The sequence below is a fragment of the Triplophysa rosa genome, linkage group LG20, assembly GCF_024868665.1.
Source record: "Triplophysa rosa linkage group LG20, Trosa_1v2, whole genome shotgun sequence".
NCBI classification, from domain to species: domain Eukaryota; kingdom Metazoa; phylum Chordata; class Actinopteri; order Cypriniformes; family Nemacheilidae; genus Triplophysa; species Triplophysa rosa.
Window position 1 is genome coordinate 7,862,155 of NC_079909.1, and position 56,343 is coordinate 7,918,497.

The following is a 56,343-nucleotide window of genomic DNA, read 5'->3' on the forward strand; positions in this document are numbered from 1 at the left end:
TTAACCGTAGGGTTATAATACACCAATGTACAAGTTTTGAATAAAGACTACCTCCATTTAAATGAACTAAAATGATTCTGAACTAGTCTCTCATGACTAATGGTTGTGTCTCAAATCTTAAAGTGGAGCAGCGTGTTTAGTAGAGCGCCACTCGGACGGCGCCTATAATGCGCGCACCTGTGACGCCCTAAAGAGGCAGCTCCATATTCTTTACGACACAGCCTATGACCTGCCCCCTCGCGCGCTGTCAGAGCCTACAACAGATTCGTAGCGTAGTTGAGAAAAAAAGTGTAACGGGTTTTTCGAGAACACGACAGGGCAGCTGCATCACTCATTCCCACCTGAAGAACTCCGAGCGAGGCCCTACTTTCTCATTCAGTCTTCGGAGAGGTAACATCTTAAACCAGGAAGGAAGGAAACATGTGTTGTTCGTGTAGACATGTGTGAAGTTTCTTGTTTTTTTTTTTGGTTGCTCTTCCTCTAAATCGGAACATTGCGTTTCTCTCCGGAGGTTAGACGAAACGGCGTATTTGACACACATTTGCATTAACAAAACGAGTTTGTTAATCAAATGTTATGTTAAGAGTTGAGAAAATATGTTCTGCTACAAATTGAAACGAGCTTAGTTTTTTGTCAGGTTCAGGTGAACACAGAGCTCGTTCATTTGAAAGATAGTTGCTCGTCCACACGTGGCTTTACGCAGAAATGTGACGTTCTTTGTATGAAGTAAAGAAACTTGTTTTTTTCTCCGCCTCTGGAAACACCCGATTGGTTAAATGGTAACGTTAGCTCACGATCCTTTTGTTTCCTGCCTTCAGTTCAGGTGTGTCGCGATCTGAAGCAGCCAACCGAGTGTTTAAAGATCGACCGATACCTGAGACCACGAACACCGGAATCTGTCCAGGTCAGTGCATCATGACGTCCCACCTTCATTCATGTGTTCGTTCCTTTAGAGTGCGTCACTGTTTTATCCTTCTTTCCAGTTCAAAACTGGAATCGGACTGATGGACCATTATCAGATGGCAAAATTAACTTTAAATGCACTCAGCATAATGGATGATTGTAAGCATGACTTTATTTAGAGTTTACCTTGCGGTATACGTTTTATCTGGTGTATTACTGTCTGGACTCTAGACGTGGATGAGCTTTATCTTTCCGAAATCTTTGACCTCTGTCAAAGACAGGTGAAGGTGACTCCCTCAGCAGTGTTTCTTGTGAAAGCTTTTGACGTTTGTTTACCTGTCTATTTACGGTACAAACGTAAGTGTTTACTATACAAAAATACTTTTTACAGGAAAATGCTGTGTGTTGTAACACGGAGAACTCTTGACAGGTTTATTGGGGGAAAACAACTTGGTAAAAGTTATATTTTCAGCGGCACGATTATTTGCTTTATGGATGAGTCAGTGATAATGTTTTTACCGAACATGAGAGAAGCGATTCATGTGTTGAAAGATACTGTCACTTGTCAAGTGTTTCGTACATTTCCTCTAACAGTTCTGTTAGTTGCATGCAAAGAGCAAATGATACCTGCCAATAACATCTCTTTTATGGTCAGTAGCCACCCTTTAAACAAAATAAAAGCATTCAGTTTATGGGCTGTGCGCTGTTGTAAGAAAAGACTGAGATGGCCAATGCCTAACACATAGTATTCAAGTTTTACTTGATAGTCTGCAAGTCTATACATTGTCAATTTTAAGATAGTTTCAATGCACTTGGAATGTAATGACACAAAGCCTTTTCAAAATGTGTTTGTTCTGTTAATAAAAGGGAAGTACTATTATCTCTTCCCTATTCTCTGTGTACTGGTATGACATATAGACATGCAAGCTTATTGTCACATTACTGAAGTCATCTGACTGCAAAATTATTTAAAGACGATTTAAATCGTTTTGACTGTGATATTTGTAGTTAGTCTTTAGTATTACGGGCAATGCCAACTAGAGTTCATTCATTTCGGCTAATGGAAATAAACCAAATTACAATCGAATAAGATAGTGACACTGATCAGTATTTTGTGTTGTGGTGAGTAAGTACTTTAAAAGGAGGCAAAGAGAATGTTTGTGGCATGTGTCATTTAGTCTTTTGATGGGTACAACTGCTGGCTCTACACTCCCGCTCTTCAAACACATTGTTTGGACCTACTGGATTAAACAATCACATTGTAGTTCAATGCCTATCATTCTTTAACAGTGGCCCTGTCACATACCTGTTTCTCAGGCATCACAGCTCTTACCTACTGTGACCGGCCTTAATTCCTTTCTACTTCAGTAGCCATGTGGAAATCTGATATATGAAAATATTTGTAAACCACACATTATGTTCATGTATAGATGTCACAAAACCACAGAATTTGTATGAATCAATTTGTATGTCAGGAGAGTGAATTCATACAGCTGCGGAAAACTATAAGAGCCCATTTCAAAATTATTTTCAGTTTTTCTGAATCTACTACAGTGAGGGAAATAAGTATTTGATCCCCTGCTGATTTTGTAAGTTTGCCTACTTACAAACAAATGAAGGGTCTATAATTTTTATGGTGGGTTTATTTTAACTGATAGACACAGAATATTAAAAAAGTCAGGGGAAAAAAATGTTATATAAAGGTTATAAATTGATTTGCATTTCAGTCAGTGAAATAAGTATTTGATCCCCTACCAACTAGCAAGAATTCTGGCTCCACAGATTGGTTATGTGCCTATATGGACCACAGATTAGTCCTGTCACTTTAAGAAAGTACTCCTAAATCAGCTTGTTATGTATATAAAAGATGCCTGCCAACAGAATCTGTATCTTCCAGTTCAACCTCTCCAACACCATGGTCCAGACCAAATAGGTTTTAAAGGATGTCAGCGACAAGATTGGAGACCTGCACAAACCTTGAATAGGCTACAGACAGAAGCTTGGTGAGAAGGAGACAACTGTTGGTGTGATTATTTGGAAATAGAAGATATACAAAATAACTATCAAATGCCCTTGTTCTGGAGCTCCCTGCAATATTTCCCCAATGGGGTAAAGATGATCATGAGAAATGTTAAAGATCAGCCCAGAACTACACGGAAGAAGCCTGTTAATGATTTCAAGACAGTTGGGAACACAGTTAGCAAGCAAAACATTGGTAACACATTGGTAACACGCTATGCCACAGTAGACTGAAATCCTGAAGCACCCGCAAGGTCCTCCTGCCCAAGAAGGCCCGCCTGGCTCGTCTTAAGTTTGACAATGAACATAAAAATGATTCAGAAAAGGCTTTGGCGAAAGTGCTGGCACTGCTGTGAGACCAAAATGGACTCCTGTGTTTGGAGGGAGAGAAATGCTGACTATGAGCCCAAGAACATCATGTCTACAGAGAAGCACAGTGTTGGAAACATTCTGCTTTAGGGCTTTTTCTCTGCTACAGGTATACAGGATGACTTCACCGCATTGAGGGGCTGAGGGACGGGCCCATGTACCGTAAAATCTTGGACGAGAACCTCCTCCCCTTAACTAGGTCACTGAAGATGGGTCATGGATGAGCCTTTAACATGACAAAGACGCAAAACATATTGCCAAGACAACCAAATAGTGGCTTAAGGAGAAGCACATTAAATGTCCTAGCCAGTCTCTAGACCCTAGTCCTATAGAACCTCTGTGAAGGAGGCTAAAACTCCAATTTGCTGAGCGACAGCCAAGAAACCTTAAAGATTGACAGAGGAGTGGACTAAATGTATCCGGACACATGTGCAAACCTGGTGACCAACTATCAGAAATGTCTGACCTCTGTGCTTGCCAACAAGGGTTTCTCCACAAAGTACAAAGTTATGTTTTGCTTGGGGATCAAATACTTATTTCACTGACTGAAATGCAAATCAATTTATAACCTTTATATAACATTTTTTTCCCCTGATTTTTTTAAATATTCTGTGTCTATCAGTTAAAATAAACCCACCATAAAAATTATAGACCCTTCATTTGTTTGTAAGTAGGCAAACTTACAAAATCAGCAGGGGATCAAATACTTATTTCCCTCACTGTATATAGGTATGTGTTTAGGTGAAATTATCATTTTTGTTTCATTCTGTGAACTACTAACAATATTTCAGAATTTCAAATAAAAACATTGAATCTATTTGCATTTATTTGCAGAAAATGAAAACTGGAGAAACGGGAAAAACCCCCCAGAAAAGATGCGCTGTATTCTTTCAGACTCGAAATACTGCAAAGAAAACGAGTTCATATTCACTTTTAAGCAACGCAACTGTAATATTTGTATTTAGGGATATTTTATGTGATAACCTTGATTTTTATCATAGTTTTCATGCGTCTTGCCATGCTGTCAGTCTTTCACGTTGCTGTTGGATGACTTTGTCACTCCTGAGGTTTGATTTTGTTGAAATTCAACAGACACTGGACTGAAATGACCACAATACTAGAAATGCGGATTAAATGAAAATTTGGAATGGTCTCTTAATTTTTTCCGCAGATGTATATTACATGGTGTACTTGGAAAAAACATGTATATATTATTTATAATATATGTCACGAACAAATAGTGGACTTATCGTTTGTTTTAGATGTGATGCAATGTGTATACATGATTTAAGGTTCATAAACGCTGTATTTTCCACATACCGTGCATCTTTGTATCTCCTCTTTGCCCCGCCTCTCTGAAACGCGCAGATTGTTTACAAAGCTCATCGCTCTGAAAAGCGAGGTGTGCTATGATTGGCCAGTTAAGCAGTGCGTAGTGATTGGTCGAATACTGCAAGCGTGTGATGGAAATGTAACGCCTCTTACCATATTTGGAACATCAGGTTCTAAAGCAATTGTACTGACAGGTACGCCCACCTTACTTGCATATACATTTGGGCGGTCTTAGTCAAATCATACCACGAACTGACGTAGATTTGTGGGGGTGTGGTTACACGAGGCGTTTCAGGCAGGTCTGGGTGAGCATTCACTTTTAGATAGAATGCATCTTTTGTTCAGACACTTACATTTTTGCAATTTTACGTGTCTAATACATGCATGGGCAACTTATAACACACCAAAGACACAGAAAAACACGTATTCGTGCCATGTGACCCCTTGAAATACAAATATAAGTATAGATAAGATTGGCGTACTGTCTGACTAGAATTATGAAATGTAATCTGTACTGAAAACCACTAAGCTTTTTAGTCACTCCTTAATTTATGCACGTTTCGCAATAATATGGCTTTCTAGCAATATGTTTGGTTTTCATTTGCACCCTGTAAGGCAATCTCACCGTTGTGTTGAGTGACATGATAAAGGTTTTAGAGGTTTGGAGGTGTGACAGGGTCTGTGTGTCAGACTGGTTGCTGTTTGGGTTATTCTGGGGCAGTTATGAAGTTTATGAGAGATTTGTGTTCTTCCACTAAAGTAAATGGAGAAATACCTGTTTGCAGGCATTATTTTACTGCGCAGTGCTTGATGAAACAATACCCACCGTCACTCGCTGCGTATTAAAATGCCTCCAGTCTCCTCAACGCCAATATTAGACAATACATTGTATCATTTGTATTGTCAGGGGTTGCCATAGTTCCATAGTGCATTGTCAGAAGGTGAAAGCAGGGAGCAGCAGTGAAATTTGAGAGACCCCCGGTTTCAGTTGTTTGTTTCTGGGTGCGATGGATACAACACTTGAAAAATGTTCGTTTGCATGTATATTCAATCCAGTTTAATCTACATCGGTTCAGGTCTGCGTTCCTAATTTTCTGGGACTTTTCACACTTATTCTAGTCAGAACCATACAGGGTTTTTGTGTGAGCGAGCTGATCGGGTGAAGTATTCCATATGTAAACACACACTTTTAAGCTACCAGGCCTGTAAGAGGGGTTTTGCCAACAGGGGCTTCACTTATTACTTTCCACCTCCCTCAGTTCACGTCGCTAGTTTCCATAAACAACCTCCTCTGAACCTTATAATGCCCTGCTAACAGCACTCATGCTGTCACATCTCTTAAACCACTACCTCAACACCCTTTCATATTCCTAAAACATTCCGTCAGCACACCCACACACATGTTCATTCTTTATGTCCCATGCTGTAGTTTTCCTGGTCTCATATGTCAGAATCGGTTTCTGTTTGACATTTTCTACTCTGATTTCGAGTGAAATTTACTCTGATTTACTCACTCGTGTCATTCCAAACCTGTACGACTTTCTTTTGCAGAACACAAAAGAAGATATTTTGAAGAATGTTGGCAACCAAACAACACCTGACCCTCATTGACTTCTATTATATGCACACAAAACCACAGAGACATTTCTCAAAATATCTTCTTTTGTGTTTCAACATGCTAGGTTTGAGGGCGAATAAATCGACAGAATTTTTATTTTGGGCGATCTATCGCTTTTAAATAGAGATGAGAATACTACAGTGTTGTTGATAGTAGAGACTATGGTAAACATACGAGGGTGGGGGATGAGAAAGATGTGTCGAACGACCGTCATGACAAGTTTTACAGGAAGTGATTCGGGGTTGGCGTGGGTATTTAAATCAACTTCAATCACACAACCGCACTTCATTCTTCTCCAACATTCACACAGAAGATATTTTGTTGATAAAACTCATGATTTTCCATTTAGACAGTGAGCCAATAGGTGGAGGCTGGGCAGTGTTTGTGTTTAGGTCGATGACAAGGAAAAGAGGATAACTGTGTTGCCACAAGCCGAAAATGTCTGTCACTTGGGCTGTCAAAAGGAATTTACATGAAGCTTGCCTTTTGCTGTCAATAATGAAGCCAAACTCTGAAGCAATAGAAACTGTTGACTAATGTGTTTTCTGTCAGGGCTGTCAACAAAAAATAATTTAAGTCTTGACTGGCTGGAATGAGTGTCATTTCTGTCTCTCGGTGCCATGATTGCGACTTCATTTGTTTGAAGAAGAGCTGTGCTGTCCTGTTCCGTTCATAGATCTATAGTATCTGATAGTAATTGGGGGGGGGGATTTCCAAAGAATGAAACCGAGTTACTTAGTGTGTTGGTAATATCTGAGCGCGAGTATGGAAAATTATTTCATTAACACGATTATAAATGAAAAATTGCTTTATAAATTCCTTTGTTCTGTTGAACACAAAATAAGATATTTTGAAGAATGTAGGACACTTTTGACTACCATTGTCATTGTCCCTACTATGGTAGTCATTGGGGTCCAAGAACTGTTATAAGCATTCTTCCAAATATCTTTCTCTGTGTTCATCAGAACAAGGAAATATATACAGATTTGGGACAACTCGATGGTGACAGAATTTTTATTGTTGGGTGAACTGTCCCTTTAAAGGTGGAGTGGTTGATTTGGAAAGGTGCTAACTTTAGCCTGCTAGCACTCAAATCATAATCCCACCCTCTATGCGATTCGCCGTCCAAAGCCACGCCTCCTCCAAACACATGAATGTATTTCGACTAAATCCATGAAATTCTTCTCGAAGCATGTAAATACATGTCCAAAAGAAAGAGAGCAACCATGGTATCGTCTTTCAGACCCTTTGCCTGTCGGAGCTGTCTCCATCGTGTAAAAGCTGAAGCGATGTTAATTTGAGTTATTCCTCTTTCATGATCCAGACGTTTTTTCATCAATGCTTTTTCAAAAACTGACTTTAGTTTTGGAGATTTACTTGTTGTCGGTTCCGCAGGAAAGTTTGGTTGTTGCTGTTTGTCCGCCATTCTCCCTACATTGACACAGCAGACATGAGCGCGCTGATGACGTATGATGTCTGCGTGAACAGGGTGCGCAGTGGTATGCAAAATATGTCGGCTTAAAATGTACACATGACCAGTCACAGCGTTCGGCCAGAACGTTTTGATTGGGCGAACGTTTTTTGGTTCTATGCCTTTCACAGACGATATATAATTTATTAGGGCTGCCCCCTTTCAGTCGACTATTCGTTATTCAACTAGAAGACACTTATTCGAACAAATTTCTATTAGTCGATTGTCTGCATATCATTTAAAAATTGTATACGTTAGTCGCTTTACATAGCCGTTCGCTCTACACTACCGTTAACTTGGATAAAGGAATGCTATTATGAGCATGTTTAAATGTCTATTTGTCCAAGGGTGTTAGAGTAACATGGTGGCTAAAAATGAGGAATATGCAATCCTACGTTTGCCAGATCTGTTAAGCACATGCGCTGCATCCCTCATCAGAAGTGCCATCTGTGCACTTCTAACAGCAGCCGTGTCGGCTTCACTGTGTGCGGGACACAGAGCTCAGTTTTCCGGCGGTGTGGACAAACTTGGGTTCCTGCGACATTCCAGAAAGCTAAATCTGGCTTAATTCATTAAGATTCAGTATCAACCGTAATAAAGCGTATTATGTAAATAAATGCCGAAGAGCCTGAACGTGAACGGAAAGCGCATCAATAAAGGATCACAGGACAAAGTGTGAGCGCTTTGTATTTATGTTCGAGTGTTTAGTGTGTTTTTTTTTTCATTTAGTGTTTTGGAATGTCGCATGAACATAAGTTTGGCCTTACTGTTGGGAAAACTGATCTCCGTGTTCTCCGTGAAACCGGTGCGCCCGTCTTTATGAAGAAGGGCATGATATGGCAGAGACGTTGAAAACAAAGGAAAAACTGAGGCAAGTTAAGTTAATGGTCTATATTGTTGTAGTGTTTGGTTACTGCTTTATATTTTATTCATTCGTTAATACAATGTATTGAATATATTTATTTATTCCTATTTTTTGCGTTCTGACCTCAGAGTTTTCTTTCGGTTTTAAAGCCGTCTGGTTGATTATTTCCACTGACATGTTTTCATTTAAGTGCTTCAATTTGCTGTATTTTTATTTATTCGTTTATTTACAATTTATTTTATATTCTACGTTTTGTTTTTGAAGAAAATACTCCTATTCTAGGCTATTTTTGCAGTCTGATCCATAGAAAAAACGGTTTCATTAGGCCTTTTTATTTTTTGCGCTAATATTTTAGTTTGTTAATATGTTAGTTTTGGTTCGTTTGCCTAAAATTTATATTTACGCCATCTTTTTTTTTCAATTTTCTCTAGTTCACTAGAAAAATATTATTTGAGACGAATAATCATAACTTGTGGCGGTGTCACAGTGGATTGCATTATGCTTGCACTTGAGCGCTTAATTTATATTTCAAAGGCTCATTATAATGGTTTTGTATAGCTCTGTAATTTAGAACAATGTTAGCAATGTTACATAAAATATCTTTTTCATACATGAAGCTTAAACCATCATCTGATGTCCCCATTCCCCATGGTTATTGAAATATTTAAATTAATATCATAAACGTGCGAATAGTCGACTAATGGCCTAAATGAAGAACTACTAGTCGACCAAAGAAATCTTTGGTCGAGGGCAGCCCTAATAATTATGAAAATATTATTTGACCAATATACTTCTTGATTGCTATCAGGATGTAAAGAGATTTACAACCAGCATGACAAAAAATGTTTCTGGACAGATCACCTATTCTGCCTTTAAGTTTAAATCTTTTTCCAAAGATGTCCTCAGAACAAAAAACCAGCAGATTTTACTCGGGCCTGTCTAGTGATCAAATGTCAATATATAAAACAGTTTAATACTGGTTGCTTTTGTTTGTCATAGATGCCCGTGGGCAGGACTGAGGGTTATCATAATCGCACATGAAGAGATTAATCAAATGAAGTGATGCAATGTTTCTCACCAGAGAGCTGCACGTCACCGGTGTGTTTACTGTATCTCTTCCTGTCTGCGTGTGTGGACACATCTGTTCGTGTGATATTGTTTGCGTGCCAGTTACAGTAGATGTAAAAATAGGAAATGAGGGCAAATCTAAAAAAGACGGTCTGAATTAAATGCTTTAACCTGAATGTTGTGATTGTGGCCTAGTTCTGTTTCACGGCACTGTCAGCAGCACCGGTGAAGTTTTTTTTTTTAGGTTTCCTTTACTTATAATGAAACGGTACATATAACATCTCGTCTGTTCTCTCATCAGCTTTTGTTTCTGGTACCTCAGGTCACAGGATGCTTGTAGTTGTTACACATTTTTTACATTTTGCTGTGATTGAAGGATGGAGATGGTTCTTGCACGGCTTGTTTGGGCAGCAGGAGGTGTCGAGATTTATTGAAACCATACCATCGCAAACCATATTTCATCTAGTTTTTAAAGGGGTTATATGACACGGCTAAAACGAATATTATCGTTTGTTTTAGATGTAATGCAATGTGTATACATGATTTAAGGTTCAAAAACGTTGTATTTTCCACATACCGTTCATGTTTGTAAGCTCATCGCTCTGAAAAGCGAGGTGTGCTATGATTGGCCAGTTAACCAGTGCGTAGTTATTGGTCGAATACTGCAAGCGTGTGATGGAAATGTAACGCCTCTTACCATATTTGGAACATCAGGTTCAAAAGCAATTGTACTGACAGGTACACCCACCTTACATGCGTATACATTTGGGCGGTCTTAGTCAAATCATACCACGAACTGATGTAGATTTGTGGGGGTGTGGTTACACGAGGCGTTTCAGGCAGGTCTGGGTGAGCATTCACTTTTAGATAGAATGCATCTTTTGTTCCGACGCTTACATATTTGCAATTTTACATGTCTAATACATGCATGGGCAACTTATAACACACCAAAGACACAGAAAAACACGTATTCGCGCCATATGACACGCTTTAACTTACACGTTCACTGCGATGTTCAACAGAGTTGTTTTTATATAAAGCTAATTGTAATCACTGTTATCCCAACCCACACCCCAACCTTACCCATAAAGGAAAGCTTAATTTAAATTGTATGAATAAAAAATGAGAAAAACAACTTCACAAGATGAAATTTTTTAAATGGGCGGTCTCCCCATGTGTCCCTAAACTGAGGTTTAGTCAGATGTTGTCACTTTTGGGGACAAAGTTTGTACTCGCACACACAAACACAGGTAGCTGGACTGGTCCAGCAGGCTAGAACTTTCTGAGACACAGACCGCCTAAAGTTCAGTTTATACTCGTGCGTAGGACCTACGCCGTAGCCATAGCCTGACGCGCACCTCTCCAAAAATGTAACAACGCGTCAACTCAACGCGGACCCTACGCGGACCACAAGCGCTGTGATTGGTCTGTTTGAACCCCTCCCTCAAGGCAAAAAACTCTGCGATAGCGTCATGTTTACTCAAACGCATTTTCCAAATGAATTATCTTAGTAAATTATTTGTTATTCTGTACTTACCATCTCAAGCTGCAACAAAAGTGACTGTTTACTTGTCGCTATCACTGCTAATGCTTCTCAAAAGAGCTGCTTCTTCGGCTCTTGTCTTGGTTACACAAGCAACACGTGCGTGGACACTGATGCCTAGTGGTCATTGCCTGTCAACGCGGACAACGACGCAGAAGTGTAAATGAAAACCGACACGTAGCCTACGGCGAGTATAAACTGAACTTTAAGTTCACTATACCACCAGCTCACCTGTCACAGACTCTACTGCTTGCGAGTCTCCAGTCCTGCACAACAATCATTATCAGTTTCAATCTGTCGGAGTGAAAACTCTCATCTGAAGATTCTTTGGGTGTTTGCTAATGACTCGAGTTAAACCATATTGATTTCCCTGTAATACATCTGTAAAGCATCAACTGTGATTCATTGAATCTGTTAATGATTAATCCATAGACCTAGACCTTTGAAACGAGACCTAAACCTAAATACAACTTCATCATTTATTTTCCCACTGTTTACTCACTGATTTGTCGATATGGTATTTTTCCCCAGTTTAATGTCTTTCAAATTAGGTGACCATGTGAAATTCAGATGTAATTCTGCAGTGCTATTAAACTTCATGTTTATGCTATGAAAAGCTGTGCGCGATGATGAAAAGTAGATTGCATGTATAAAAGTAGAAGACAATTGTGTAAAATATCAAGCGTGCAATAAATAAAAAAAGCAAAGCATACAAATGTGCTTTTAAATTCATCATTTGGATTCTATATGTTCACGATCCCTGCTGCATAAGGTGATAGTTCACCCAAAAATAACAATTATTTTGTTATTTACCCACCCTCTTGTCATTTTAAACCTGTAAGACTTTCTTTTTTGCGCAGAACACAAAAGAGGATATTTTGAAGCATGTTTGGTGGAACTGTGTAAATCAGATTTCACTGTGGGCTTGTAAGATTTCAGGTGTAATTTAGTTGCATTGACCTGCGTGTCATGCTCTGATCACCATCATCGTTTGTTGTCATTTCTTTGTGTCTTAAGTCACTTTTATGATCTCTGTAAAATGAAAAGTAGCTTCAGCTGTGTGTTATGTCATGTAATATTTAACCTGAGATGTACAGTAATCGTCATTTGAACATATGGGCAAATGTTTCTCAGTTTGAGGAAAAAATGTGATGTTGCAATGGCATTATAACAAGACTTTAAACTTTGGACCATGTGTCGAATTTGTAAAGTCTGGGTTGTTGAGCATACCACACATTGACAATCAAATAATTTTTAGAATAAGCTACCTGGTCCATTTGGGTAGATTTATTTCAGTTCATGCAAATTCCTTAAATTGGTCATAGTTCCGATAATTTACATGAATTTGGTGGTATTGCTTTCAGATTTAGGTTACAGGGTTTATGCAAAAATGATTCTTGCTGTTTTTAATAATGGTCTTTGTGTGGTAGCCAATGGCTGTGCACTTGTTGGTCTGGAGGAGTTTTTTTTTACAGGGGACCGAGATTGTTAGAGACACTGTCTTTGTGTCGAAGGGTGTGTTTCTCTGTTGTCCTTCTGGTTGGAGCGGGTGGTGCACAACAATAGCCCCCTTTATGATTACAGAGTCTCTCTTGATATCTCGCCTCAGCTTGCGAATAATATTATAGATGTAGATGGCAGTGAAACCAGCGCTCTGGGTCGTATACAGTTCAGGGCTCAGATAAAAAAGTTGGTGGTCAGTAATGTCAGTAACCAAACAGATCTCATCCTCCATTTATTGCTATAGTAGGGAAAATAAATACTATGGGAGTCAATGGGGGATGAGATCTGTTTGGTGGCTGACATTCTTACAAATATCTTCCTTCGTGTTTAGCAGAACAAAGACATATATACAGGTTTGGAACAACTCGATGGTGAGTAAATGATGACAGAATTTTCATTTTTGGGTGAACTGTCCCTTTAAGGTCACTAATGACCTGCTAATGGTGGCTGATGTCTCTCAATTCTGATCCTTCTCGGCCTCAGCACAGCATTTGACATGGTGGATCATTCTCTTATACTTTGGCGCTTAGAAACTGTCTTTGGTGTTACTGATAATGTCTTAAACTGGTTCAAGTTGTTCCTATCAGATCGTAGGCAGTTTGTGTCCCTAAGTGATCTGTTCACTTTTTACACCCCAAGTCGTAATCTTTGCTCCTGTGAAGCCGGCTTGTTACTTGTTCCCCCTACATGTCTGCGGTCTATGGGTGATCTGTTTTTTCTTCCAAGGGCCCCAAATTCTGGAATCTTCACTGAAAATGTACTTTTTTCGGCTAGCATATCAGTGAATTTGAGGTTTTTAAATTGGTTTTGTGAAATGACTGCATTGTTATAAATTTTATTTTTGTTGCATTTTGTGTAAAGCACCTTGAGATGCTTACTGTTGCACTGATCTGTTCTGGGACACTTTATCCTCTAACTCATTGTGGCCATCTGAGATTCTTTGGAACCAGGAAACGAACAACTTGAAAACCCCCCTGAGGTGACGGAACAAGAAACACAGCTGAAATGTGCCGGAATTCGCAACAGATTGAGGAAAAGAGCACACAGCCCTCCTCTGCCAAGCATTCTACTCGCCAATGTCCAATCCTTGGAGAATAAGATGGACGATCTTAGAGCCAGGATAAGTTTTGTAACATCCTTTGTTTTTCAGAAAAATGGCTCACGACCTCGGTCCCGGACACTACTGTGACGCCGTCTGATAACTTCTCTGTTTTACGAATGGAGAGAACAGCCGAGGCTGGTAAAACCATAGGTGGTGGAGTGTGTTTCATGATCAACAAGAAATGGTGTGACCCCAGGAATATCTCCACTCTGTCGCACTCCTGCTCGCCTCATCTGGAATACCTATCCATTACTCACCGCCCATTCTATCTGCCCCGGGAGTTCTCATCGATCATTGTTACTGCTGTTTACATTCCACCACAGGCAGACACCGGTTTGGCTAAACTCCACGATGTGCTCAGCAGCTACATAAACAAACATCCTGATGCTGCTTTTATCATCGCGGGGGACAAAGCCAATCTCAGACGGGTCATGCCGAACTTTTACCAACATGCCTCCTGTCCAACACGAGGGCCTAATTACGCTGGATCACTGCTACTCACAGTTTAAGAATTCCTACAAAGCTCGCTCACTACCAGCTTTTGCCAAATTGGACCATGCCGCCATTTTCTTCACACCGGAATATAAACAGAGGCTCGTTCAAGAGACCCTGGTGTAGAGTCGCATTGGTCATCCCATTCAGAAACTAGGCTACAGGCGGCTCTTGATGACGTCGACTGGGACATGTTCCGGGCGAGTTCATCTGACGTCAGCGAGTTCACTGATGTTGCATTAAGTTTTGTAAATGCACTAACCGAGCAAGCAACTGAATCAAAAGCGATAAGGTCCTTCTCAAATCAGAAACCGTGGGTGGACAGAATTATACATGGTGCTGTGAACAAACGCACTGGTAACCTGTCGGGGAACATGAGTGAGTACAAAGCATCTTGCTATGCTCTCCGCCGCACAGTTAAAGACGTCAAACTCCGCTACAGGGAACGATTACAGTCTCATTTTCAACTCAATGACTCCCGACACATGTGTCAGGACTGAGGACCACCTGTGACTTCAGGACTAAATCCTCTGCAGAGGTGAGAGCAGATCCGTCGCTGGCTGACGAGTTGAACTCTTTCTACGCCCGCTTTGGATGCAATCGCGGCACCGCGACTCTTCCGCTCAGCGCGTCAGAAAGTAGCAGACAGAGCAGCGATAATCATGTTATCACCGTGTCGGAGGACGAGGTTTGGAGGGCACTAAAGCGTGTGAACGTCAGGAAAGCAGCCTGGCCTGATGGTATTTCTGGTCGCGTTTTGATGTCCTGTGCTGATCAGCTCGCCAGTCTGTTTACATCAATCTTCAATGAGTCCCTTGCTACCTCCGTTGTTCCCTCCTCCTTTAAAAAATCTGTCATCATCCCTGTGCCTAAGAACAATAAACCCTCGTGCCTGAATGACTATCGTCCAGTTGTCCTCACGTCAACAGTCATGAAGGTCTTTGAGAGACTTGTAAAAAACAACATTTGCTCCTCTATCCCTTATACAGTACGTTGGACCCTCTTCAGTTTGCCTATCATCCCAATAGATCTACTGAGGATGCTTTTTCTCACGTCCTGCATTCTTTCCTCACGCACATTGACAGCAACAATGGGAACTATGTAAGGGCCGATTCACATTTCGTGTCTTTTAGGGAGCAAATAGGGTGTGAATAGTGAGCGACACGCATATGGTGGGGTGCGCACATTTTTATAGGCTCATTGGCGCTGCGTTGAGATAGAAATATATTAACTTTTGAGAGTGACGCAGGTCGCGTTTTCCGTGCGGTTTTAGACGTGAAATGTGAATCGCCCCTAAGGCTGCTATTCATTGATTACGGCTCAGCTTTCAATACTACAGTTCCCAGTAAGCTAACTTCCAAACTCCTGAATCTTGGCCTGAATTCTTCACCCTGCAATTGGATCCAAGATTTTCTCACTGGCAGACCTCAGGTAGTGAAAGTAGGCCAGTTTAATCTTGTTGTAGTTTTATCAACATAAATTTCTGTATCAGTGTTGTAATTAAAATCTTTTCACTGTCACCATGAGAGGACACGCCCCACCCCCTCTAATGCCCCGCCCCCAATTAATCAAGTACTCGTTTTTCAAACCTGTCCAGTACTCGAAATGAAATTTTATCAAAAATGCCCATCCCTACTTTCTATTCAGGGGCCATAGAAAGTGTTTTAACCCAGTGTGGTATGGGAACAGCTCCAGCCAAGACGGCAAAGCCCTGCAGAGAGTTGTGTGCATAGCTGAGCGCATTTCAGGGTCTGCTGTCCCACCCCTGCAGCCAGGACATCTACCTCAAACGATGCAAAAACAGAGCTGCAAAAATCATGAGACTTCAATCACCCTGGTAACTGTCTTTTTTTCCACAGGCCATTTATTTTTGTTAATTAAAATAAAATAAAATATGGGCATAACTATAAGTATTGTAAACCGAAGGAAAATGTCTAATGTTGCCTCAGCAATAAGACGGATATCCGGCTTCTGAAATGAGAATAAAATGTAGGTTGGAACTTGATTTTGTCCATCAAGAACTGATTGGGTCGTTGTTAATTGCTTATCGCTACTATTTTTCCCAGCCAGAAATGAGTCTTCGATAGCCCAGCCCTCGTGCCATTACTCATGACAGGACGTGAAGAGAGGTCGTTTTAACGTTTTTTATTATATTAAAGATTATGAGGGCACATGAATTAAAAAGATATAGTAAAAATGCACAGATAAGTAATTTATAAAACCACTACAATATTACATTAAAAAAATAAGAATTAAATTACTGTTTTACTGTGATCCTACATAAAATCTTAATAAAACAATTTATAAAATAAAAAACTAAACTGAAATAAACCATTTGTTAATGTTGATGTGTTCAGCTTTTTTGGCCTTTATTACTTTTAAGGTCCACAGTCACTGAACCGTTGACGTATGGAAAAATATATGTGAAGATTCTTTAAAAAAGACATGATGGGTTTGGAACAACATGAGTAAAAGTGACACGTTTGAAAGGTGAACAATTCTGTCAAAAGTGACTACTCCACTAGCATTAGGTGTAAGACACAGAGCTCTCTCTCTGGTTTTCCTCCAGTTTGCTGCCTCAGAGCCAGTTATTCATCCACAGAGTGAGTCAGGGTGGGAGGGACCAGAGGCCAGCCGTACCAGTCACACACACACATACACTCACTCTCTTTTCCTTCCACTTCTCTTTCCTGCCCTCTCTCTATCTCTGTCTCTCTCTCTGCCTTTCTCTCTGTCTCTCGTCTCCTCACCACCGCTGTTCTGGTTTCTCCTCTATCAGCAGTGAGAGGGCAGACGCTGAAGGAGAAGAAAAGACTGGGCCACCGGGACTGATCGGGACTCGTAGAGGAGGCAGGAGTTTATAAGGTGAGCTGTTTGTTTCTTCCAGACGTTTTTCCGTATGAACTTTTCCAGACTGTCCTAAGAGTCCAAAACCCCATAGTGGATCAGAAGGGCTTTTTTGGTTATGTTAAATGATTCTTTTTTTGGGTCTATTCAACCATTTTTCTCTTCCTATGTGTATTATTAACTCGAAACGTTTTCCTGTTTGCGAGTGATTCATTCACAGGATGCATGTTGCCACAGCTCGCATAAAACCCCACCCTTAATACTCTCTCTCTCTCTCTCTCTCTCTCTCTCTCTCTCTCTCTGTAAGTCTCGCTGTAGTTTTAGCTGAAGTTTGACTTCTTAAACCGTGCCTGTGATGACCGTAGATGGAAGTGTTTAGTGGAAATACAAGCGTACGGGCTTTGGAGCAGCAGCAGTTATTGTTGCCAGATAATTTACTGTGTTTTATCTCTTCCCGTCCAAGACTAAAGGACAGATTGTAGTGTTGTTAAGATTTTGCTGTTTGTTTAAGATGTCTTTCTGCTTGTGGCTTCTGACCCCATGAGTTCTGGTCACATGACAGCCGGGCTGAGAGCAGGGTGGTTCCCCATCTCTACTAGCAACCGTGTCATTTTACGCCTGCCTGCTAACTCTAACAGACCACACGTAAAGGGCCGGATATGGCCTTATGTTTTCCATATGTTGGGAGGGGGGGGGAGGAGGAGGAAGGGGAACAGGACTTTGAGGAACCTTAAGGTCAATGTGCAATGGTTAATGTGCATTAATTTTGTCTGTATGAAAGGCTTTGATGAGGGAGACCTTTCCATAAATGGTCATTGTGTTGGTCTGTTTTCCTGTCTGATCTTTAGACATCAGTTTGTGTACATTAAATGTAAATCTTTATTATGCTGCCGCCCCTTTAAGAGCTCGCGCAATATACTGGAACAGACGTGTTTTGTTTCCTAACTGGTCACGAAACTGAATACCTTTACAAGGTTTCTTGTTAATGTGGGAATTTTTACGTTATTTTGTGTTTATATGTCCGTTTCAGAGTAAGAAGGCGTGAAAGAGAACTCCGTTTAGTATTTTGTGCTCTGACTCTCTGGGCGCGCATATCTCAAACAACCCGCGAGACCTGAAAGCTTTTAGTGATTATTCTTCATGAAAGCTGCATTGATACACGTTTGGCTTCTATATAGCGACTTACAAATAAATAGTATTTAGCGTGATGTATAACATTTTGTAGGCTTTGCAGTATTTTTAGAGAGCTTTATACAATAGTTTTGTGCTTAAAGTTTAAACACGTGTTTCCTGCATTAGCTTCACATGCATACAATACTTGCAACACATTTCGTTATCTTTGCTGTTTTGTACCTTAGCAGGGGAAATTCTTGTATTCTGCATATTTATTTCAGTTGCAAGATTGAGCGCTTCACTCGTCTGCTCTTTTGGTCCTTCACCTCTTACCCGTAACCCACGAATTACGTCTTTGGGGGCGAGGCACTGATAGATACGTGAATGGTTGAAGGAGGGGAGACGAAAATGAGTGACTGAATGCGCAGCTTGCGCAATATAACATTTCTGCGCAATATAAAATTTCTGCGCAATATAACATTTCTGCGCATTAAATTTATAATACGCAAAAATTATATATTGATCAGTTTGGCAGTCGCACCGGTGCGACCATTAAGAAAAACTTGTCGCACTGGCAGGAAAAATAGTCGCAAAATGAGACCATTTAGTCGCAGTCTAGCGTGTCAGAGCATTGGTTATGATTTTCGGACGGATCGGCCCTTAACTTAACATTCTTAACGAAAAAGTTGTCAATCGTTCTTTTTATCTTCTTTCATCATCCGCGGCTACATCCACTCTGTTTATCTGACGGGCCTAGGTTACTCACCTCTCTGTACAACTGCATCACACGCATTTTTAAACATACACACACGTACAGGAATATCTGGATCATGGCCAGTCAGAGGTTGGGTCCGCCCTTCACTATCTCTGATTGGTTTAGACCACGATATGGGCCTAATGTGTCTGTTGAACCACAAGGAGACTTTCGCGGAGACTTTTTTCCCCTCGAACGGCTGGTCGCACCGGTGCGACCTCAGATTTTTTTAGTCGCACCATTGAGAAACTCTAGAGCCCTGCATTGTGATATTTTCATGACAGTTTAGCGCACCGCACTGCACTGAAAAAAAACGAGTTTTAAAAAACAACGATTTACTTAAACACTTAAAAAATTGTCTTCAACAACTTGCCACAAAAAAAATTGTAAATACATTTTTTGTGTTAATTTATAAAAAAAATTGCAGTTTTTTTTACTAATGAATAAATTAATAAATAAAAAAACTAAATACTAGTTGTTTTTTTCAGTGTATATGATGATGTATATTACACCATATTAGTATTTATTTTTTTATTATCCACCTTTTTCTTGACGTTTCCATGGAAGGCGCCATTACTGCGAGTGACTTCCTGTTTGATGCTCCGCACTTCCATTTTGTATTTGTTACTATGTTAGAGGACATTTCTGGTAATGGTTAAAAATAAAGTTTCTCTAAGAATTTTTGCGGTAAAAAGCTGCCACAACAGCCACAGTAAGTTTACTATATAGTTAACAATATTACTTTATTGTTATTGCATAGTACATCACTATTAACACATAAAGCATACATCCAGGGCTAAGTGAGATTATAATAATTTATTATAATATCAAATGAAGTTTAAGTTTAATATTAGTTGCGCTGTTCTCAAACATACGTATTCACATTGGATGACGCAGGAAATACACACTATTTAAAAGTATTTTGTATGTAAGGTATGTATTTAAGTGTATGTTTGGCCAATTCAACATTGTAGCTCTATAAATAAAGGCACGTTTAACAACACAGCAGCTGTATCGCTACATGACATACCAGAACCAGTCACACTGAAGCATCTAGATGTCTCCAATACTGTGTTATTTTATAAAAGATAAAACGCGATGTGTTCAGGGTTATTTATATCTGGTGTGGGTATCAAGATCTTCTTGTTAGATTACGACTTCCCCGTTAAGAACACTGGACTCAGCAACCTCCGCTTTAGAAATCTGAACTGTTGATGGTTATGGCAAAGAATTCATCCAATGTTAATGCTGCGTAAAGTGTTTTTATAAATTTAAAGCTCGTGGCCATCTTCATACACAAGACGATATATCACATGTGCCTGCTGGCTGGAGTTTAATGTCATCATCCCAGTAGATGTCGCTGTACAACTTCTTATGGTGAGAAACAAAGTTGTTTTTTACAGTCTAGGTTAAAAACTCATGCCCGTGCGACCCCTGTGAAATCATTTTGACATTTCTCTTTGGTATTGTGCTGTTTTAAATGACATAAAATTATTATAACGTTCATTTAAAAGCTTTCAAGCTAACTTGGTAATGCCTAACTAATGGGATCAAGTGGCGAACTGGAAGTCTTGGGCCCAATTCACACTTCACGTCTAAAACCGTGCGGCAAACGCGAGCCGTGCCTGTTTCTCTCTTCAAATGACCCGCGCGACACTCCGAAAAGTTAAACTATTTCCATCTCTATGCAGCGCATGAGCGTCGCGACCGCGTTGCCCCCTATTTGCGTCTGCATTTAAAATAACGAATATGTGCGCGGAAAAGACGCGAAATGTGAATCGGGCCTTAGGCATCAGCCCTACGCGAATACGCAAGGCATAATGGGTAATTTCGCGCATTGTGAAAAAATGAATAAACTGTAATTTAATTTATTAAAAATGTCACAATGCAGATGCAGTGTTTTAATTAAAAAATGGTAATTCAATTCATTAAAGATTTTTTAATAAAAAGGTAATTACATTTTTTTTTTAAATGTCACAATACAAAACATCTTATCCTTAAAATAGTCAAAAAATGTATGCAGTACATAGTTTGTTATTGTAAGTGTCATTTCTTTGTACTGTCTGACCCAACGTTTCCATGAGATTCTTCTTTAATGCTTTTGAGTCAGAGACTGAAAATTTTCCCGCAAACTTTTAAAAAAAATAAACACTACTGTACTGTACATGACGTTTTCAAAGAATCCCGTTGTCATCTGTATTCGGGTTGTGTAGCACAAATGTGATTATCCAAACATGCATTTTTTTTTATTCACAGACCTCTGTATTTTATTTGCCAGGCAACATTATGTGTACGGTTGGTTTGTTTGTACATTTGCACATTTAATCTGTCTTTGTCTTCCATAAACTTACAGTATACTAACTTAAATGCATGCTAATATTGTGGTTAGTGTTGTCATATTACTAACTACAGATCTCTCCCAAAAGTAGTGTAAATGTGTTTCAGTGCACTACTGTCAAACCAGTTTGTCCTTCAGAATCTTACAGGCCATCAGGGCCTCACTGTGAGTGTGTACTGTAGTTCTTTAGGCACGTGGTACATCAGGCATGCCAAAACTTCACAATACATCCACACAGTCTTGTCATTTTCCATTCTGAAATGTCTTACAGATGCCTCTCATATCTCGCACATTAGATTCCCCCCACATTGGCAGCTGTGATCAGATAAGACACTACTTTCTTTCAGCTTTTTATTGAGATCATGTGTTGTTGGCTCATCCAAGTGTTCATTTTAAGGGTGAAGGGGGGGTATAAAGGTGTAGACTGTCGTTGGCCTAAACGAGTATTTGAACACTTCAGCCACACTTTGCATGTTGCGAATTCTCAAAACAAAATCATTGTAAATGTTGTAAATGTCATGTGGAGCTGGGGATGGAGGAGGGTAATTGGCTCCTGAGCAACGCCATAAGCTGCTGTTAGCTAAATTAATTAAAAAACTGGCTCTGTTTAGGCCTTCGGAAACCAGTTTGGAGTGTACGCTTGGTTTCAGATGTGCTTCACTTCATGTACTGATCTTTAACTGATTTTCTTTTGAGGAAATCAAGTTAATTTCAGGTCTGAATATTTCACATCTCACCTGGTTGAGGGCACGGTTTAGTGACAGACACACGTTTTGAGATAAGAATCACTTGCAGGTTTTTTTTATTTCTGGTCTTTACAATTCGAATACAAACATTCTTTAAGGTTACAAGTTGTAAAGACTGAAAGGGATAGTTTTGATAGCGTTTCGCACGTACACAAAATCTACATTTCCTTTAAGTTCTAAGGTTAAGACTGCTGCTGCTGAATCTTATCTTCAACTCCCAACATCCACTCGCAGGTCAATACGATGCAATAGTTTAAATTCTTAGAAATTATTCACAAAGCAAACATTTGTTATCACCGTTTAACAATCGCTCATGATAGTGTGAAAGCGGTTCAACCTGATGTTCACAGCACGTCTCCTTGTGAATGTCGCTCTGTGTGACGACACATGTCTGTGGTTCTGATCGACATCAGTAACCACCCGTCATCTGTTAAACGTGACTGATCATCTAACCAGCAGGTATCCCGATACATCACTAGCATCTCAATCACATCAGTGTGCCCTGATCCAGGGATCAACACAGTATGTAAGAGAACCAGTCGTGTTGTCTGAGTTTTGTGAGTTTCACTCAGAGACCGTGAGGAGATGTTCAGAGGTTTCAGCTGCTGATGTGGGCGTCAGGGGATTAAAGCTGTTTGTTCATTTGAGCAGAGACGCTGAAGGTAAAAATTGCATTTATTGAGCCCTTATATGATTCTTATGGTTGCTATAGATTTTCGGTGGACGTTTTATGGTGGGCCAATGAGAGGCTGTTGGTTTGTGTGCGTATGTTATCAGCGAGTCTCTATGTTGTATTTCCCAACTGATACGGTCAAATTATTCTTCAGCAAGGTTGTAAATTAATCATTTATGGATATGTTATCTAAATGCATGCTTATCAAAACTTTTATCCTGATGTGTTTGACTACTGAATGTGTGTATTGCATATGGACATTTGGACGTGTTTGCTTTTATAACTTGAACTGTGTGTTACTTCTGTTTACTCGGTTGCTAATATTCAAAGTGGAAGATTATTCTTTTCTAAAAATTTTGAAGTTTAATACGAGTTGTTTTTTAAATGAGGAGAGACCAAAGGCGAAGAAGGCACCAGTTTACACATCCTTTCATTGCGTTTGTTAATATTTAACGGGGGGGGTTAGTGAATAAACCGGGTAATGTGGAATGCATGCCTTAGTTTTCTCTAGTGTCATTGTGTGGTGTGTACTTTAAAGACCATTCTTTTTACTGTAAAGCAAAAAAGAAAAACATTCTTATTACTATCATGTGAAAATAACTGTTTATTCTGTTTTTGGACATCATGGTAGCATTTGTCTTGCTGCATAATGCTAGTAAATATTTTTTTTTTGATCAAGTAATTTTTTATTCAATAAGGTTGTATTTGTTAACATTAGTAAATGCATTAACATGAACTAACAATAAGCTGTAAAGTTCTTTAGCATGTTTTAATCTTTGTTAATGTTAGTTAATACAATTGTAATGTTAACTAGTGTTAAAGGGACAGTTCACCCCAAAAATGAAAATTCTATCATCATTTACTCACCCTTGAGTTGGACCAAATCTGTATAAATGTCTTTGTTCCATGAACACAGAGAAAGATATTTGGAAGAATGCTTATAACCAAACAGGTCTGGGCACTAGGGGTGTAACGATACTTCGTACTACGATATTTCGCGACGCAAAAATGTCACGATGCGCATCGAAGAGAGATGGGGATATTTTACGATATGATGTTTAATTGTATTAATTATTGAGCGGTCAAGATGATACCTACACTGCGCCAGCGCGTCACGTGTGCTTATCTCACATATGCGGTAGAGAGAAGTCTCTGCGAGAAGGGGAACCACAAGACACAATCTGTGTCTCCAAGTGGTTTACAAAGCGTCTTATTTTCCCTCACAATCGCCGGTAAAACACAGCAAACTTGCTGGCGAGTCACCCCGAAACTCATTACAAAGGCAGCACAAACGTTTTTATGTGCCAATATTAGTTTATCCGCTAACGTGAGCTGCTGCATAAAGCCAAAAGAATCCAGCGCTGTTCCGATCAGAGAAGCGATGAAGTGAGTCGTACTGTAGATTAAAAGATCGAATGACATGCTAAAAAACAAGTATGTGATTTGCATGATTGAAGAAATGTAATACAGTTTATGTAATATGTCTTTTTGAAAGATATTTCTCATTCATTACTGTCTCAAGCAAAGACATCGCAGCTTCAAAGAGACACGAGCCAATAGCGCTTGAGTGTGAGCTCTGTCAGAGCGTTTCATTGGTTAAATGTACTGAATGAACACGCCCTTCACTGAACGAACGAGTCAATTGAGTCAAAATGAAACTGAATGAACTGCTACATGTCGTTCATGGTCTAATATTCTCTGTGTTGTAACAATGCATATCCAGTAGTTACTCAACTTTTCTGAAAAATAAAGGTAATGACCTGGTTTAATTTAATTCCAAGGTAAAGTAAATTATGTCAAAACAGTTCAATCTTTGTATGGAACATTTAATTACACCAATTAAATTAGTTAAACCAGATAGATTTTAGTAGACTAAATATAATGTAGATTTTGTCGACTAAAACTAAAATGATGGGGATGACTAAAATATGACTAAAACTTAATTGCATTTTAGTGAAAAGACTATGAATAAACCTAAATCAAAATTTGTTGTCACTCAGTGACAAACCTGCAGTACAGCAGGTTCAGTTAAGCCTTAAAATGTAAAAATTCTTACTAAGTTGTATGTGCAACAAAAAAAGTTACTGAAATTGTTAATATTTTGAAAATAAATGTTATTTGAATTTCAGTTTCATTTTTGAATTTTGTTCAAAATATCGAGATGTGTATCGTATCGTGAACCCAGCATCGAGATATGTTCCGAATCGTGAGCTGAGTGTATCGTTACACCCCTACTGGGCACCATTGACTACCACAGTAGAAAAGATGACAATGGCAGTCAAAATTGTCCAAGAACTGTTTGCTTTCCTACATTCTTCAAAATATCTTCTCTTGTGTTCAACAGAACAAAGAAATTAATCAAGATTTTTTTCCTACTATGGGAGTCAATGGGGTCCAAGAACTGTTTGGTTAAAAGCATTCTTCCAAATATCTTTCTCTGTGTACATCAGAACAAAGACATTTATACAGATTTGGAACAATTTGAGGGTGAGTAAATGATGACAGAATTTTCATGTTTGGGTGAACTGTTGCTTTAACAGCTACACCTTTTAAATGCTAAATTAATATGACGTAAAACTGATAAACACTGTAGAATGTTAACAAATATAACCTTACTGTAATGTGTAATGAGGACAAAAGTCGCATTAAGTTGATAAGAATTTAGGGAGAATGATGCAAATGTCATAATGGTGCTGAAATAGTTTTCGTATGCTAAAAATATCTAATGCTTTTGATCATGGGGTGAAATTAAATGTAGTTAGGGAGGGACTCTCTTTATTCCTGGTCAACATTTGAGGTGTGTGTGAGACGCACCTGAACCCCTCCTGTGTTTATCCAGAGTGTAGCAGGGACAGATGTCTGATAACAACAGACCTTCCTTATTCATGAGTCACATGTGCAAATTTGTAAGTGCGCTTCTAGTCAAAACTCAAGCATCATTATAGAGGTGGCAAAGCGTTTCACTAAGTTGAATGTGAGAGAAACATTACATCACTTCTGCCATTCCACTCCTTCATGTAACCACACCCATCAACATCACACCATATCAGCCGAGAGGAAAGAAAGAACATGTGTTTAGGAGAAAGAGGTAATGGAAAAGTTTAGAGTTTTTTATTCACCTACATTTTAAAGGTACATTTAAACATGAGCAACTTTGTTACTTCAAGCTCCAATGTGTAATTTTGGGAGGATCTATTGACAGAAATGCAATATAATATGCATAACTATGTGTTCAGAGGTGTATAAAGACCATACATATGTTTTTATGACCTTAGAATGAGCTATTTCTATCTACATACACTGCGGTTCTCCTCACATGAAATTCACCATGTTTCCTTCAGCAAAGAAGCAAACACATCATCTTAGTTCTGTGTCAGCCACCGTAGTGCTTCGAAAGGGTCGTTTTTAACAAGTCACATTGGTTAGAAAACCTGTTGCCGGGTGACATTAAATGGACACGAGATGAGCGTCACATGTTTCCAGCGTGCACTTGAAGACCTTTCATTGTAACCGTCTGAGCTGTTGAGGTCACCTGATCCAAACAATTCATTCCTCTCTTTACCAACTACATTTTTTGTTTGCCATTAACTTGATAAGGCAAAAGTAGATTAGCCACTGAATGTTTCTGACTTAAAGGACTGATTCAATCCAATGAAAGTTACACAATGTCTATTCAGTCAAGTTTTATACATTGTGATTTGTGTGTTTTTCCGGATTGATAGCATCTGTCTTTGTATTTCTCACAGGTGCTTTTGTGCAGTCAACCGTGTTAAGCTGACATCAGTGAAAATGCTGGAGACGGTGAAAGACAGAATAATGGAGGTCTATGACAGCCTTTCAGCAGGAAGAGGTAAGATGCTTATGAAATGACCTCCTGAACACAGGTTTACTATAGATGTTAGTCGGACTAGCGGTCGCCTGACATCATTTCTTCCTCAGTGGCTGATGCCATATCAAGAGAGCCGGGCAGCGGGATGTCTGATAATGGAAATATATGCAAAACACAATTTGTATAAATGAGATGTACAGTAGATACAACTAAAAGGTTTGGTAATCTTAAATGCTAACATTCAGGATATTCAACATATCTGAATTATATCTTTTTTGCAAAACTGTTTTTTACATTTAGCTTTTGAATTACGTAATTGAATTATTACTGTTGGACATTTTGTATATGATAGATATTCTGTTTTTGTTTTGTATTTTTTGTCTTAGACCCACGGTTGAAGGGTTATCTTCTCATGGAGAGTCCATTCAGCATGTCTGCTATTCTGCTCGCTTATCTTTTCTTTGCACTGTACGCCGGCCCGAAGTTTATGGCCAACCGCAAACCCTTCCAGTTGAAAGAAGCCATGATCATTTACAACCTATCCTTGGTGGGATTGTCTGCATATATCGTATATGAGGTAAAGACATTGAATGTGCATTTGAACCGCATGTATCTCTCAAATAAATAATAAATTAAATGATCTATTAACATAAATAAATTCATCTCAACTTTTTTTGGTCTAGTTCTTGATGTCTGGGTGGGCCACCGGATACACGTGGAAATGTGACCCATGTGATTATTCTGACAGCCCTCAAGCACTCCGAGTAAGATGTTACTTTAAATAACATGACAGTTTAAATGATCACAAAGATCTTTGCATATCCATATTCTCTCTAAACCATGAATTATTTTTCCAAGATGGCAAGAGTGGCCTGGTTATTCCTCTTCTCAAAGTTCATTGAGCTTATGGACACGGTAAGATTTGAATACGCTACTCTTCATGTGAAACCGATGGGTTTGTGAATGTAGTGCTGAATGTGGCTGTTGTGTGTTCAGGTGTTTTTTGTGCTGCGGAAGAAACACAGTCAGATCACCTTCCTGCACATTTTCCATCATTCCTTCATGCCGTGGACGTGGTGGTGGGGTGTGAGCTATGCGCCAGGTTAGTCAGTCCACGTGGGTCACGGTCAGCTGTTCATACATGGTTGTTGTGTTTCAGTGCCGCTGCTCGTTTACTTGTGCGACAAGTTACTGGTGGAAAGTCATTCAAATTAGGTTAAAGGAGGCATCAGGTATCATAAAAAATCAGTGATTATAGTAATTCCAAAATGAAGAATCTGTGATTTTATTCTGCACTATGAGAGTTTTTCTGTTTTTAAACTCAACTTGTGAACCTAGTGGGGTCAAAATGTTCATGTTTTTTACACAGTCACCAGACTTGAAAATTGAAGTTGAAGCTCGAGACATTTGTAAATAAGGCTCCTAAAGTCACATACTTTCTATGCTACTATGTTCAGAGTTGGAAGGTGCACTTTCCATGACTAATAATCTTCTGAATGTGTTGTTCAGGTGGAATGGGCTCTTTCCATGCAATGGTCAACTCTTGTGTCCATGTGATCATGTACTCCTACTATGGCCTGTCTGCCGCTGGACCTCGCTTCCAAAAGTTCCTCTGGTGGAAGAAATACATGACTGCCATCCAGCTGGTATGTTCATTTGATTCACAGAATAATGGAAAACAAGCATTTAAAAAAAAGTTGTATTTGCCAAGTATGTATCCTAAAAGGAACCACTAATTAATAAATACATTTATTTTTTATTAAAATGATTTATGTAAAATGAATTTTAAAAGAAAACTATTCGCTTGTGGTTCCAAGCCCATGCTGCTGTTTTTTTCTTTTCAAAAAGACGATTTTGTAGAATCTTTACTTGGCATTTTCTATACAATGATAGTAGCCACATTTTCAAAAAGGACAAAAACATGTATTTATTTATAGACGGTTTCAGCGGCAACAACAGAAATGTTCAAAATAAAATCTTTCAAATGTTATGTGGCCCAAACTTAATTTGTGAATACACAATAATATATTAATATTATAATATATAATATTAATATAAATTCAGTAGAAAATACGTTTTTATATTGTAACCAAACACAGATCGGAAGTTAACTTCGGTTCAGTGCGCGAGTCCGATGAAACCGTTTATACATTTATTTATTCAATAGTTTTTAAATAAAAAATTGTATTTATTTGTGTCCAAACCTGTGCAGCTGTTTTTTTTGGTGCAACACAAAAGGATAATTTTGAAGAATTTTACCATACAATGAGAGTTTAACACTGGACATTAAAAAAAAAAAGCATTATAACAAAAACCACTATGAAAATATTTGACAAAAAAACTATAAAAATTTGATCATAAACTTTTGAAGTCACTATGAATAATTTTTGTAGAAAGTACTGTAACCATCTTCAAAACATTCTCCCTTGCATGTACTGTATTTGAGTAAATAGTACCACAGCTGCCAGGTTTGGGTGAATTATTACCTTTTGGACTCCTAAAAAACTCTAAAACTGTCCCCGATTCTCAGTGCGTACATGCCACATGATCAGACTTTCTTATTCTTCTCCCCAGACTCAGTTTGTCCTGGTGTCTCTTCATGTAACCCAGTGGTACTTCATGAAGACCTGCGACTACCAGGTGCCTCTGTTCATCCACCTCATCTGGATGTACGGGACCTTCTTCTTCGTACTCTTCTCTAATTTCTGGTACCAGGCGTACGTCAAGGGCAGGAGGCTACCAAAGAACTCCAGCAAGGAGCTCGCCCACAACGGCAAGGCTAACGGAAGCGCCGGCGTGTCCAACGGCTCGTCCGCGGTGTCCAACGGCCACGGCAGGCATGTGAACGGCCTCAGCAATGGAAAGAAGCACCACGAGAATGGAAGCACTCTCAACAGCAAGATGAAGAAAGCCTGAGATCTCAGGAGAAGACCCAAAACGGATGACCAGGAGAACCTGCACTAAGCACTGTGGTGTCCGAAGAGTGTTTTGGGACTTTTTGTTTTCAAGTCTTGTTTTTTTTGTTGCTAGTTTTAATATGTACGTTTATTAAGTACATGGGGAGATGAATGAGTTTGATCCCTGTTTGTATATTGTTTTGTCCTAAGTTAATCTAAAAGAATTAATAATTGAGCACAATGTATGAAGAGAAGAGGAATGGCGGCGACTGGATGATGTTCATATCCTCGGCTGATGTTGCTCATGTTATTCATCTAAACAGAGGCACACAGTACAACACGCATACACATGCGCATACACAACATTGTGTGTCTTTCATTCTCTCCCCCGATAGCAGACACTGTACAGTCAACATCAGTAAACTTGAATTACACCTGTAAATAGTTTTCCTAACTAATGGGATTGGTTTGGTAAAAAATGGTTAAGTCTTTCAAAAAAATCTTCAATTAAAAACAGAAAATAAATTCACATTTTAAAATAGTTATCTTTTTATTTTAGGCATGTTATGCTATTTCATAATGATTATTTTCTACATAATATTTATGGCACGCAATATTTCCTCCTTCAACACCATTGTAGGAAGTCAATCTACAATTTCACCCGTCATGTTATTTGGCATCTCCATATTAAAATACTTTTCTTCTAACATACTATCTACAAGAATGAAGCAGGAGTAATGTGTTTCATGTTCTCTTAGGCTTTCAAGGGCAGTCCAACAGATTTGGAAATCTGTGTCGCATTTCTTCATACTCGGCATCCTTTGCAATCTCAAGTATGCTCAGCGTGTTGGATGTAAACAAAAAGTCTCTTCTCTTCCTGAAAAAAGCAGTCATCCTACGCTCTGTTTGGCCTTTTCATCTCACACACACACACACACACACACACACACACACACACACACACACAAAGACACACTAGATTTTGTGCGTGTAATTCCCGCTCCTTTTTATCCAAGTGTTGCCTTTGTCTGGCTGAATTCCTGGCACATTTTTTCCAAGCAGGTGTGCGTCAATGTAGAGCAGAGGTCAGGCCACTCCTGCGAGTCGGGAGAATAGGGTGGGACGTGGGATTTGAACAGTGATTCTGGAGGAACACGCCTGTATCAGGAAGTGTGACGGAAAATTGCCATGGCTACAGTGTGAGATCCATGTATGGAAGACTGAAGATTCAGCAAGAAAAAATAAACAAAACTCCTTTTCGATATCAGATCATGCTAATGAAAGTCATCCGCTCGAGATTTGTTTTCAGCTGCGCTTCGGCCCTTGTTTTCGCATGTTTCAAATGAGTCTAGACTAGAGAAAACTAGATGGCTACTTGAACTTTTTGATCTTGTAACCCCAGACCCATTCACAGTGAGCAGTAAGGTATCAACTAAACACCACCCGAATGTCTATTGGATTTAATATTCAACTACTGAACTCAAAGGTAATGCTGATGAAGTTTCTAGAAGTATTGGCACAGGTGACAGTGGGTGGTCCATGCGGGGTCTCTTAAGACGTATCCTCAAGAATATAGAAGATGAGCTCCAGCTGGCAGGCAGCGAGACCCTGGTAGTGAGAGTTACTCTGTACCACGCTTGTCAGTGATTGGTTGAGACAGTCTTGATACGGTGCTGGCAACCGCTGACCGTTACTGCCTGCCATAAACTCCATCTGAAAGATAAGAAAAATGATATTGGGAAGCTTGACAAGAGATTAAATAAAATACTCCTGCACAGCATTAAGATAATATTGGACTTCAGTGGTACACAACCTAAAACCTTAAACTCCAGTTGTAAAATGCTTAAAGGACAATTAAATCTCTTTTTAGAAATCCATTCCACCACAAGTTAAAAACTCAATAATAGGTGAGATGTGATGACTCTGTGCAGTACAAGAAGTATACAGTACAAGCTTTCTATACCCATATGATTAATAAAATATTGCATACACGTGACCCCTGGATCACAAAACCAGTCTTGAGTAACACAGAAACATTTTTAGTAAAAGCCAAAAATACATTGTATGGGTCAAAATTATCGATTTTTCTTTTATGCCAAAAATCATTAGGATTTTAAGTAAAGATCATGTTCCATGAAGATATTTTGCAAATTTCCTACCATAAATACATCAAAACTTTATTTTTGTGAGTGGATGGCCTGCTACAGTGCCTCCGATTAACAACTTCAAAGGTGATTTTCTCAATATTGTGATTTTTTTGCACCCTCAGATTCCAGAGTTTCAAACGGCTGTTTCTCCGCCAGATATTATTGTATCCTAACAACCCATACATCAAAAGAAAGCTTAATTATTCAGCTTTCAGGTGATGTAAAAATCTCAATTTCGGAAACCCATAAGACTGGTTTTGTTGTCCAGGCTGACATATGTACACAAGTATATAACGTATTATGTATACAGTATGACCACGAAACAAACATAATATACACATATTTGTGGACAATTGTGAATATACAATAAGTAAATATATTTACATGAGTATTTATGGGTTGATAAACATGCATGCTGGCGTTGCACTATCAGAAATTTTCTGTTTAAATTTCTATTTCTGTTATTTCCTAAAAGCATACAAACAGGATAAATAAGATTTCTTTAAACTGTGGCATCACAATTTCACCTTTTGCCCATCAAGGATAACTCTCAGTGCCAGTTTGGTCATGCCATCCTCCTTAAGCAGACAGAGAGACTGGCACAGTGCCATGCAGAACGCCCGTGCAAGACGTTCTGTTAGCCGGCTGTGACTGGTGTGGTTATTAAGACCGTTTGGATGTTGATCTTTTTGAAGATAAAACACCTGTGACATTCAAAGAAAATGAACAAATTTAATGTGTGATTTATAGAACGGATAAGAATACAGCCACAGGACACCAAGTTTCAACTAAGTACAGTTTAAGCAAATATGAAAAAAAGAAGCTTGTTTTATTAAAGGGATAGTTCAACCAAAAATGAAAATACTTTCATTTATTCAGCCGCATGTCATCCCAAACCTGTATGACTGACATTCTTCTGCAGAACACAAAGTAAGATATTTTGAAGAAAGTCGGCAACCAAACTACAGTGACCGCTATTGACTTCCATTGTATGGACACAAAACCACCGAGACATTTCTCAAAATATCTTATTTTGTGTTTCACAGAAGAAAGACTCATAAACAGGTTTTGAGGGTGAATAAATAACAGAATTTGTATTTTTGGGTGAACTATCCCTTTAAGCACAACACAAACAGCACAAAAGCTACTCAACGCATAAACCTGTTTACCTCTGTCCAGCGCATGACCTTCCCATTGGCCTTGTATTCTAAGCGCTGATGGGTCTTGACGTTTGTAAGCGACTCCATAGATTTTCCATCAATGGGGCTGATTATACTAGGATACAGGACAGCAGAACAGACCAGCACAGGGTCAAACAAATCTCTGTTGCTAATTCGACCAGGTGATATAAAGGCAAACATTATGAACAGAACTGAATTGATCAGAGGCGTCAATACAAACCCTTTATTAAAGCGTGGCTCTTCATCCTGCCACTGAATGTGCACATATTCCTGCCTCTCCGCCGGGTGAAGTTTTCCGCAGGTGACTGTGAAATCTTTCATGTCTCGTAAAGACCGTCGCAATTCAGCCATGGTCTCCATGGTTACTTGCACCATCAATCCATCTGTAATGACCAGCAGATGTATGGAAACTCAGCACGTGCACATAGACCTAAATACACAAACTCACAGTTTCTCTCAGAGAGGTATTGTAGGAACATAGTAAAAACTTACTTAATAACATACATTTTACAATAAGCTCATTACGTTGGAGTGGGAAATGTGAAACAATGGTGAAGTTTATTGACGATACAGTGAAAAAATGAATAAATCGGTGACCTTCCACAATGCTTGACTTGGCCAAGTACCCTGAGGAAGCTTTCAGCGCTCCACTGAACACGAAAAAACACGAGCCAGTGACTGAAAAGTAAACAGAAAGACAGATTTAGATTCACTGAGAATTTACTGAAACAAAACAAAAGCCAACACGCTTTGCAAGCATCTCAAAAGCGCCCCCAAGTGATCCTTCAGAGAAAGGCAACATGTATTAGGACTGTCCATGCATTTTCATATTTAAATGAAGGCTTTCAAGTGTGTGTCATCATATATAATTCATCTTAAATAAATTATAAAAAAATATTGAATCAATTACAAGAGAGTTGTCAAAACACTTAAAATGGTCGTATTTAATTGAATGAGATATTAAAAATCAAACCATCTCTAAACATCAGGAATTTTACCGACCTCAACCATTTTCCTATATACTTTAAATGTATATTAATTTTAATAAATGTATGCTCCACATATTTCCTAGCAGAGTAACTGGATATAGTTCTTCACATTAACTACTGTATGTGTCTGGATATCTTTTTAATTTGATCCATTCTTTTATAATGAAGTGTAATTGAGAACTGTACTTATGCAATTTTATTGCCTATAATGAAAATAGTATATTTTAAGTGTGATTTACATGCGTGTTGGTAACATCATTTACTGTATGTGACTGACCATGCATGTGTGTTCCATCTCACCTCTGCGAGGTTGACTGTGAATGCTGATGGCTTGGGTCTGATACTGTCCATCTGCCGTCTGAACGCAGATGAGATGAGAGTCTGCCTGCTCATTAAAGCAGGCGCCCAGGGCCAGCACTCTCTCATTAGATTTATTCAGAGCCTTCAGCAGCTATAACACCAGCAGAGAAACACACACCATCTGATGAAAGCACTTAACTCCACTGAAGCTTATTATGCTAAGAAATTCCTTATTTTAATTTTTCTGATTTGCAAATATTCTCAGAAGACTTTTTTTGACATGCATGAAAATTCCATGGTATTCTTTATGAAATGTAAAAGTATGGGACATCAATAATCAGTCATTGAGTACCGGTCCAAGTTTAGAATCACTTTTTTTTTGTTTTGTTTTTTTAGAGATGCACCGTTATTAAATGTATCCACCAATACCGATTATTTAGAGTGATGTCTGCCGATACCGATTCTGAATATTAAATTAATATTTCTTAATGTTATTAATTCATATAATGACTATTAATATTGAATATCAAACGATGTTCTATATACACAGAGCACAAATTCATTTGCATTTTTCTGTCCTCTTTTGATTGACAGGATATATCGGCTCTGATCATCGGCTGTTTTTAAAAACTATCAGCCTATAGTTTGAATATTTGCTTTTATCCCCCGATACCGAATATTGGCCGATATATCGGTGCATCTCTAATTTATTTGTTATTATCTTTTGATCTGAAGGTATATCAGTATGAAGATATTTCCATTTCTGAAATTACTTTTGTAGACAAAAATATAATTGTGACAGTATATTAATTTCCTTCATTAGAAAACGAAATATTTACTTCAAAACGTTTTTAAATGGATTGCCAAATAATAAATAAAAAGCACCAAACAAGTGTCCAACATAGAAGAAAATGAATTCAATAATGTTTCAAAAGCTTCCCAGGTTGAGACCTCAAGAAGCTGAATGAAAAAATGCACAATTTTGCAAATTAAAGGCAAAGGATGGTAGCTTTGAGGATTGTAAAATATAACAGAGAGTTAATTTATTTCGGATGCTTTTAGTCACAACATAATTCAATTACAATTGTGTTATTCAATCGTTCTGATGGGTTTACTATCTATTTAAAATAGTGTATTTCAGTACCATAGTACCACAGTACTTTAATACAAGAGGTTAAAGAACTATATAAAAGAAGCAAAACAATCTATAAAAATTCTTTTTTCGGATTAATTCCAGGTGTTTTTTGAGTGTTGTATGATCATGTTTTTTTGTTTGAGATTACAGTATAAATCACCTCAGGATGGCGTGTTTTAGGGATTCTTATGCAGGTGCTTCTAGCTTCCAGATCGACCACGAGTCCCTGCACCGAAGGCAGCGTGTAACGGTAGAAACGGAAATCCTTGGAACAGAAAAAAAGAAGTGAAAAACTTTAAACAGGAAGTGATAAAACAGGAAGTAATGTTTGTGCAGTTCATTGCAGATGTCGCATGAAATGTTTAAAGCATTCTCACCACTAAGAGTCTCATGATGCTGTTGTTGACCGGCCCAAAGAGAGGCTCTCGATAGCGCACACTGAACAACGGACATGGATAGACTGCAAGACAACAACAAACAGCTAAATGAATAGGTTTCTACAAATCAGAGGTCATTTGTAATCAAATTCAAAGATTATAACTGACAAATTTCGATACTAATCACGCAAAAATGTTATTCTCTTACATCTGTACTCAGCTCCCAGACGCAGCATGAGTCTCAAGGGAAAGGCTTTGGCCCATGGTGTCTCGGCACGGAGTATAAGAAGTCCAAACAGGAAGGGTGGCGCAGGTAAAGGCAGTCCCTCCAAAGACTGGAACGACGGGCGCACGTACAGAAATCCTGAGTGCTCATTATTACCCAGAAACCCCCGGGACACCAAAGAGTGGCTGAGGTGATTCAGAAGCTTTCCTGCTGCTTGGAGAAAGTGAACAGTCAAGATCTATGAAGTCACTGCACCTTGCACCTGCATAAATACATGTTTTACCTGTCTGGGCATCCCAGTAGATCTGAATGAAATGATTGAAGATGTCCGTTGGAAATCTTTTCTCCTCTGGCAAACATTGCAGTAAAATAACCACCTCTGGTTGGCCGACAGCGTGCATTCCCTTTGACATAACGCACCAGCATCTGCGGTTCACATCTACAGGTGGGTACACATACAGACACCTCAGCAACTCACATTAACACACCACTATATTTAATCAGAGGTACAGAACGTGCACACAGACGACTCGCGCTCGCATCCAGAGAACACACGTGCATGCGCACACACGTGACGGGTTTGAAAAGACTGACTACACAGACTACAAAAGAGCTTTGATCGCAATTTAATATACCATACCGATTCGCACAGGTTCCACATGTCAAATCACTAAACCCATAAATCCATCATGTGTGGAGTGAGACATTAGGAACGTACAGCTGACAATCTTCACCACGGCCAGCAGGTTTGCATTCAGCACGAACACCAGAGGCTCGGCCAGACCTCTCTCCAATTCCTCTAAGAGCGACGATTCTGTTCTCTTCTCCTCCAGAGTGTAGTCTAAAAACAAGTTGACAAAGCATCAGACTACTGTATAACTATTAGAATCAACCTCTCGCCATAATATGGCAGCTATATATATATACAAATGTGTACATATTTTTCTGTCTATATATTTTATTTTCAATTTTTGTGTTTTTCTTTATTCTTTATTATTATGTAAAAGAGATCGAAACATTTTTACTTAGTAATACTGTTACATTGTGTTATGTCTCAATACACAAAGTGTAAAAAAAACCCAAAGCATCAAACTTCACTTTTTACTTTTTATGTACTTTAAACACCTAAACTGGCAGGATATCAGTTTAAGTTTAAGAAAATATACATTTGCCTTTGTGATTAAATATATAATTTTTTTGCATTTCAAATAGGCTATACTATTTTTCAGTAGGACAAATTATATACTAACAAATAATAAACATGCCTTCACTTATTACTTATACTTAATAATTGTAATTGTAAAATATATATTTTAGAAAAACATACTTGAATTGAAAGTGTGCTGATTTTACCTTTATTTTAAAATATATTTTTGGTATATTTTAACTGTATGCTCAAAATGATTACTGTAACACTGCACTTAAAGCATATCATTTTGAAACTGCATTATATAATATATTAAAGTTGCAATATATTCTAAGTTAAATTTGAGTGTAAGTTTTAACTTCATTTCCTTCTGTTTGGAATTTTAATTTTTTCAGACATTATATGTAAATGTCCGGCCTGTCTTTGTACTTAAAATGACAATATACTAGAAACTAGTATATTGACTAATCTATTACATTTTTGCTACTTTCACTAGTTTACTGAGCATATACTGCAAAGTGTATTTTCACGAACTAGAAAATGTAAAAAGTATTGAACCGGTAAACTATTAGGCAGCGACAGATTCAATTTACACTAACTGTAAATTGCAATAGATTCTGTTTACACTAAGTGAAAATAGCAGCATTTCTTAGCGATATGCTATTTACACTAATGGAAAATAGCTGCATTTTCTTTGGATTAAGTAGAAATAGTAGTTAGATGCTATTTACTTATAAGCAGTGTTGGGTAAATTACTCTGAAAAGTAATTAATTAATAGTAACTAATTACACATTCGATAATGTAATTAGATTACTGTACAAGTTACTCTCTTCAAAAAGTATTTAATTACTTATTACTAATTACTTTCTATATCCTACATCAACCTTGATGAGTTAAGTGATTCAAGGATAGACATGAAACGGCTCTTTTAATTCATTCAAATAAATAATATTAAACTACATAAAGTATTATTATTAATTACAAATGTGAGAATTATACATTAAAGCATGGATTTTAAAGTTAGACTTTGAATTTTGATGTCAATTCCTCTTCTGCACACGCACATATTACACAAAGTATTTAGTTTAATTACATCAGAAGTAACTGTAATTAAATTACAGAATAAGAGTAATGCCCTACTTTACTTTTTCAAGGGGAAAGTAATTCAATTACAGTAACTAATTACTTAGTAACTAGTTACACCCAACACTGCTTATAAGTAATAAATAGTGGCAGAGAACGTTACTATTTACACCTCAGTATTGTTGTGCATTAAACATTATGCAATAATAACAGAGTGTAAATCAATATAAAAATTATTAAAATGATGGCAACTTATTGAGATTTTAAAGCCCTACACCTACCCCTAACCTTACCCTAGACCTCAACTTTATGAATTAAAATGAATTTTAAGTTCCATTATTAGATTGTACTTTAAATCAGCATAAGTACAGGACACGGCTCTGTGTATTATATAGCTCTGTGAGAGACTTAGAGGTAAGCTAGAGGCCACTAGTGCTGCTTGAGAGCGTGTTCATTCTTCCTTTCAGTTCAAATATATGTTTTATAGGTTTTAATAACATCACTTTTTAAGCCGTATTAGTGAATCAAAGCTAATCCTGACTATTGCATAGACAGTGGGTATGTGGGAAAATGCATACCTCCTTTGACCCCTGTTGATGTCAGAATAGGGGGAAGGTCCTTTGGTGGAGAGGGTTTTTTGGAGTTGCCACTCAGACCACTGACTTCATCTGCTTCGAGGTCAGACACTTCCTACAGAGAAACACTAAATGGCAGCTATTGTGCATGTTGTAATAAAACTCATTTTGTGTGATCAGAAAGCTTTTCCTTCATACCGCCTGAGCGAGTTCAGCCCTCTGTGTGTGGCTCGTGCTTCTGTGTGTGGGGCTGCAGTTGGCACTTCTACTTTCCGGCTGAGAAAGGAATCTATCAGCGAACCAAACCTTTTTCTGGTCCTTGCGAATCGTCCCTTAAGAGATGATACGAATTGTAACGAATGTGTTTTAACAGCCTTGTCTCCTATAATAACGGACATCCATCACAAAACTCACGGTTGATCAGAGTTGAATGACAGGTGACACAGACACGCCCCTCTTTCCCCCCGAGATGAGTCAATCGGAACTTCAGGTCGCAGCACACCACACAAAACACCTGCAAACCCAAACAAACAAAAATGCAATAATTTGTCTGTTTCTCATCCCTCTGCGAACACGAAAACATCCAAAAGTCCATTCCAAATGTCAAAACATGCGGATGTCACCTTTCCACATGCCCTGCAGTGATGCCGTCTTCTGGTGAAGGAGAATTTGGAGCCGCATTTCATGCAGGCAGGTGCCTGAGAATCAGGGATCCACTGAGGTGCCGTGGTGCCCAGAGAACTGCACCGCTGCATGGGCAAAGCACCAAGAGAACCCTTCCTCCCAGTAAAGTCAACCCCAGACACCACCGACGTTTCCACCACGCTGTTTTTGCGCTCTGTGCATGACTCTAGCGTGGGGTCCGGGTGCTCTGTGCTCCCAGTTTGGTGTCCGGTGTCCAACAGAGGGGACCCTGAACGTCCCAAAACCGCTTCAAGATGTTCCTGCTCATTCTCCGCCCGTTCCTTTTCTTCAATGACGGAGTCTTCTTTCAGACCCGGCCTCAGTTTACGCTCGTCCAACAGAGACTCGCTGGAGTCCTTCAGGGTGGAGTACCCGAAACGCCTCTCTCCCCACACAGACAGGGTGGCGGTTACCGCTTGCCTCATAGTCTCAGTGGTGGGAGCTCAAAGCCTATGGTTCATACTTCAGCCCCCACTGAGCTTTATGCTTCCTTCAGACCAGCACAACACAGACCTGCCAAATGATGAGTCAGATTAGTTAGTTCCCAAAAGCCCGGGGGCTGCCATGACTCAACTTCTCTCTCCTTAAAGGGGTCAATACCAGGGACTACAGTAACACTCAAATTTCTTGTATTTACTGTAAATTATTATTATAAACCAATCTCACCCTGTCTGTAAATGAGATTAGGAGCATCAAAGGAGTTATAAAAATGGCAAAAATAGGTCATGTGTGTTTAAAGGTGATAGATTATATAATAGATTTTGAGATACAGTATTACATTTTTCAGTTATAATACTCAAATAACTGATTTTAAATACTGAGATTAATACACTATATTTTATTACTTGTCGCAAACAATGAACAACAACGTTATGGTTATGACCTTACTAAGTCGCTATTAAAAATATCATCACTGTCTTTTTTTCGGATTTCGGATGTCCAAATTTACTGTTTTCAGGAAATGGAAAAAACACTGTGCTTTTTAAATGGTTAAACACTGTGTTGTCAAAGTTGACAAGAAAGCACTTTATAATATTTTTTATTGGTTAGAAACCCAGTGACAAACATAAAGGGTGATTAATAATAATGATTTATGGCAAAAAATAAAAACACAAAATATGAAGATACAAGGTTTCAGAGGGACAGGTTATATATATACTGTATATATATCTTAAATGTCTTTACATTATGTAGGATGATTTTATGCAGAAAACAGTAAATCACAAAAGCAGACTTTAGCTGGGTTTTCTTTTCACAGGCAGAACATTTTTTATTGCAGTTGCTACCTTTACGAAAATTAACCATGGTTTTAGGAACCATGTTTTTTGTTTTTATTTATATTTAAACTATTACAACCACAAATTTTCCCTTGTCCCAAAATGGTAACCATAGTGAAGCTATGATATTTGTAGATAAAACTAGTAATACAAATGGTAATAAATCGGCAAGAAACCCATGATTATTACATTTTTACTTTAATAATACCTTGGCTATTTTCCTAATGGTAGGCTTTATATATAGTATACTTTTTTTATTAAGGTGTTATTTGTACAGAAATAAGTAAAAGTGAACAATTATTCACTGTCTCATTTACCTAGGCATTATAAAGGTACTGCATCATCACAAAAATGTTTATATTATATGATGTATTTTGTATTATTGACACGTTGTTCAATTAGATGACATAAGGTCTCTGTGCTCCCTAAGAATTTGTCGCATTCAAGTCACCAACACACACACAAGCAGCTTGAGAGTAAAGATTTGCTGAGTGTGCTAAACGTCTCGTTTGCATGGGTGTATATGCAAATAAAGGTTCATAGAGGTGGTGCGTTTAGACGCTACAAAATGCAAATACGCACGCATTTGCATTTCCAGTGTATCAAAGATGTCAAATTAATGACATGAATGCAAAAACAACTAAACACATTTCTTATCTTGCTAGTAGGCATCTGGTTGGAAGCACATGCGCGTCGCCTCGGACACCGCTGGCGACGCGACAAATAGCGCATCGCGCGCTAGCTATGTAAGCTTGGTTTATTGTATAACGCGTGTTGTAGTTTGTCGACGTCGCGTCATTCGCATGCAACGTTATATGCGACGCAGCAATGTGAGAACATGCAAACACCACAACGATAAAGTTACTCTGCACGGATGAGAAATGCGCGTTTGGTTATTCTCTCTGGACAGCACTGCATTGCAGACGATCAAACCGCAGACGATCACACTCGACTCGAGGATCTTTAATACTTTTCACATGGAAACTCTTGTTTAAATACATCGTCACTCCTGACGCACAGCAGTGCTGCAAACGCGTGTGTTCACATATGGCTGAAGCACATCACACTCGCCAATACAGCAATGCGACACCGTCCACAAGCGCCAATTATCACATCACCCGTCACAACCATTTATCCGGAATAAACCCAGAAAACTTTAAGAGGAATGCAATATTAATGTACAACTCAATACTACTACTAGGTTTAATAAATTAATACAGTCAATTGAAGTAATTACCGGGAGCAGCGCATCCTCTCGCCTCCTCAGTGTACGCGCTCATCACCAGAGAGTCTGTGCCCGCGCGGAGCTCCTGATGAACGCGCATTGCGCGATGCGGGTGCAGAGGGTTTACAGTTACACCATCAATATAGCCTATTCTGTAATGAATATTCACACGGTTTGATGACTATTCATGTGCTTAGGAAACAGATCAGTAAAATTAGACTTTCCATCAAAATATCCTTATGCAGAAAAAACTGTGGAAACTTATTTGCATTAAAAAAATGTCAGAAAATAAATGAAACTGTATTGTAACATTATATAAACAATATAATATTTTCATTTTCTGACACAATCAGGCATTTTTTTAATATATGCATGTATATATATATATACACACACATACATACAGTATATATATATATACATATATGTGTGTGTGTATATATATATAATACTTAGGTCATATTTTTTTCTTTATAGTTTATACCTTGGAGGCTCTCTCTCTCTCTCTCTATATAGTATTTATATATGGATTCATATGACCTTTATCTTTATATTTTTCTTTGGAGCTGACCTGACTTACATATTTTACTACTGGTAGTATATTCTCTATATAACTGTGTATGTGATGAATAAAAATCTTGAATCTATAAATATTTTTATAGATGGATATATATATATGAATTTACTGTAATAATAATTATCTCAACGATAGCTTTTAGCATAAACTAATTTACAGACATTTGTAAGTGAAAAATCCCAAATAATTTGGACAATACTGACCACATAATACATATCTCAAAGCATCTGTAATAAACCAAAGCACATATAGAAAAGGTTGATCTGTTTTATTTTTATTTAATTCACAGAAAAAAAAAAATTAAGACTAGTTCAGCATGGTGGTTAATAACTATTGGAATATCATTTGACTGTCCATATTTTTGTATAAGTGCAGGAGGCTGGTCTGGAACAGCCAATTTATGATATAAAAGTCTCTGGTTCACTGTATAGTGTTTAAATGATATGTCTGTCACTCTAGTTTAAAAATACTGCAGGGCATTTCTTCCTGAACAGCATCTACTGAAGGTCCAGTAATCAGTTTGCCTCGTTCTTTGATGCCTCGTCAAAGTTCTCTACGAGATCTGAGGAGAAAGGAGAAAATGACTTCAGACTCATCCAGAAAGAATGAACATTCAAAGATGGAAGAAACACCAAACTTAATACCTGGGACATCATCATCTTCTTCATCGATATCTTCTGCTTTAGGAGCTTTGTTGTCGAGAACTTGAAATGTAAGAAAGAAAACAACTTTGTAAACATCAACATTAAACTATAAATGGCTATACTTCAAAATCCTAATTTACCATGTCTGGGGAACTGCTCAGCGAGTTTGCGCAAACTCGTGAGACTGTCAGCCCCAAGTTGGCTGAGGATTCCCGGGAGCATTTCTGTGAGCTGCTTGGTCTCCGCGTGGCCCGTGATGGCGAACGTGTTGGCAGACAGAGACGCCTGCACTTTAGGATTGTTGAAGTGAATGACTGTGCCATCATCTTTAATCATATTCACCTTTAAGACAACATTATAAAATCATCAATGGTGTCTAAAACAGAAACAAGGCCAGCACAACAATAAAGAGCTGTTGATTTACCTCTTCAATGCCAGCTATGTTATTAACTGCAAGTTTCTTTAATGAACTCTGGAGTTTCTTATCATCAGCTGTCGCTGTTCTGTGCACCACCTTCCGCTTTCTGCGTGCTGTGCCCTATAGGAAACAAATCAAAACAGCAAAATATCAACAACCACAATTCGTTATTAAACAAGCAGTGTGCTAAACCTAATGAATTTCAAGGCTCAGTTAACAGTTTATGGTTACTTGCTGTTTTTCAAGCACAAACTTATTTGCTTAAATTGACAATCAAAATAATAGTATTCACAAAAAATATATATTTCAAGTAAATGTTCAGCACTTCTTACCTTGCCTCCTATTCGGACCTGGGCCTGAAGTTTAGCTAACTTCTCTTGATTCATATTGACTTCTAAAACAAAGAAACACTAATAATGAATTGCATTAATTATACCGCTATCGCGGTTCACGCTAATTATATGTTTCTAAATCGATTCTGAAATCGATTCGATGGTTTATGCACAGCTCTTCCGTGAACTACAGCTCTTCGATCAGTAGGAAGTACTGCTCGATCTAAAACTACGAGATTGAGTCGTATATAACGTACATTTTAAAAAGCAACACTCGTCAAACATCATCACTATAAATATATTTTATTATCATGAAAATACCTGAAAAAGTTTGAAGAAAAGCGATAAAATATGACCACTGGCATTTCCTGGAACTAATTGTTCTTCTTCTGTTTCTCATATTCGGAGTTTCTGCGCAAGAGCGCCCTCTGGCGCGGCATTTAACCGTAAATCATTGAGAAACGGAGAGCATAAGAATCGCACGATATATCGCCCAGCCATACTCTCTAGTTGTTCCAAACCTACATAAATGTCTTTGTTTGTTTGAAGACAGAAAAATATATTTGGACGCATGCTTGTAACCAAACAGTTCTTGGACCACATTGATTACTATAGTAGGAAAATTTTAAATGGTAGTCAAAAGTGCCCCAGAACTGTTTGCTGTCCTACATTCTTCAAATCATCCTTTTTTGTGTTTAACAGAACGGTAGTTGTTTTTCCTACTATGGTAGCCAATGGTGGCCAAGAACTTTTTGGTTATAAGCATTCTTCCAAATATCTTTTTTCATGAGAACAAAGAAATGCATACAGATTTGGAACAACTCAAGGGTGAGTAAATGAAGATTTATAATAAATAAATGTATTTTTGGGTGGACTATCCCTTTAAGCATAGCATAAATAAAAAAAACAACTAATTGTTTTCTAGGAAAATCAATATAGAAATGTCTATGTATAAAAATTGTATGGCAAATAAGAACATAACCTTCTATTTTGAAATAAGCGCTGCTGTTCAGGCTAATAAAATAGCATGATAAACCACAAAAAAAAAAAGATTTTCTAAAAAGTAATTACTAATATTTTTTTGTATTTATTGATTTACACTGCAAAACTTCTCAGGCCTTTTATATTTAAGAAAATTCCAATTTTTCTGAATTTTTATTGTTTTCTTCAAAGTCTCTGTTTAGAAGAAATCAAAAATAAAGCTTTGCACCTACATTCAAAAGACAACGCAAACACAAAAGCTATGACATTCTAACTTGTACATCTTTTGTTCAGTTGAACCCATTGAGAGTGTGTGTAGAGTGTTTGCAACGTTACAGGATGTGAAATACCGCTGATGCGCCAGGAGCTTTTCACAAACACAACATCGCAGTCATACACAAAAAGCGAAAACATCACTGTTATTGGTTAAATGAATATTATACGCTGATGTCGCACACGTTTTAAAACAGTTTGGTGATTTAAAATGATAATGATCTCTCGTCTCTCTCACAGACGCATCATCACGTGTCGTCGTGATGGAGGAATAAAGAGAAATCCTGACAGCGCATAATGTGAATGCAGCGCTCATCACTGCCACCATAACAGCGTACGCATCTCCCTATTACATCATTACACAAACATCACACGACACAACTACAACACATGTGACCGTCACAAAGCAGTTATCCAGTATATTTAAAGTAAATTTACGAGGGTTTTAATTACTGACCTGATAAACACACAACTGCTCAGAGAACCATGCGTTGAATGAACAAGGCGGAAGTGGTCACGCTACAGACGTCACGCTGGGTTTGTTTTTCTGATGGCGCGCGCAAGGGATGCTGCACTCTAGCGGCCTGGATATCACTATCGCAAGAAAACAGGCGCAGATGTTTCAGGTTCGCTTTTATTGCGTATATGAACATATTTAACAACAAAATAGAATTACAACATTTCTCATAAACGCATTCGGTAGGCTATACAGAGTAATTGAAATAATACAAATGACATAAATATAGCCAGAGGAAATAAAAAATACACCAAAACAAGGATACAATGTAACTGCATGCAATATACAAAAGACAATTGCATAGTATATTGCACAATTCGAATTCATTATTAAGAAATCCTAATAAAAAATCTGAAATAATAAATAAAACATTTCAGTTAACTTGGCTTAGTCGTCTTATGTCATTTTTTTATTCTTTGACAGAGGACCTGATGAGAACCAATTTTGTAATAAATAAAACAATTCACAGATATGTAAAAATACATAATTAAAACAGCCACTCTTACTCTTTTTACAGTCTTACAGTAAAACACATCAGACAACATTTAGGTGTTGGAATAACAGGACATTCAAATAGCTATATGCTTACGGTTTAACATAAATACAATACAACCACATAACTAAAACATTTAAACCAGTGCTTCCCAAACTGGTTTAAAAATATACAACTAAAGTCCCCCAAGTATACCTCAGTCATTTCAACCACTGGGTATTACAAATACAATATATTTATTGTCATCTTATCCTAACCAGAATATGATTAGCACATTTTGTGGCAACCCACAGAAATATGAGGGCCCTAAAGCTGTTGTTATGTTTTTTGGGGGACTTAACCATCTGAAGTTTGGGAAACTTTGAATTAAACCGCAACCATGCTTAAAATCAGTTGATAGTTAAACATTTCTCCAAGACACACTTGGATGACGTAAAAGAGCCTAAAGCAATGTAACCAAACTATCAAAAGCCAGAGGACCCTCTTGCACTTTCCTGCTTTTTATTGAAATAATGTCTTGGGCTGATTTAGACAATAGCAAGTAAAATACAAAATGCAATAAGTTGCTTTTTAGTCTTTTGTAGAATTGTATTCTTTTTTGCCATCAATGTACCCCTACTAATGAGTAGCAGTCTGTGATTGACCTCCAGCTGAACTTTGAAATGAACACAAATTCTCTCTAGACACATCTCATAAATGCCTGAAACAGTCTTTTCCGCTGTAATAATGAATATCCGTGAATTTAGGTCTCAAATCCCTCTTTTAGACTCAGTGGGTGAGCTGATTGGATGGCTGTATCCGGTAGGAAAGGTCCATCCAGCCCGATGAAGTCTGGTCGGCTGGTCACCGAGCTACTGGCATTCATGGAACTCCCCAGAGTGCTGCCCTGCCACCAGGATGTGAGTTTGGCATGAGGACTGCAAAGCCTCAATGCCACCTGGAAAAGCCTCCTCAGCACGGCTTTCCTGAGGAGGATGTAGACCCATGGGTCGAGGATCTGGTTCCATGTTGCCATGCGAACAACCAACAACATGTGTGATGTCTGATCTTCACCATGATCCTGGATGATTAATATGATGCTTGTTATCTGCAGACAAAACCATGATAATAAACCATTTAAAATGATACGTATATACTGTAGCATATATACAGAGAGCTGGGCAGTAAAATTTTTTTACTGTGCACAATTAATTTTTGTTATACGAAACAAAAATGTTTTTTTAAAAAGGAAATTCTGTGAATATTTATTTATTCCTATTGGAAATCATAATTAACTTTTAATTAGGTTATTAAAGTTTACTAAAACTATTAATCATTTCTGTTTATTGAAATCAAATAAAGCGTAGGCCTGAATATTATTTTAAAACCTTACACTAAAAGAAAATGAAAAATGTTGCCTCGGCATTAAACTGAGGCAAGATTTATAAGTTCAGGTACAAAAATTATGAACTGAAAATACAAACTAAACTAAAACTGAAATAAAAATACATTTAGCAAACTAAATAAAAAATGACACATGCACATAAAAACATATTAAATACAGTATGTTTAATAATTATTGATTAGATATTTAATAAAAACATTCAAACTGAACATATTTAAAAAATGTCGTTTTGAAATAATATTAAAAACTAAAATAAAACTGAAAACAAAACTATGATAACTATGATAATCAAACAATAACAAATTCCATGTAGCAATGTGTAAATGCAAACAGAAAAGAACTGTAATCATTATTCAGAATGTCTTTTAATGTATAAAAAGAAAACAGCATACAGTACTGGAGCAACAGTAAAATAATGACTACATTTTTAAGTAAAACTCTATTATTTTATACTACCAGCCAGTATAATTTTCTCACCAGAAGAGGACCCCAGCAGACACATGAAACCAGCATGATTGCCAGAAGCTGACAGACCATCTCAGAATGGTGTGATGTGTTACGACAATGGCGATGATGATTTCGGTCAAGTTGTCCCCGGCACCGCAGGAGAGTGAGACCAGTCACAGTATTGCAGACTAGTGACACTAGTAAAGACAGCAAACCCAACACAGAGAACAATATTGGAAGAAGCACATCAACCCAGTCACGCATCCCCTGCAGGCGAAAGAAGCACCAGCTTCGGGAACGCTGCACCAGGTACGGCCGCTGAAACAGGATCGGAAGCAGAGCCACCAGGAGACCCAGCATCCAGGTCACACCCAGCAGCCTCTTCACATGATGGGGTCCCAGTGCTGTGGTGTGGAAAAGAGGACGGGTCACTCCGATACAACGTTCAACTGCCATCAAACTTCCGAGCAAAAGAGGAGTCAGACCGAAGAAAGCCATACAAACTCCAAAAAAGTCACAAAGAGATTTGTTGAGATCAAATCTCTCCCAGTCTTTCTGTGAGGCGTAAACGTAGATAGCCAGAGAACCGTTAATCAAATGTCCAAAGAAGTCAGTGAGCACCAAAGCACTTGCAAAGAAGAGGAAGGCTGCTTTAGACTTGAATTTAAATCTGTGGTAGGCTTTGATTAAGATGAAGAGAGCCATAATGTTGGATATGATGCCCACCGTCATTGAGATGGCAGATGAGGTCACAGACACTTCTCTTTTGGTGCAGCTCCCGTTACACACATTGCTAGACATCAAGCATCCACCATCAGATGATCCATTAGAAGACATGATCAACAACACTGCAAACAAAGAAAATACAATCATTGACAATACTTGTTTGATTCAGTATAAAACATTTCCATAATACATGTTTCTCCTATTCTAAAAAAATAAATAATTTGAGGTACTAAATTGACAAAATGAAAACATTGATTTAAGCCAACTGAGTAACAGTTTTAAGTTAGTTTAACATAATGCATTCGTATTTAAACGAGAAACCTGATAAATAGTGAAGAGCATCAAAAATATTTTTGATTATGATTTATGAGCATACCTCTTACTGAATATTCGAAATACACACTATTAAAACAGGTATTTTATTTATAAATTTAAATTGTTGAATTCAGGTCTTAACTTTAAAAGCAGTTACACTTTTATAACACATTTTTACAGCTATAGGTTTCAGACTGCATAAAAGCAGCACATTACACAGCAATGAATAATGCTAAGTTTCCATGTTTACAAAACTCTCGCTGCAAAATGATATTTTCCAGAATACAATACAACAATACAATATCAACACAATACGGTATTTAAACATACATTCCGATGGTCACCCATCTTTGTATTCAATTTATTCGTCTCATTCCAAACAATTCTTAACAAGTTTTTAGCTACTCACTTAAATTTCGCAGGAGTCTCAGCGATCCAGATCCGTTCTCTCCTTCGGTGTAAATGAGGGAAAAAGGACATACACTGGGATTCAATGTGCTGCACTGTGTTAAAATACCAGTCTGAAATGCGCACACTCTGAAATTACCATAATAAACTGGCAATCGAGTTTCCATTCACGTTTCAATCTAGTCGTGGTTTGGTTTGTACAAAATGTCTTCAATATAACATCCTCATACTACAGAGGAACATATCAGTTCGTTTGATAGATTATTCCCAATCCTACCGCTATCCAAAAGAGCTGGACACCAGATGCGCTTGGCACGCAAGCGCGAGACGTTTAATTAAGTTTTCTTACGCACTCATATTTAAACCTGTGAACCTTTAGATATTAAAGCAAATGTACATTATACAATAAACAATTATATATTAAAGCTAAAATAAATCTAGATTAGTTGCGTTGATGTCTTTTCTGATGGTGCGCACGACACAAGAGATCTGCATGAAGAACAGCCTGTATGTAACTTGCGCGTCTTTTTATGAGAAGGGACGACCACTGTTCTTTAAAGTGGTCATTTAAATTGCTGAAAAAGACAGACAGACTTCATGTAAATCTGTAAACAATTTTACAAGGTCACATATTCACCTAATAAAACCCAAAATAACTTAATAGTCATAATAGTCTCAAAGGGGACAGATTTAACAGATATAAACATAGAAATATGCAAACGAATGAATGAATGAATAAAATATATTATAAATGTTACAGTGCATTATATTATAAAAATATAATATAAATGCAAATATTATACATTAAATAATAATAAAGAAATTATTTTCATGTGTAGCCTACTTTATAAATAATGCTACAAAATATCTAAATTAAACAATGACCTTTTTCTAGTAATGACACCAAATCAAAGCACCTGGATAACGTTTAATAGCATGAACAATATGTCTCAGGTGTTTTTGTCCACCTTTTGAACAACAGGTATCCATGGACACAGCATGTGCAGAAACACCATTATGTCCACATGGTTGGGGAACAAATTGAATGTCTTTTACCCCATGCATTGCATTAAGTCAGTGTCACCTGAACTTTTAAAGAACACACCAAGTTGAGTCAATTATTCTCTAAACAAAACATAATATAAACCGGCTAAATCTATGTGACTGTACCAAAATAACCATAGGTGGAAATAGTTATAATCATCATTTTAACCGTTTACAAAGGTTTGAATGAGGAGCATTACAGTGAAATGTTTAACTATGTATTATATTCTACTGTCTGCATTTAACTTTCTGTAAAAAGTGTTTTGCTCTAAAGTAAAGCAAAAAGCAATTTTGTCTCTAATCTTACAAAAGTGAGGTCATTTTAAAACATCAGCATGCAACTGCAATTGGCAATAGAGTGCTTTTAAAACAGAACTGTTTGTGGTTATAAATGGAACAAGGATAAACAAATTATGAGAGATCCATAAAGACAAACGTGGGACCTTCAGATGTACAGAAGAATGGTGTCCAACACATATCTGCAGCATAAACAGGTAGGAATACAAAGGAGAAAGTGATACGCACGTCTGCTTGTCTATGCACGTCTGCACATTCTGACCCTTCAGTCTCCGTAGTAGAAAGTGAGAAGGAAGTGCCTTTTAGCATGTAATGTAGTCAAGACATCTTTTCAGGGCAGGTCAGAGAGAACCTCTGCAGGAGGACAAATCAAGATGCAGCAGACTCCTCTGCTTCTCAAATGGAAAAAGAAAATTGAACCACTGTGTGTGTGTGGCCTCTCACACATGCTGCTCCCTTCTTCAGACTCTAGCAAGTTTTGGACCTTCTTTCTGTCATACTCTATTGGTCAGGTCACCCTCTCTGCTTTGTTGGTCTGTGACTTCACGGGTTTTCAGCAGACCTCTGATGAACTTTAGCGTCATGGTGCTTCCAGAACTGTCTGAAAGCATGAATATGACAGCAGTTATTAAATCTTTCTCATCTAATGATGTCTCAGAGGGGCTGTTATATTACGATACATTACGAACAGTGTTGGGTGTAACTATTTACTAAGTAATTAGTTACTGTAATTTAATTACTTTCCCCTTGAAAAAGTAAAGTAAGGCATTACTCTTATTTTTCTGTAATTTAATTACAGTTACTTTTGATGTAATTAAACTAAATACTTTGTCTAATATATGTGTGTGTAATAGTGGAATTGACATCAAAATTCAAAGTCTAACTTTAAAATCCTTAATGCTTTAATGTATAATTCTCACATTTGTAATACTTTGGTCAGTTAATAATACTACTTTATGTAGTTTAATATTATTTATTTGAATGAATTAAAAGAGCCCTTTCATGTCTATCCTTGAATCACTTAACTAATCACGGTTGATATAGGATATAGAAAGTAATTAGTAATAAGTAACTAAATACTTTTTGGAGAGAGTAATTTGTACAGTAATCTAATTAAACTATTGAATATGTAATTAGTAACTAGTAATTAATTACTTTTTGAGAGTAACTTTCCCAACACTGATTACAAACAAGTTAAACGGGGTTGAAAACAGTGTGTGAAAAGTAAAATGGCAGAATTGTGATCTATATTGTTACTTTGAAATTAAAATAAGTGGGGATAATATAATATATGCTAATCTTATACTGAGAGATTCTGTCATTTAAATGCAATTTTAGCCTAATGTTTTTTTTTGTTATCTAGTCAATGTTTTCAGGTCTATAGAGGACCCAGGGCATTATTTAGTTTTTTTAATACAGACATAAACTCTACATTTTTGTGAAATAGATGTTTAATTAATTTCAATGTGTAGATTTTAGCGGCATCTAGTGGTGAGATGGTGAATTGCAACCAACGGCTCACTCCACCCCTCCTCCCTCCCATTTGAAGCACTACGGTGGCTGACACAGAACTAAGATGTCGAATTTCGTTTAATTGCCAAAAGAGATGATGTATTTACATAACGTGCTCTGTAGAGCAGTTTGTCCGTTTGGTAGAAACAACACGGCAACTCCCATGCAGGGCACTCGTATCGTGTATAAATAGCTCATTCTAAGGTATAAAAACATAACGCTTCATAATGTAAGTTCTTTATACACCTCTGAACACAAGTAGGCCTATATAATAATGCATTTCTGTTAATCTTCCTTAATATCACACATCTTTAAAGCAACCTTTAAAAGCAACACTCTGACAGTTTTATGAATAAAATGTAGGCCTACTAAAACAAAATATATAATATTGGTTAAAGAAAAACATCTTGAATAAATGTAAATGTCTGAAGTTGAAAGATCAATAGTTTGCATTATCTGTGGGACCTGAACACCACACAAAGGTTAAACAAACCCAGGTTCAACCCCAAAGAGAGTAATCCGGCTCTATCATACACCTCTGACTGTTTTTCAGTTCAAATCTCTATAAACCAAATGCAAATATTGAAAGATTAGCATTTAAACCTGAGTATGCAAAGCATGTCACATTAGCTCCATCATGACACTTCTAACATTGCAAACCAGACACTGTAACCTGTTTGAGTAATGTAAAGACGTCAAGAACCACTAGAGGGCAAAGTTTGTCTATATAATTGTCTAACCTCTCAACACATGATCAGCAGATTTTGACAGAGATCCAGTGATGAGATTTAATGGTCCAGCAGATGTAAATGGTTTCATCAGCGTCGGATGATTAAACTCCATTGGGTTGTGCAGGGAACGAGGGCGGGATTTAGATTTGTCCTTTTAGGATCAAATTTGAGCATGACCGTGCAAGATGAGAGGAACGGGTGACTGATATATGAACAATTAAATGTGTCCATGAGTTTATGGCAGTGTGATAAATGACAACCTAAAACTTGAGAAGGGAAGGAAAGAACAGAAAGAAAAGGGGAAAGGAAAAGAAAGGAAAAGAAAAGTCAAACAGCAGCCTGAGGTTTCTTAACAGAGAGAATCTACAGTATGCAAAAAACAATTTTGTCATTAAATCTTTTGGCCATTTTTTGGGGAAAATCCTTAAACGTTCCCAGACAGCATCAGTGTGTGCAGGTGCAGGTGCGTTTTTGAACATATGTATTCCTCCAGATATTGTTTTTGTTAAAAATACATGATACATTTGATCAGTTGGCGACCAGGTCTCATCCACGTCTATTTCTGTCTCTTATTAAGGTGAGAAAAGAAGCACCTCAGAGAAATCTGGCATCGCTGTCGAAACTACAAGGGCAAAGACACAGTACCTGCCTTCATTAGCACCTGTAAAAAACACGCTCTGCTTTCCAAATACTTACTGGATGCCCTTCTCAGACCAGACGTCTTCCAAATCATCTTTCACTCATCTTCCCTCGTCCTTTTTTTTCTTTGCATGTGTCTCATTTTCTTGCTCTCCTTCTTTCTGTTATCTTCTATGTCTCTTTCTCCATCACTTAACGCCCTTGCTGGGTCATTGCATCTCTATTGGATGAAGTTACACGAGAGCTGTGGTATTTGCTGACTATAGTCTGGCAAGATATTGGATTTACTGACACCACAGAGTCGCCAGAGGTCATATGGGAAAATCCAACTCTGTATTCAAAAGGACCAAAAATGCAAAAACACAAAGCTTGTCAAAATGAAGTATATTAATAATAATACTGCAGAGCAAATCAACTGCCAAATAATAACTTTCATATAGGGCCTGCAATATCTTGTATCAGTTATAGATGGAGACTCAGATAGAGATGTGCTTTCTCTTCTTTTGGCTACAGTTTTTTCATTCATGGCAGCAGAACAGAGCAAATGTTGCAGGTGCAGGTTTATTTGACAGAACCCAGCTGTCTTGCACTTCAGAACACATAAGGCATGCAAATAATGAATAATGTGTATACAAAACAATTTATTCTTCCCTTAGCTTAAAGGTCCAGTGCATAATAATTTTTTGGAGGTTCTATTGACAGAAATGCAATATAATATACATAACTATGTGTTCAGAGGTGTATAAAGACCTTACATAATGAAGCCTTACATTTTTATTACCTTAAAATGAGTTATTTCTATCTACATACACTGCAGGTCCCTTACATGGAATTCACCATGTTTCTACAATAGCCCTAAACGGACAAACTGCTCTACAGAATGCGTTTCGTGAATACGTCATCTCCTTCGGCAAAGAAGCAAAAACGTGATGACATCATAGTCCTGTGTCAGCCACCGTAGTGCTTCGAAAAGTGTAAAGTGTTACCTAACAAACAGGGGCGTAGCTACATGGTGGCCATGGGTGGCCACGGCTACCCCTGAATGATGGATGGCCACCTATCTGGCCACCTCTGTTGTGCGAAGCAGAACTCTTAAGATGCGTGTCAGAGTTTAAGGAGTGCTGCGCAGATCATTTAGCGTATGCACTGAAAGTAACGCGAGAACATTACTCTCGCGTTAATATGATGTCATACGGTGACGCACTGACGCAAACAGTCTGAGCGCTATAGCTGAACAGCTGCTAACCGCTTCGTGACAGTGTACTGTCTGTGTACCATGGAAGTTCATCGCTAGCAGAATGATCAGGTCAGTAAAATCAGTCTTGTTTAACTGGATTTCATTTATTAATTACATTTTCGTGAAAGTTTAAGTTGGGGTATTGCAATGTTTATTTTCTATAAAAAATGCTAACTTACTGCAAATGATAGCTAGCAAATAATTTTAAAATAATGTTAGCACATGAAAGCATTGCAAATAAATTGTTTACTTTACGTTCTTTGTGTATGTTTTTGACCAGCAAACTATATGTAATGAAGAATTGGTGTAAATTACAGTAGAAGTTAAAGAATTTCTGTCTGTAAGGATTTTTTGGTCACCCTAATAAAATCACTGGGTCATACCTGGCCACCTCCATAAAAATAGTTCTGTCTACGCCCCTGCCAACAAATGTCATCCTTTTTGTTCATGGTTGAGTCATGACCACTGGTGCGTGGTCCAGCACTGTTTGTCTTGACTCCACAGTGATTGGCTTGTTTGCACGACATCATCCTACTGACTGAGAAAATCAGTTTCTGTATTGACAACACAGAAAAAGCCAAATAGAAATCTCTCAGGATAACTAAAACAATTACATATCGCAGTTTATCAATAGTCACCATCTGAACGAGGACCCTAAAACCCATAATTGTGTTTGTCTGAGCAGTCAGAACGGATCATGCCGTTAATGAGATTTGTCAAGGTCTGGAGAACATCCAAACTCCACATTGTGTAACGGAGGCCAGCTGGTGCGTGAAAGTGGTCTGAGACCTGCATGGAGTGGGTTCTGGTATGGACTGGTTACAATGGTTACAATGGTGCCGTGCCAGCATATAGTCCACTGACCATCACCCGCCGCTCCAAAAGACTTTTCATTTATATCTGGGCCTGTAACTGAAGGAACTAAAGGTCTTAAATCATGTATTCCTGCAATTATCACCCATCTATTTCCATAAAACTCCCACTGGAACCTTTACCAACAACCTCATCAATATGGCAGCAGGGAGCCACACAGAATTAAATGAGAAGAGCAAGATAGAGAGAGAGAGGAATTAAAGAAAGTAGGCATTCAGATTGAATTTAATGCATTTTTAACGTACCATGTGTAAATCAAATGTATAACTATTGAACCCCCAAAATACTTGCAGTGTCTTCATTCAATGGTCATTTAAAATAAAAGAATAGATCACGTCTTGAATAATGAAATTCATTAAAGCGTCTATCTATAAAACATATCTTATTATCCACCTATTAGAATAAAAGGCAAGCTAATATAATTATTCATTGATATATTGAGTTTCACATTGTATGGGCAGTCAATTTATGAAATAAAGATCCTTTTACCAGTACTTCACTGGCAGCTTTGTTATCATATAGATGAATAGATATCAGACTCAGCGTCTATGTGTGCATGTGTGTTTGAAGCTTTAGGGAGGTGTGTTTAAAAATCAATTTGTTTGGTGTTAATCCCCACAAGGCGACAGAGAAGATGGGGAGAAAAAGGGGAGAGATGGCTTTCTC

General features: G+C 38.0%; 4 protein-coding genes across 7 annotated transcripts; 1 reads left to right on the top strand and 3 right to left on the bottom strand.

Annotated features, from left to right (window-relative positions):
- The first annotated feature begins 259 nt into the window (after positions 1-259).
- On the top strand, positions 260-30,011 carry elovl1b (ELOVL fatty acid elongase 1b). Of its 4 annotated transcripts, XM_057361582.1 has the most exons (10): positions 260-390; positions 819-904; positions 17,065-17,150; positions 26,503-26,606; positions 26,972-27,162; positions 27,269-27,349; positions 27,444-27,500; positions 27,582-27,687; positions 28,095-28,231; positions 29,160-30,011. In XM_057361582.1, exons 4-10 carry the CDS (start codon positions 26,546-26,548, stop codon positions 29,499-29,501), a joined length of 975 nt encoding a protein of 324 aa, XP_057217565.1. In that variant the 5' UTR covers positions 260-390; positions 819-904; positions 17,065-17,150; positions 26,503-26,545; the 3' UTR covers positions 29,502-30,011. The 4 variants fall into 4 exon arrangements, with proteins under 4 accessions (XP_057217565.1, XP_057217567.1, XP_057217566.1 ...); XM_057361584.1 differs by lacking the exon at positions 17,065-17,150; XM_057361583.1 differs by lacking the exons at positions 260-390; positions 819-904 and having other exon boundaries at positions 16,923-17,150.
- A 310-nt stretch (positions 30,012-30,321) lies between these two features.
- zfyve9b (zinc finger, FYVE domain containing 9b) lies at positions 30,322-41,971 on the bottom strand. The gene is made up of 16 exons (XM_057361581.1): positions 41,842-41,971; positions 39,267-39,840; positions 39,058-39,157; positions 38,842-38,975; positions 38,647-38,758; positions 36,556-36,678; positions 36,121-36,276; positions 35,820-36,047; positions 35,612-35,694; positions 35,395-35,499; positions 34,100-34,250; positions 33,408-33,488; positions 33,031-33,193; positions 32,799-32,904; positions 32,157-32,333; positions 30,322-31,195 (listed from the first exon to the last, which is right to left on the bottom strand). Exons 2-16 carry the CDS (start codon positions 39,750-39,752, stop codon positions 31,034-31,036), a joined length of 2,367 nt encoding a protein of 788 aa, XP_057217564.1. The 5' UTR covers positions 39,753-39,840; positions 41,842-41,971; the 3' UTR covers positions 30,322-31,033.
- A 688-nt stretch (positions 41,972-42,659) lies between these two features.
- Positions 42,660-45,582, bottom strand: btf3l4 (basic transcription factor 3-like 4). Its single transcript, XM_057361980.1, has 6 exons — positions 45,512-45,582; positions 43,801-43,862; positions 43,475-43,588; positions 43,191-43,392; positions 43,051-43,110; positions 42,660-42,968 (listed from the first exon to the last, which is right to left on the bottom strand). The coding sequence occupies exons 2-6, from the start codon at positions 43,852-43,854 to the stop codon at positions 42,922-42,924; spliced, it is 477 nt and encodes a 158-aa protein (XP_057217963.1). The 5' UTR covers positions 43,855-43,862; positions 45,512-45,582; the 3' UTR covers positions 42,660-42,921.
- A 1,155-nt stretch (positions 45,583-46,737) lies between these two features.
- On the bottom strand, positions 46,738-48,732 carry ptgfr (prostaglandin F receptor (FP)). The gene is made up of 2 exons (XM_057362699.1): positions 47,926-48,732; positions 46,738-47,151 (listed from the first exon to the last, which is right to left on the bottom strand). The coding sequence occupies exons 1-2, from the start codon at positions 48,730-48,732 to the stop codon at positions 46,807-46,809; spliced, it is 1,152 nt and encodes a 383-aa protein (XP_057218682.1). The 3' UTR covers positions 46,738-46,806.
- Between the last annotated feature and the right edge of the window lie 7,611 nt (positions 48,733-56,343).

Bases quoted from the DNA above. Each gene is read 5' to 3' on its own strand.
- elovl1b (XM_057361582.1), top strand. From the start codon at position 26,546: ATGCTGGAGACGGTGAAAGACAGAATAATGGAGGTCTATGACAGCCTT. The intron at 27,501-27,581 runs GTAAGATTTGAA...TTGTGTGTTCAG, and splicing joins TCATTGAGCTTATGGACACG to GTGTTTTTTGTGCTGCGGAA. The intron at 28,232-29,159 runs GTATGTTCATTT...TCTTCTCCCCAG, and splicing joins ACATGACTGCCATCCAGCTG to ACTCAGTTTGTCCTGGTGTC.
- zfyve9b (XM_057361581.1), bottom strand. From the start codon at position 39,752: ATGAGGCAAGCGGTAACCGCCACCCTGTCTGTGTGGGGAGAGAGGCGT. The intron at 36,277-36,555 runs GTACGTTCCTAA...ACCCACCTGTAG, and splicing joins CGTGGTGAAGATTGTCAGCT to ATGTGAACCGCAGATGCTGG. The intron at 32,334-32,798 runs GTAAACAGGTTT...TGAATGTCACAG, and splicing joins AGGTCATGCGCTGGACAGAG to GTGTTTTATCTTCAAAAAGA.
- btf3l4 (XM_057361980.1), bottom strand. From the start codon at position 43,854: ATGAATCAAGAGAAGTTAGCTAAACTTCAGGCCCAGGTCCGAATAGGA. The intron at 43,393-43,474 runs GTAAATCAACAG...GTTGTCTTAAAG, and splicing joins ACATAGCTGGCATTGAAGAG to GTGAATATGATTAAAGATGA. The intron at 43,111-43,190 runs GTAAATTAGGAT...TTACATTTCAAG, and splicing joins TGAGCAGTTCCCCAGACATG to TTCTCGACAACAAAGCTCCT.
- ptgfr (XM_057362699.1), bottom strand. From the start codon at position 48,732: ATGTCTTCTAATGGATCATCTGATGGTGGATGCTTGATGTCTAGCAAT. The intron at 47,152-47,925 runs GTGAGAAAATTA...TTTTGTCTGCAG, and splicing joins TCTGCTGGGGTCCTCTTCTG to ATAACAAGCATCATATTAAT.